General features: G+C 40.3%; 1 pseudogene; it reads right to left on the bottom strand.

The window, feature by feature from the left end:
• Window positions 1-36,219: 36,219 nt before the first annotated feature.
• LOC124721543 lies at window positions 36,220-67,433 on the bottom strand (annotated as a pseudogene).
• Window positions 67,434-72,089: the final 4,656 nt, after the last annotated feature.

Raw genomic sequence — 72,089 nt, 5'->3', positions numbered from 1 at the left:
CCAGTGCAAGTTTACTGTATCCCTTGGACCTTCACATTGAGCATGAAACACAGATATTACATAGGGATTGAATATAAAAGGGACAATGCCGACTTAAGTACAAGAAGAGTGAATCTCCTAAGAGCTTGTGCTTCGAGCGGCTCCTGGGAGACCAGTATTAAATTGCGATGCACCAGTGCACGATGACTGTATCATTTGGACCTTCACATTGACTATGAAACACAGAGATTGCATCGGGATTGAATACAAAAGCACAATGCCGACTTAAGAACAAGAAGAGTGAATCTTCGAAGAGGTTGTGCTTTGAGCGTCTCCTGGGAGACCTGTATTAGATTCCGATGCACCAGTACACGTTTACTGTATCCCTATGACCTTCACATTGACCATGAAACACAGAAATTGCATCGGGATTGAATACAAAAGGGACAATGCCGACTTAAGTACAAGAAGGTGAATTTTCTAAGAGTTTGTGGTTCGAGCGGCTCGTGAGTGACCAGTATTAGATTCCGATGCACCAGTGCAGGTTTACTGTATCCCTTGGACCTTCACATTGACCATGAAACACAGAAATCGCAACGGGATTGCATACAAAATGCACAATGCCGACTTAACTACAAGAAGAGTGAATCTTCTAAGAGTTTGTGGTTTGGGCAGCTCATGGGAGACCAGTATTAGATTACCATGCACCAGTGCACGTTTACTGTATCCCTTTAACCTTCACATTGACCATGAAATACAGAAATTGCATCGGGATTGAATACAAAAGGGACAATGCCGACTTAAATACAAGAAGGTGAATTTTGAAAGAGTTTGTGGTTTGACTTTCACCTGAGAGACCAGTATTAGATTCCGATGCACCAGTGCAGGTTTACTGTATCCCTTGGACCTTCACATTGACCATGAAACACAGAAATCGCATCGGGATTGAATACAAAAGGCACAATGCCGACTTAAGTACAAGAAGAGTGAATCTTCTAAGAGTTTATGCTTTGAGCGGCTCCTGGGCCACCAGTATTAGATTCTGATGCACCAATGCAGGTTGACTGTATCATTTGGACCTTCACATTGACCATGAAACACAGAAATTGCATCGGGATTGATACAAAGGGTACAATGCCGACTTAAGTACAAGAGTGAATTTTCTAAGAGTTTGTGGTTTGAGCGGCTCCTGGGAGACCAGTATCAGATTCCGATGCACCAGTGCAGGTTTAAGGTATCCCTTGGACCTTCACATTGACCAGGCAACACAGAAATCGCATCGGGATTGAATCCTTAATGCACAATGCTGACTTAAGTACAAGAAGAGTGAATGTTCTAAGGGTTTTGTGGTTTGAGCGGCTCATGGGAGTCCAGTATTAGATTCCGATGCACAAGTGCTGGTTTACTGTATCCCTTGGACCTTCACATTGACCAGGCAACACAGAAATCGCATCGGGATTGAATCCTTAATGCACAATGCTGACTTAAGTACAAGAAGAGTGAATGTTCTAAGGGTTTTGTGGTTTGAGCGGCTCATGGGAGTCCAGTATTAGATTCCGATGCACAAGTGCTGGTTTACTGTATCCCTTGGACCTTCACATTGACCATGAAGCACAGAAATTGCATCGGAATTGAATACAACAGGCAGAATGCCGACTTAAGTAAAAGAAAAGTGAATCCTCTAAGAGTTTGTACTTTGAACGGCTCCAGGAAGACTAGTATTAGATTCCGATTCACCAGTGCAAGTTTACTGTATCCCTTGGACCTTCACATTGACCATGAAACACAGAAATCGCAACGGGATTGCATACAAAATGCACAATGCCGACTTAAGTACAAGAAGAGTGAATCTTCTAAGAGTTTGTGGTTTGGGCGGCTCATGGGAGACCAGTATTAGATTCCGATGAACCAGTGCAGGTTTACTGTATCCCTTGGACATTCTCATTGACCATGAAACATAGAAATTGCATCGGGATTGAATACAAAATGCACAATACCGACTTAAGTACAAGAAGAATGAATCTTCTAAGACTTTATGCTTTGAGCAGCTCCTGGGAGACCAGTATTAGATTCCGATGCACCAAGGCAGGTTGACTGTATCATTTGGACCTTCGCATTGACCATGAAAATCAGGTATTGCATCGGGATTGAATACAAAAGGTACAATGCTGAAGTAAGTACAAGAAGAATGATTCTTCTAGGAGTTTGTGCATTGAGCGGCTCCTGGGAGACCAGTATTTGATTCTGATGCTCCAGTGCAGGTTTACTGTATCCCTTGGACTTTCACATTGTCCATGAAACCCACGTATCGATCCGGATTGAATACAAAATGCACAATGCCAACTTAAGTACAAGAAGAGTGAATTTTCTAAGAGTTTGTGGTTTGAGCGGCTCCTGGGAGACCAGTATTAGATTCAGATGCACCAGTGCACGAGAAATGTATCCCTTTGACCTTCACATTGACCATGAAACACAGAAATTGCATCGGGATTGAATACAAAAGGGACAATGCCGACATAAGTATAAGAAGAGTGCATTTTCTAAGAGTTTGTGGTTTAAGCGACTCCTGGGAGAGCAGTATAAGATTCCGATGCACCTGTGCTGGTTTACTGTATCCCTTGGACCTTCACATCGACCATGAAACACAGAAATTGCATCGGGATTGAATACAAATGAGATAATGCCGCCTTAAGTACAAAAAGAGTGAATCATCTAAGAGTTTGTGCTTGCAGCGGCTCCTGGGAAACCAGTATTAGATTCCGATGCTCCTGTGCAGGTTTTCTGTATCCTTTGGACCTTCACATTGACCAGGAAACACAGAAATTGCATCGGGATATAATACAAAATGGACAATGCCGACTTAAGTCCAAGAAGAGTGAATCTTCTAAGAGAAAGTGGTTTCAGCGCCTCTTGGGAGACCAGTATTAGATTCCGATGCACCAGTGCACGTTTACTGTATCCCTTTAACCTTCACATTGACCATGAAATACAGAATTACATCGGGATTGAATACAAAAGGGACAATGCCGACTTAAGTACAAGAAGGTGGATTTTGAAAGAGTTTGTGGTTTGACTGGCTCCTGAGAGACCAGTATTAGATTCCGATGCACCTGTGCAGGTTAACTGTATCCCTTGGACCTTCACATTGACCATGAAACGCAGAAATCGGATCGGGATTGAATACAAAAGTCACAATGCCGACTTAAGTACAAGAAGAGTGAATCTTCTAAGAGTTTATGCTTTGAGCGGCTCCTGGGCCACCAGTATTAGATTCTGATGCACCAATGCAGGTTGTCTGTATCATTTGGACCTTCACATTGACCATGTAATACAGAAATTGCATCGGGAATGAATACAAAAGGTACAATGCTGACTTAAGTACAAGAAGAATGATTCTTCTAGAAGTTTGTGCTTTGAGCGGCTCCTGGGAGACCAGTATGAGATTCCGATGCACCAGTGCAGGTTTACTGTATCACTTGGACATTCACATTGTCCATGAAACACACATATCGCATCGGGATTGAATACAAAATGCACAATGCCAACTTAAGTACAATAAGAGTGAATTTTCTAAGAGTTTGTGGTTTGAGCGGCTCCTGGGAGACCAGTATTAGATTCCGATGCACCAGTGCACGATAAATGTATCCCTTTGACCTTCACATTGACCATAAAACACAGAAATTGCATCGGGATTGATACAAAAGGTACAATGCCGACTTAAGTACAAGAAGAGTGAATTTTCTAAGAGTTTGTGGTTTGAGCGGCCCCTGGGAGACCAGTATTAGATTCCGATGTACCAGTGCAGGTTTACTGTATCCCTTCGACCTTCAAATTGACCATGAAACACAGAAATCGCATCGGGATTGAATACAAAAGGCACAATGCCGACTTAAGTACAAGAAGAGTGAACCTCCTAAGAGTTTGTGGTTTGAGCGGCTCCTGGGAGACCAGTATTAGATTCCGATGAACCACTGTATCCCTTGGACATTTTCATTGACCATGAAACATAGAAATTGCATCGGGATTGAATACAAAATGCACAATACCGTCTTAAGAACAAGGAGAGTGAATCTTCTAAGAGTTTATGGTTTGAGCGGCTCCTGGGAGACCAGTATTAGATTCTGATGCACCAGTGCAGGTTTACTGTATCCCTTGCACCTTCACATTGTCCATGAAACACACATATCGCATCAGGATTGAATACAAAATGCACAATGCCAGCTTAAGTACAAGAAGAGTGAATTTTCTAAGAGTTTGTGGTTTGAGAGGCTCCTGGGAGACCAGTATAAAGATTCCGATGCACCAGCGCAGGTTTACTCTATCCCTTGGACTTTCACATTGACCATGAAACACAGAAATCGGATCGGGATTGAATACAAAATGCACAATACCGACTTAAGTACAAGAATAGTGAATCTTCTAAGATTTTATGCTTTGAGCGGCTCCTGGGAGACCAATATTAGATTCTGATGCACCAGTGCTGGTTTACTGTATCCCTTGGACCTTCACATTGTCCATCAAACACACATATCGTTTCGGGACTGAATACAAAATGCACAATGCTAACTTACGTACAAGAAGAGTGAATCTTCTAAGGGTTTTGTGGTTTGAGCGGCTCATGGGAGTCCAGTATTAGATTCCAATGCACCAGCGCTGGTTTACTGTATCCCTTGGACCTTCACATTGACCATGAAGCACAGAATCTGCATCGGAATTGAATACAAAAAGCACAATGCCGACTTAAGTACAAGAAAAGTGAATCTTCTAAGAGTTTCTACTTTGAACGGCTCCAGGGAGACCAATATTAGATTCCGATTCACCAGTGCAAGTTTACTGTATCCCTTGGACCTTCACATTGAGCATGAAACACAGATATTGCATCGGGATTGAATACAAAAGGGACAATGCCGTTTTAAGTAGTAGAAGGGTAAATCTTCTAAGAGTTTGTGCTTCGAGCGGCTCCTGGGAGACCAGTATTAGATTGCGATGCACCAGTGCACGTTGACTGTACCATTTGGACCTTCACATTGACTATGAAACACAGAGATTTCATCGGGATTGAATACAAAAGCACAATGCCGACTTAAGTACAAGAAGAGTGAATCTTCTAAGAGGTTGTGGTTTGAGCGGCTCCTAGATGACCAGTATTAGATTTCGATGCACCAGTGCAGGTTTACTGTATCCCTTGAACATTCACATTGACCATGAAACACAGAAAGTGCATCAGGATTGAATACAAAACTCACAATGCATACTTAACCTCAAAAAGTGTGAATCTTCGAAGAGTTTGTGCTTTGAGCGGTCCTGGAAGACCTGTATTAGATTCCGATGCACCAGTGCAGGTTTACTGTATCCCCTGGACGTTCACATTGACCATGAAACACAGAAATCGCATCGGGATTGCATACAAAAGGCTGAATGCCGACTTAAGTACAAAAAGAGTGAATCTTTTAAGAGTTTGTGGTTTGAGCGGCTCCTGGGAGAGCAGTATTAGATTCCGATGCACCAGTGCGGGTTTACTGTATCCCTTGGACAATCACATTGACCATGAAACACAGAAATCGCATCGGGATTGAATACTAATTGCACAATGCCGACTTAAGTACAAGAAAAGTGATTCTTCTAAAGGTTTTGTGGTTTGAGCGGCTCATGGGAGTCCAGTATCAGATTCCGATGCACCAGTGCAGGTTTACTGTATCCCTTGGACCTTCACATTGACCATGAAACATAGAAATTGCGTCGGGATTGAATACAAAATGCACAATACCGACTTAAGTACAAGAAGAGTGAATCTTCTAAGAGTTTATGCTTTGAGCGGCTCCTGGGAGACCAGTATTAGTTTCTGATGCACCAGTGCAGGTTGACTGTATCATTTGGACCTTAGCATTGTCCATGAAACACAGAAATCGCATCGGGATTGAATACAGAAAGCACAATGCCGACTTAAGTACAAGAAGAGTGAATTTTCTAAGAGTTTGTGGTTTGAGAGGCTCCTGGGAGACCAGTATTAGATTCCGATGCGCCAGTGCAGGTTTACTCTATCCTTTGGACCTTCACAATGACCATGAAACACAGAAATCGCATCGGGATTGAATACAAGATGCACAATACCGACTTAAGTACAAGAAGAGTGAATCTTATAAGATTTTACGCTTTGAGCGGCTCATGGGAGTCCAGTATTAGATTCCGATGCACCAGTGCAGGTTTACTGCATCCCTTGGACCTTCACATTGACCATGAAGCACAGAATCTGCATCGGAATTGAATACAAAAAGCACAATGCCGACTTAAGTACAAGAAGAGTGAATCTTCTTAGAGGTTGTGGTTTGAGCTGCTCCTGGCTGACCAGTATTAGATTTCGATGCACCTGTGCAGGTTTACTGTATCCCTTGAACATTCACATTGACCATGAAACACAGAAATTGCATCAGGATTGAATACAAAACTCACAATGCCAACTTAACCTCAAAAAGTGTGAATCTTCGAGTAGTTTGTGCTTTGAGCGTGTCCTGGAAGACCTGTATTAGATTCCGATGCACCAGTGCACGTTTACTGTATCCCTATGACCTTCACATTGACCATGAAACACAGAAATTGCATCGGGATTGAATACAAAATGGACAATTCCGACTTCAGTACAAGAAGGTGATTTTTCTAAGAGTATGTGGTTTGAGCGGCTCCTGAGAGACCAGTATTAGATTCCGATGCACCAGTGCAAGTTTACTGTATCCCTTGGACATTCTCATTGACCATGAAACATAGACATTGCATCGGGATTGAATACAAAATGCACAACACCGACTTAAGTACAAGAAGAATGAATCTTATAAGAGTTTATGCTTTGAGCGGCTCCTGGGAGACCAGTATTAGATTCCGATGCACCAGGACAGGTTGACTGTATCATTTGGACCTTCACGTTGACCATGAAACACAGATATTTCATCGGGATTGAATACAAAATGTACAATGCTGACTTAAGTACAAGAAGACTGAATCATCTCGGAGTTTGTGCTTTGAGCGGCTCCTGGGAGACCAGTATGAGATTCCGATGCACCAGCGCAGGTTTACTGTATCCCTTGCACCTTCACATTGTCCATGAAACACACATATCGCATTGGGATTGGATACAAAATGCACAATGCCGACATAAGTACAAGAACAGTGTACTTTCTAAGAGTTTGTGGTTTAAGCGGCTTCTGGGAGACCAGTATTAGATTCCGATGCACCAGTGCACCATAAATGTATCCCTTTGACCTTCACATTGACCATGAAACACAGAAATTGCATCAGGATTGAATACAAAACTCACAATGCCAACTTAACCTCAAGAAGTGTGAATCTTCGGAGAATTTGTGTTTTGAGTGTCTCCTGGGAGACCTGTATTAGATTCCGATGCACCAGTGCAGGTTTACTCTATCCCTCGGACCTTCACATTGACCATGAAACACAGAAATCGCATCGGGATTGAATACAAAAGGCACATGCCGACTTAAGTACAAGAAGAGTGAATCTTCTAAGAGTTTGTGGTTTAGGCGGCTCATGGGAGACCAGTATTAGATTCCGATGAACCACTGCAGGTTTACTGTATACCTTGGACATTCTCATTGACCATGAAACATAGAAATTGCATCGGGATTGAATACAAAATGCACAATACCGACTTAAGTACAAGAAGAGTGAACTTTCTAAGAGTTTGTGGTTTAAGCGGCTCCTGGGAGACCAGTATTAGATTCCGATGCACCAGTGCACCATATATGTATCCCTTTGACCTTCACATTGACCATGAAACACAGAAATTGCATCGGGATTGAATACAAATGGGACAATGCCGTCTTAAGTACAAGAAGAGTAAATTTTCTAAGAATTTGTGGTTTGAGCGGCTCTTGGGAGACCAGTATTAGATTCCGATGCACCAGTGCAGGTTTACTGTATCCCTTGGACCTTCACATTGACCATGAAACACAGAAATTGCATCGGGATTGAATACAAAACTCACAATGCAAACTTAACCTCAAGAAGTGTGAATCTTCGGAGAGTTTGTGTTTTGAGTGTCTCCTGGGAGATCTGTATTAGATTCCGATGAACCAGTGCAGGTTTACTCTATCCCTTGGACCTTCACATTGCCCATGAAACACAGAAATCGCATCGGGATTGAATACAAAATGCACAATACCGACTTAAGTACAAGTAGAGTGAATCATCTAAGAGTTTATGCTTTGAGCGGCTCCTGGGAGACCAATATTAGATTCTGATGCACCAGTGCAGGTTGACTGTATCATTTGGGCCTTCACATTGACCATGAAACACTGAAATTGCATCGGGATTGAATACAAAATGGACAATGCCGACTTAAGTACAAGAAGAGTGAATCTTCTAAGAGAAAGTGGTTTCAGCGCCTCCTGGGAGACCAATATTAGATTCCGATGCACCAGTGCACGTTTACTGCATCCCTTTAACCTTCACATTGACGATGAAATACAGAAATTGCATCGGGATTGAATACAAAACGGACAATGCCGACTTAAGTACAAGAAGGTGAATTTTGAAAGAGTTTGTGGATTGAGCGGCTCCTGAGAGACCAGTATTAGATTCCGATGCACCATTGCAGGTTTACTGTATCCCTTGGACCTTCACATTGACCATGAAACACAGAAATCGTATCGGGATTGAATACAAAAGGCACAATGCCGACTTAAGTACAAGAAGAGTGAATCTTCTAAGAGTTTATGCTTTCAGCGGCTCCTGGGACACCAGCATTAGATTCCGATGCACCAATGCAGGTTGACTGTATCATTTGGACCTTCACATTGAGGATGCAACACAGAAATTGCATCGGGATTGAATACAAAAAGTACAATGCTGACTTAAGTACAAGAAGAATGATTCTTCTAGGAGTTTGTGGTTTGAGCGGCTCCTGGGAGACCAGTCTGAGATTCCGATGCACCAGTGCAAGTTTACTGCATCCCTTGGACATTCACATTGTCCATGAAACACACATATCGCATCGGGATTCAATACACAATGCACAATGCCAACTTAAGTACAATAAGAGTGAATTTTCTAAGAGTTTGTGGTTTGAGCGGCTCTGGGGGACCAGTATTAGATTCCGATGCACCAGTGCACGATAAATGAATCTATTTGACCTTCACATTGACCATGAAACACAGAAATTGCATCGGGATTGATACAAAAGGGACAATGCCGACTTAAGTACAAGAAGAGCGAATTTTCTAAGAGTTTGTTGTTTGAGCGGCTCCTGGGAGACGAGTATTACATTCCGATGGACCAGTGCAGGTTTACTGTATCCCTTGGACAATCACATTGACCATGAAACACAGAAATCGCATCGGGATTGAATACTTATTGCACAATGCTGACTTAAGTACAAGAAGAGTGATTCTTCTAAAGGTTTTGTGGTTGGAGCGGCTCATGGGAGTCCAGTATTAGATTTCGATGCACCAGTGCAGGTTTACTGTATCCCTTGGACCTTCACATTGACCATGAAACACAGAAATCGCATCGGGATTGAATACAAAAGGCACAATGCCGACTTAAGTACAAGAAGAGTGAATCTCCTAAGAGTTTGTGGTTTGAGCGGCTCCTGGGAGACCAGTATTAGATTCCGACGAACCACTGCAGGTTTACTGTATCCCTTGGACATTCTCATTGACCATGAAACATAGAAATTGCATCGGGATTGAATACAAAATGCACAATATCGACTTAAGTTCAAGAAGAGTGAATCTTCTAAGAGTTTATGCTTTGAGCGGCTCCTGGGAGACCAGTATTAGTTTCTGATGCACCGGTGCAGGTTGACTGTATCATTTGGACCTTCACACTGTCCATGAAACACAGAAATCGCATCGGGATTGAATACAGAAGGCACAATGCCGATTTAAGTACAAGAAGAGTGAATTTTCTAAGAGTTTGTGGTTTGAGAGGCTCCTGGGAGACCAGTATTAGATTCCGATGCACCAGTGCAGGTTTACTCTATCCTTTGGACCTTCACATTGACCATGAAACACAGAAGTCGCATCGGGATTGAATACAAAATGCACAATACCGACTTAAGTACAAGAAGAGTGAATCTTCTAAGAGTTTATGCTTTGAGCGGCTCCTGGGAGACCAATATTAGATTCTGATGCACCAGTGCAAGTTTACTGTTTCCCTTGGCCCTTCACATTGAGCATGAAACACAGATATTGCATCGGGATTGAATACAAAAGGGACAATGCCGACTTAAGTACAAGAAAGGTGAATCTTCTAAGAGTTTGTACTTCGAGCGGCTCCTGGGAGACCAGTATTAGATTGCGATGCACCAGTGCACGTTGACTGTATCATTTGGACCTTCACATTGACTATGAAACACAGAGATTGCATCGGGATAGAATACAAAAGCACAATGCCGACTTAAGTACAAGAAGAGTGAATCTTCTAAGAGGTTGTGGTTAGAGCGGCTCCTGAGAGACCAGTATTAGATTCCGATGCACCAGTGCACGTTTACTGTATCCCTTGACTCTTCACATTGACCTTGAAACACAGAAATTGCATTGGGATTGAATACATAAGGCACAATGCCGACTTAAGTACAGGAAGAGTGAATCTTCTAAGAATTTATGGTCTGAGCGGCTCCTGGCTGACCAGTATTAGATTCCGATGCACCAGTGCAGGATTACTGTATCCCTTGAACCTTCACATTGACCATGAAACACAGAAATTGCATCGGGATTGAATACAAAACTCACAATGCCAACTTAACCTCAAGAAGTGTGAATCTTCGGAGAGTTTGTGCTTTGAGCGTCTACTGGGAGACCTGTATTAGATTCCGATGCACCAGTGCACGTTTACTGTATCCCTTTGACCTTCACATTGACCATGAAATACAGAAATTGCATCGGGATTGAATACAAAAGGGACAATGCCGACTTAAGTACAAGAAGGTGAATTTTCTAAGAGTTTGTGGTTTGAGCGGCTCCTGAGAGACCAGTATTAGATTCCGATGTACCAGTGCAGGTTTACTGTATCCCTTGGACCTTCACATTGACCATGAAACACAGAAATTGCATCAGGAGTGAGTACAAAAGGGACAATGCCGACTTAAGTACAAGAAGAGTGAATTTTCTAAGAGTTTGTGGTTTGAGCGGCTCCTGGGAGACCAGTATTAGATTCCGATGCACCAGTGCAGGTTTACTGTATCCCTTGGACCTTCACATTGACCATGAAACACAGAAATTGCATCGGGATTGAATGCAAAAGATACAATGCTGACTTAAGTACAAGAAGAGTGAATTTTCTAAGAGTTTGTGCTTTGAGCGGCTCCTGGGAGACCAGCATGAGATTCCGATGCACCAGTGCAGGTTTACTGCATCCCTTGGACATTCACATTGTCCATGAAACACACATATCGCATCGGGATTGAATACAAAATGCACAATGCCAACATAAGTACAAGAAGAGTGAATTTTCTAAGAGTTTGTGGTTTGAGCGGCTCCTGGGAGACCAGTATTAGATTCCGATGCACCAGTGCACGATAAATGTATCCCTTTGACCTTCACATTGACCATGAAACACAGAAATTGCATCGGGATTGAATACAAAATGGACAATGCCGACTTAAGTACAAGAAGAGTGAATTTTCTAAGAGTTTGTGGTTTGAGCGGCTCCTGGGAGACCAGTATTAGATTCGAATGCTCCAGTGGACGATAAATGTATCCCTTTGACCTTCACATTGACCATGAAACACAGAAATAGCATCGGGATTGAATACAAAAGGGACAATGCCGACTTAAGTACAAGAAGAGTGAATTTTCTAAGTGTTTGTGGTTTGAGCGGCTCCTGGGAGACCAGTATTAGATTCCGATGCACCAGTGCAGGTTTACTGTATCCCTTGGACCTTCACATTGACCATGAAACACAGAAATTGCATCAGGATTGAGTACAAAAGGGACAATGCCGACTTAAGTACAAGAAGAATGAATTTTCTAAGAGTTTGTGGTTTGAGCGGCTCCTGGGAGACCGGTATTAGATTCCGATGCACCAGTGCAGGTTTACTGTATCCCTTGGACCTTCACATTGACCATGAAACACAGAAAACGCATCGGGATTGAATACTTATTGCACAATGCTGACTTAAGTACAAGAAGAGTGAATCTTCTAAGGGTATTGTGGTTTGAGCGGCTCAAGGGAGACCAGTATTAGATTCCGATGCACCAGTGTTGTTTTACTGTATCCCTTGGACCTTCACATTGACCATGAAGCACAGAAATTGCATCGGAATTTAATACATAACACACAATGCCGACTTAAGTACAAGAAGAGTGAATCTTCTAAGAGTTTGTGCTTTGAGCGCCTCCTGGGAGACCAGTATTAGATTCCAATGCAACAGTGCTGTTTTACTGCATTACTTGGACCTTCAGATTGACCATGAAACACAGAAATTGCATCGGGATTGAATACAAATGAGACAATGCCGCCTTAAGTACAAGAAGAGTGAATCTTCTAAGAGTTTGTGCTTGCAGCGGCTCCTTGGAGACCAGTATTAGATTCCGATGCTCCAGTGCAGGTTTTCTGTATCCCTTGGACCTTCACATTGACCAGGAAACACAGAAATTGCATCGGGATTGAATACATAAGGGGCAATGCCGACTTAAGTACAAGAAGAGTGAATCTTCTAAGAGTTCGTGCTTTGAGCGGCTCCTGGGAGCTAACTCGATACAATACACCCAGGAAGTGGAGAGCAACCCGCACTGGACACCTCAAAAGGCAGAACATTGGGAATTATTGTAGATGTAGCTAAATGGAATATCTGAAGGGAAGTAACAAAATAATGTGTTCTAGGATGGGACAAACCTGCCCAAGTCCTCTACAAAGGATACCAAGGGTTTAAATAATGTTTTTATAACATTTTGTATTTAAAAATATTTGTGTGTATAAATTGTTCATGTTGATGTAAATTTGACAATTTAAGATATGGTCATGCTTAGGAACAATGTAAGAAATAGGTGTTATGTAAAAGCCAGTGTGCTTTTGTTTGAAACGAAAATAGCTATGGGGAGTGCAAAAGGTGCGATAGGCGAATTGGCATGCTACTTTGAGCAAGTGCGTGAAGTAAGTCACACAGTCTGTAGGCAGCAGTGATTGACGTAACTCCTTTGTGGAGCAGAAGCTTTGCCTGCAAATTTTCATAAAAATTCCTCGGTTGAAGACTGCATACAGCTTACAGCATAGCTGCGAGTTGTTGAGTTACTGTATGTAAAACTGAATGAAGCCAAGAAGGGAAATTGAGCCCAAACAGCAAGAAACTTGCAGGCCGTAGTGTGGGTAGTGTAGCCGTCATAACTGTTCGCCACACCCAAGCCTACAGCCACCAGATAAGATTTTTTTCTATTTTTACCTTTGTACAGCATGAACGATTAATTTAAACTGTGTTTTAATAATCATTCTTGAACTTTATGGAAACTGGCTCACCCTGTCATTTCATCCTAATCATACATCTGTATAGGGATCCTTCCTGGTGTTTGATTAATCCGAGTGTCCTGTTTTACAGACTTATGAAATGCCAAGTTAATATAAAGAGGCACCATTTAAATTGCTTTAGTGTAAATAATAAAAATTTTTTCTTAACTATTGCAAAGTGTTATAGTTTGCTTACATAAAATTCAATCAGAGTGAAGTGCCAAGTTAAAATAAAGAGGCACCATTTATATTGCTTTAGCGTAAATAATAAAAATGTTTTCTTAACTATACCAAAGTGTTTTAGTTTGCTAACATTAAATTCAGTCAGAGTGAAGCCAAGTTACTACAACCTGTTAGATGGCTATACAGAATTAATTCAAAGAATAATAGCTTTTGAAAGTAAGTTCCACCAAGAAAGAGGTTTTCTTTAAGTGAAATGTTCAGTTAAAAAGTGTGTGCTTTAGTGTCTAAGTATTTAAGTTTCTTGATTATGGAAAGTGCTTTTCTAAAGGTTGTCCCCCCCACCCCGGCTAATTTTTTTTACCTTCCTTGAAGTTATCTACTGGGCTTTTTCTTTTTTAAAAACATAATATATAAAGATGTAGCCCAAAATTGTTTAAGTGGGGTAATTTATTTGAAGAGCCAAACTAAACAGTAGCAAGAAAGTAGGCAAAATTCACATTTCTGCTTCTCCAATACTTCACTATTTCATTGCCAGGATAGGTTGGTGACCATTAAGTACATGTTTTAAACCACTAAATGAACTTGGAAATGAGTTGTCCTAGCTTCAGTATATTATTATTCATACTGTGTTTCTATCTAGCCACTGGGTAAGATCTTAGGAAAAGAAGTGAATAGTCCAATTTACTTATCCATTAGACGCAACACACGGTAAATCCAGTAAGAAGGATAACTCTATTGGTTCACATTTCTGCTTCTCCAATACTTCACTATTTCATTGCCAGGATAGGTTGGTGACCATTAAGTACATGTTTTAAACCACTAAATGAACTTGGAAATGAGTTGTCCTAGCTTCAGTATATTATTATTCATACTGTGTTTCTATCTAGCCACTGGGTAAGATCTTAGGAAAAGAAGTGAATAGTCCAATTTACTTATCCATTAGATGCAACACACGGTAAATCCAGTAAGAAGGATAACTCTATTGGTTATCTTTTCCTATAAACAGGACTATCCTTCCATAGTGCATTTTATTTGGAAACTAAACTAAATTTTAGTAAGAGGGTTATACGTGGCAACATAGAGACAGGGTTTCTGTTATTTACGTAAAAGCATACTAATATCATAATGGTAGTGTTATAAGGTCCTATTAATGTGTGGTCATGACATTTGTTAAATGTCTCACCACATTCCTATTGAAACTATTTACTCTTCTTGTAAATAACACCTATGACAATTTTATACAAATGTCCACTAAGACTTTGCTCGTCAACTTTCATTTAGGTAACAGCGATCTTTTAGATGTATTTAAATCAGTACTGTTAAGAAATACTGACTAGCTTTATTTTCAAGAATCTCAAGTTTAAGTTATACATACTGTTATCCTCCAAAAAAATCATTGGCCGATTCTTCATCTTTGACAGGTTCATCATGCCTGCAATGCAAAACATTATCTTTTGTATTAACAGATGAAATCCAACTTTTTAAATTTAATAAATGCTTATACAAACATAAAGTTTCTTCAAAAAATGTATTTCTGACAACTTCCTGTCACAGATAATTTTCACTGAATGTTGCAACCCAGTTATATTGCTGATGAGAAGCAAATGTTGATCTTTTCCCTCTCTTCCTTCACCATCTCCTGTTTTGTTCACCTTGACATATTTCTACCAAAAAGACTACACCAATAGATCCACTGCTTATATTTAACACACAGTAAATTCAGTGCAAATATTTCCTTAACACAGGATGTGCATTGACGAGCTTGAATTAATCAGAAAAATATAAACAGATACTAACCATTCCACAGCTCTTACAAAGTACTTGCATTAAGTAATCATCAAAGCTACTTTTTGTACAGCAAGAGGACTAATGGTCAAAATGGTGCTACATGCTACAGGCAGTGCAATACAATTTATTTTACTCATTGCTACAGCAATAAATGTACTTATAAAAATATTCAGACTTAGACTATAATCAAATACACCAAGAGAAAATATTCTAACTAAAGATATATAGCAGCCATAGGCAGAAACAAATAAAAAAACTGATACTAATCTTAGCTTTGAGGACCAAAAGTTTATTCATCTGGAAAACGTAAAAAGAGAAATGAGACTGTTCAAGAATTAAGGACAAAAATTCAGGATCTTGAGTCAAGGAAGATGTATGGTTAAATGAATGAAAAAACTAGACTGGACATGATGAAATTCATTTGCGAAAGAGCAGCAGATGATGTAATTTTAAATGCTGAGAAATAAGATCTCTTCAAGAGGAGCCACCAAAAGGTCAAATAAGTGAAGAACAAGCTGAAAATACCGGTAAATGGGCTAAAATGGCGGCAAATAGATAAAGGTAACAGAAAGAAAGTGCTGAAGAACAGGCAACCAAACAACAACAACAACAACAACAACAACAATAATAATAACAGCACATTGTAGCAATATATAATAGCAGTCCCACAACATCTGGAGGAAGATTTTCCACTAACAGAGCAATAAATTCATGAAGCCATCAAATCATTCCAAAACTTCAAAGCAACAAATGAAGACTCTACTGCAGCAAAATTATTGACATAGTCAGAACACACAAATGATCTACAACTGCTGTTTGAGAACATTTGGAAAGCTGAAGAGATTATGGAAAGCATTAATCCACAGCTATGAAAAAAAGGGGACACACAAAATGTCAACATTTGCAGAGATGCCTCACTTCTGCCAGTGGTACACAAAATATTATCAAAAATTCTCTGGACAGAGTTGTAGAAACTTTAGACAAATAACTGGGAGAATCTCAAGGAGCTCTAGAAAGGGAAGACCCTGCACAGAACAGATGTTTATTAGAAAATCGATAATCCTCCACATACTGTTAATCACCAAACCTATAATAGTATCACGTATTGGTTTCAAGAAAACATTTGATTTGATAGGCAAAGAAATTATAGGTAAAATCATCAAAGAATTTTGTGTTAAAGCAAACATAATCCTCAAAACACTAGCAAATAGGATGACTGAAGCTAAATTTATGGGAGAAGTATCTCAACCATTTGAAATAAAAACTGGTGTTAGACAAGGGGACAGTTTATCACCTTTACTGTAACACTGCATTCTAGAAAAAATAGAAAGTATCTGGAATTTGGAGAAAAAAAAATCACAAAATTGAACCAATAATTTTAGGACGAAAAACAAATGGAATTAAGGTAAACTGCCTGGCTTCTGCAGATGATTCTGATATACTTTCAAAAAATCTGACAGACAGTTATTGAAAGAAATCTTTTGGAAGAAGTAGCAAAGAGAGCTGGTCCCAAAATTTCAGCCGAAAAACCAACATTGATGACAATTTCAAACAATGCATCAACATTCTTAGAAAAACAAAACTGTAAAATAGCATTAGTAAGTAAATTTAAATATATTGGACAAACTGTACAACAAAATGGACTAGAAGAATTAACAGTAGATGCAAGAGTCAGCAAACTGGAGAGAGCAAATCGTTTGACAAAGGATATTTACAACAAGAGATGTACAACTAAAAAAACAAAACTAAAACACTATCCCACAGTGGTAAGACCAGGATGTTTATATGGATGAGGATGCCTAGTGATGAACTATAAGCTGGACAGAACAGAGGTTCCTCAAAGGAGCATTATTAGAACATAATGGTTGCAATACAAGCTACAGATGGCTGGAAAATGAGAAGTAATGAGGAGATCTACAAAAATTTTGAGAAAATATCAGAAGTAATGGCTAAAAGAAGATTAATCTTTTTTGAGAGACCTCTACTGAATGAGTAGTTCTGGAAGAAGGAATCAATGATAGCATGGATTACAGAAATAAGAAAGAAACAACATCAAACAATCAGAAATAATAGAAAGAAACCTTTTTACAGATAAAATACTGAATTTAAAAGGATCATCACCTCTCCAAGATCAAAATTAATTTCATCCCTCTCAATAAGACCGTGAAAACCGGAAATAAAATTCATAAATATGATATTGCGAAGCTCAAAATCAATCAAAACATATTGGAACAATGCCACCAGTAACTGACAGTTGAATCCCATAAATGGGCAGACATTGCCTCCATGATCCAACAAGCAGCTAATACTACAATCCTGACAGCTAAAAAGAGGAATCATACATGGTGGAATGAGGTTTGTGGTGAGGTGGTGGCCCAAACAGCAAGTGCATGGAAAAAGTGGAACTCTACCAGGAGACCTGATGATTTTGATGTATTCCATGAAGTTCGAAAATATGCAGCCAGAACTCTACGAAGGGCTAAGCAATTGCAGAGAAACAGCAGTTAGAACAGATCGATCAGCGTTTCCAGATAAACAATGTCAGAGACTTCTATCAGACGTTCAAATCGAATTTGAAAGGATACCAAGCCCCTAGTTTTTGTTTTAGAGACAAAAATGGAAAGCTCAGTGTTGTGTACATAGTTCCGCGTATTCAGCGCGTACACAAATTTCCCACTAGAGTGCGCCCCGCTAAGCACAACAGCGCAGGCGCAGCGCTCGTCCATCTCCGCACTACGAGATGGCGCTGCCATAGAGACGGACCAAATTCTGCTTCCGCCGATCCGCGTATTAATATGTAACGCCGCCAGTGAGATTGCTGCTAACATAGAACACTTTCTCCTCGCGCATCACACTCGCGCAGTGATACATGAACGTGCGAGGTATTATAACAAGTGTTAAGACCTTCGATCAGTCAGTCTGCATTTGTCTGCACCAGTCTGTACCAGTCTGCATTAGTCTGTACCAGTCTGCATCAGTCTGTACCAGTCTGTACGAGTTCTACAATTGTCTGTACCAGTCCATAGTCAAGATTCAGTCTGCGCCTAATAAGATTACCATTTTCCTGTACATAGCCATGAAGATAAATGTATAGACACTTTTGTCAAGTATCCGAGATATATGTGAGAATAAGATTAACGTACCAATACCAAAGGAACTTCAGATTGTCAATTGTAAATAGCATCCAGAACCAAGTTAAGTAATTTTTATATTTGTTATTATTTTAATAAATGTATGTGAAAATTAATCAAGTTCTGTTTAAAGTTGGTCACCGTCAATCTGCTACTCTAAGCATGCAAGTGGCATTTCTATCGTCTAACCTAATGGCAGAAGATAAACACGCCATGATAAGACCACGAGACATATTGCTGACACTCGCTTACTTCGTTAGAGCAACAAGTCAAATAATCTGATGGTGTGTGTACTGAAGGTCTTACAGTACGCACACCACACTTGGCCTGACCAACAAAGAAAACTGCAAGATAATGTCTCGTTACTTTGAAAACCTACTTAATTGTGATGAACCAAAAGAAAGATTCCCTGCATGTGCCCCAATCCACAAACTACCCCTCATCTCCATCTAGTAAAGAGGAGACCAAAGATATCATCAACAACTTTAAGAATAATAAGGCAGCTGGAGAGGATTCAATAGTGGTGGAACTACTGAAGCTGGCAAATAATGAAACTCTAGATATACTAGTCCAACTTTTTGAGGAGATCTGGAGAGCTAGGATGATACCAACTGAATGGCAGTCAGCTTTAATCCATCGTCTACACAAAAAAGGTGATATATAGAATGTCAATAACTATAGGGGTACCTCATTAGTATCTGTTCCACATAAGATTCTCTCCAAAGTGATACAGAATAGAATAGAAGATTATTGTAACCAACTGACTGGGGACTATCAAGCTTGTTTCCGAAAGGGCGATTCTTGCGCAGAACAGATCTTTAACCTGAAGAACATCATCAGGTACAAAAAAAATTGGAAGAAATAACTATGTGGTCTTGTTTGTTGATTTTCAGAAAGTATATGACTCCATCGACTGACAGGCATTAATGAATATTTTGGAAAAGTTTGGGGTGGATAATACATCAAGAAAGCTAATCAAACAAACTCTTGCTAACACAGTGTCAAAAATTAAATTTATGGGTGAGGTATCTGAACCCTTTACAATCAGAACAGACATAAGACGTGGAGATGGACTATCCCTCTCCTTTTCAATTGTGTCTTGGAAAAGGTCATTCGAGAGTGGAGAAAGTTATTAGCCCAAGAAGAAACAAATGAAGAGTGGTTCAGACTTGGTCCTAAGAACAAAGGGGTGTGCATTGACTGCTTAGATTTTGCGGCTGACCTGGCCATTTTTGCTAACAACATAGAGTCAGCAGTCAACAAGATAAATAGGCTGTCAGAAATTGCTGAAAAAAGTTAGACTCCAGATCTCTATTCAAAAGACAAAATATATGACGAACATCTGTGACGGACCTGAATGGATGATAACCAACCTGGGAAAAAATCGGATGAGTTAAGAATTTCAGGTATCTCAGTGAAGTCATCCACCAGGAGAATGGATTAAAAGAAGAAGCAACTGTCGGGATGAGGAAGTTAGACCAAGCATACCAACTGACAAAGAATACTTATAACAAAAAGTCTATGAGTATATGGGCCAAGTTCCAACATTATAATACAGTTGTAAAACCTGAGGGCTTATAAGCATCCAAAACTTTGACCACGAATAGGCAAGGTCAAGCTGAGCGGCTGGAAAAGCGTGAGTGTAGGATATTAAGGAAAATCCTAAGGTAATAGATGGGTCGATGGACAATGGCGAATGAGAGCAAATGAGGACTCGTGCAGCAAGACAGAACCTATCACAGCATCCATTACGAAGAAATGATTGTTATTTTATGGTCATCTCATGAAAATGGACGGTGATCGACTAACAAAAAGAATACGGAGTTTCATCCTATGTAAGAAAACGAGGCCGAGATGGTTCAAAGAATGTGAAAAAGATCTTAAGCAGATTGGTATCTCAGAGAGAAATTCCTGAAAAGAACAAATTTAGAAGATTGGTGACCAACTACCAAGGTTTTAACATGGCATCAACATCTGAAAGACAGTGAGGACCATTATCTGAAGGGCATAAAAAGGCACTTCTTGGAGGGGCTCAGAAGATACTGGCAGGAAGTCAAAGCTGGAGCAAGAACAAGACCTGGCACTAGAGTGAAGTCGGTTGTTACCACGCAGTCCGTAAAGACTCACCTCGATAAAAAAATAAATAAATAAAAATAAAAGGCTTTCGATGCAGAAGAAATAGGGGATTGAGAACAACACGAATAGAATTTATGAGGAGGAGATGGACGAGTACTGGAAAAACAGGAGACAACAAGGGAAGAAGAAGAAGTGAAGTTATTACATGACGAGAGATGGTTATTGGATTTGATTTGATTCAGTTTTCGTTACATACACTGAAAAAATGAGATGATTCTCGAGGGTGTGGAACATGTCAGAATGTATAACACAAAACATTTTAATATAATGAATACTACCCTGATCATTTGTCACAAGATTGTCAAAATAGGTGAATACAATACAGTAAACTGGAAAAGCTAATATTTACAGAATTAATACACTGTCAGAATGAAACATTGTCATGCACTATTAATAAATTTATCATACACAAAATACCTAATATTGTCTGTTGCAACCAAGTGCTGTCAAAACTTAAATCTAACATATTTTTACTTAAGCTGGCCTAACAGTCTCTGTTAGGTTAGTCATCTATAGAGTAGAAGGCATTGCCTATCAAAAAGTCATTCAAACTCTGTTTAAACTGTGCTTTATCTGAAACCAAGTTTTTAATGGTTGCTGGTAATTTATTGAAAATGTGTGTTCCAGAATATTGGACCCCCTTTTGGACCAACATAAGTGATTTTAGGTCTTTATGTAGATTGTTCTTATTCCTAGTATTGATAATATGTATTGAGCTATTTGTTGGAAATATAGATATATAACTTGCAACAAATTTCATTAAGGAGTAAGTATACTGAGAAGCAATGGTTGGAATTCAAAGTTCCTCAAATAGGTTCTACACGATGTTCTTCAAAGTCTGGTCCCAGATACTCCATTGCACCATTCACCGAACCTGATAACCCCGAGCCGTCAGTAACAAAAATTAAGTCTTGCTTAAGAGATTTACAACACTACATGCACTTGTTACCAAAGTCTCATTTACTTTTAGAACTATCTGTTCCACTTCCTTTTTGGCCCCACTTCTCTCTGTCTTCACTATATCCCATACAGTTCTTATTTTGTTGCCCGATACAATTATCTTTTTCTCTTAACAAAGCTACTTCGATTTCTGGATTACTTGCTTCAATATTTTGCAGTATTCTTTGTAATGCATTACAATGCTAATATCAGAAATGTTCCTAGATAGTAGATACAGTCTCCTTTTTGCCCCACATGATATCTTTATTCCTTGTGTAATCCATGGTTTATCTTTTGACTTCTGTGTGATTTGAGTTACCTTTAGAGGAAAACAATTTTCGAATGAGGAGGTAACTTTATTAATAAATGCTTTGTATTTTCCATTTGAGTCAGGTAAACATCTCTCCAGTTCATGTCTTTGAGGAATTTCCTGAATTCCTCAATTTCTGGCTTATTTATTATCCTCCTGTACTCAGATTTAATATTTTTTTATCCTGACAAATTTCAACATTTAACACAAGATGCTGCACGTCGTGATCAGATAGTCCATTTACTATTGGTTTTGTGATATGACTTTTTTCCCCTAGATTTGTTCACAAAGATATTATCAATAGCAGTCTCAGAGCATTTACATATCCTAGCTGCAAAGTTCACAATAGGAACTAAATTGAATGATAGTGTTAAAAACACCAGCAACCACTATTTCCTCTTCTTTTTTTTTTTTTTTTTACAGAAGCCATTCCTTTCGCTTTGTGAAATGAAGCACTGCCTAGTTCCAAAACACAGGACTACTATGACAAGGTGAAATGTTCTCAGAGTGCTACATGTATGATAGTAAATGTAATCAGCACTATAGTTGTTTTCTGAGCAGTTATGCTGTGTGTGTTTCATTCAATCAGATGAAATGGAATAAAATGATCAATTTATTTATTTGGGCTCTTTATCACCAAGATACATTCAATGTTGGTTGAGGTTTATCTTTTGAATTCACTCCAGTGTAGATTGTCAAAATTTTATCAGTTGTCAAAGTACTTGTAACACAGTTTCCGAATTTACTGCCATCCAGGAAAGTCTCGCACTCAAATTATTCTCAGCGACTGAGAGCTGGCTGAAACCCAGAGTAGAAAGCTCTGACATATTTAGTGATTAATGGAATATATATCAGAAAGGCAGGTTAGACACTGTAGGAGAGGGAGGGTCCATTGTCTCTATTGAGGTCAAAGCTGATTGTGACAGTGAAGTATAACAAGTCTACGTGAAATCACGTTAATTAATGGATGTTTTAATCAGCCACCCGGTTCTGCTATGACAGTTTTGGAGCCATTCAAAGAAAGTCTACAGACAGTAGCACGTAAATACCTAGATCACGCAATACTAGTTGGAGGTGAATTTAGCCTACTGAGTACAGATGGTAGCCTATGGCTTCATTGCAGGGGGTGCAGTCAATCTTGTGAAGAACTTTTGAATGTGGTTTTCGAAAATTGTCTTGAGCACCTAGTTTGGCACGCCACATGCAATGGAAATATCTTAGACCTTGTAGTTACAAACAGGCCAGATATCATCAATGACTTCAGCATAGAGATGGGGATTAATAATCATGATAACATCATAACAACTAAGGTTACAAAAATCAATAAATCAGTCAAGAATGCTAGGAAAATGTTCATGCCAGAAAGAGCAGATAAGCAGATGTTAGCATCTCACTTAGACAGAACTGACATCACTTACTTCCATTAAGATGGACGTAGAGAGATTATGGTCAAAGCTTAAACAGATCGTGAATTGCACTCTCAACAAGTCTGTACCTAGTAAACGAATTAAGGATGCAAAAGAGCCACTGTGGTTTAACAATGAAATTCGGAAAATACTGAGGAAGGAAAAGTTACTGCACTCTTGGTTCAAAAGAGAATGCCAAATGGCAACAAGGAAAGGTTACTACCACTGTCATACCTCAGCAAAAGATCTGGCTGAGAAGCAGGGGAAATTATTGTCCTATGTAAAATCACTAAGTGAGTCAAAGGTTTCCATCAAGTCACTTGACCAGTCTGGTGTGGCAGTAGGAGATAAATGTTTTAAATTTTGCATTTAAGAAATCATTCATGCAAGAGAATCATATAAACATACTGTCATTTAACAATAGCACAAAGACACCTAACAACAATCACCACAAGAGGCCAGCGCTAGCACAAGTTGTTCACATGATATTCGTTGGACTGTTACCTGTAAACACGTGCCATGTCAGTGCTCTTGGAAGAGAGCTGTGGCAGTGACACGGCTCTGTTGCTGTTCCTGTTCCTGTGTAGTGATCTGCAAAGACGAGGGGGGGGGGGGGGTCGGGTCGAGATTCAAGCAGTGATTAAGTACTTCATAAAGAAAGGTATGAAAGCGAACGACATTCATGCCGATTTCCAGAATACACCAGGGGACTCTGCTCCTTTGTCTTCAACTGTTGCTAAGTGGATAAATGAATTTAAATTTGGTCAGGAGAGCTTAGATGATGATCATCCATGAATAGGTCAGCCAAGATGTGTCACTACTCTAGAAATCATTGCAAAAGTGCGCATAATGATCAAGGTGGATCACCAATTTAGAGTGCATTAAATTGCTCACGCTTGCCAGATGTCATCTGAAAGGTATTCACAAGATGGGTGCCGCGACTCTTTACGCTGGGTCAAAAACGCATATCAATGGACATATCACAACAATGTTTGGCCTGTTTTAGGAGAAACAAACAAGATCTTTTGTGCTGGTTTGTGACCACGAGGAAACTTTGGTTTACTACTATACCCCAGAGACAAAGCAACAATCAAAGCAGTGGAAACATGCTGAATCTCCTCCGCCAAACTCCTTCAGCGGGGAAGGACATGGCGTCAGTGTTCTGGGATGCACCACCAAATTCCTTCAGTGGGGAAGATCATGGCATCAGTGTTCTGGGATGAGAAGGGGATTCTGTTTGTACATTATCTCCCCACTGGGCAAACAATTACTGGAGAGTACTATGGTAACCTTCTGGACAAATTGCAATAAAAGATATGCAAAAAAGGCCAGGTTTAATAAGGAAGAAAGTCATCTAGCATCAAGCCAATGCACGCTCGCACGCATGTGCCATCGCCATGGTAAAATTACACAAACTAAGGTATGAATTGTTGCCACACGTGCCTCTTCCCTAAACTGAAAATTTTTCTTTGCGGATGAAGATTCACTTAAATGAAGAATTGATAGCCTGAGTTGACAACTATTTTGCAGGCCTGGAGGAAAATCATTGTCGAGATGGGATCAAGGTATTGGAACACTGTTGGACCAAGTGAATTAATCTACAAGCAGGGTACATTGAAAAACAACAAAGTTTCAGTGACTAAGTACTTTTTTTCTATTCTGTTTCAAGAACTTTTCAAACCACCCTCGTAAGCATCTCTGACACCTTAAATAATTAAAAACAAATAAGTCGCCAGTTGCAGATGGAATCTCAATTTGGTTTTACAAAGAGTGCTATATGGCACTGGACCCTTACTTAGCTTGTATTTATTGTGAATCTCTCACCCAGCAGAAAGACCTAAGCAACTGGGGAAAAAATACAGAGGCGTCTCCTGTATATACGAAGGGTGAAAGAACAGACCCGCGAAATTACAGACCAATACCTGTAACATCAGTTTGCTGCAGAATTCTTGAACATATTCTGGGTTTGAATCTAATCAGTTTCATAGAGACCAATAAGTTTATGTCCACAAATCAGTACAAAGCATCGCTCATGGGCAACTCAGCATGCCCTTTTGTCATACGACGTCTGTTCAAAAAATTCCAGAACTTTGTCCACAAAATTTTCTATGCTTATCTTTTAGTTACTATGGATTGTCTCCTTTGAAATACTCTCCTCCACAATTGATACACTGCTGCCCAATATCATTTCCACTTCCAGGAGCAGTCTTGACACACCTCTTGCTGGGTCGCATAAAGTGCCATCTGCGAATTTTCTTCTATCTCATCTACCATTGGAAACTTCATCCTTTTCAACTTTGGAAATAAAAAGAAGTCTGCAGGGGTCATACTATTCTCGCAAGGAACATCTCATTCTCATTTGTGAGATCCAAAAAGTTTTTTTGGTCTTGACTCATGAGCCGTGGAATGAACTTGGCGGCAACACAATGCATTCCAAGATGCTGTGTCATTTCATAACATGATCCAATTGAAATGTTACATTCTTCTACAATCTCTCGGACAGTGAATCTTCGACCAGCACACACAATTTCGTTGACGTTCCTGACACAAGCATCATCAGGGGACATCTAAGAGCGTCCTGAACAAGGATCATTTTTGACTTTTGTAAAGCCATTTTTAAAACGTGTGAATAATATGTAACACCGAGTATGGCTTAAGCACTCATCGCTATAGGCTCCCTGCATCATTTGGTGTGTCTCTGTAAAGGTTTTCTTGAGTTTCACGCAAAATTTAATGCAGATGCATTGCTCCTCTAACTTTGCCATCACAAAATTCACAAACCCAGATTCCATATTTCTTGATTTCCGAGAAGCATTTGACATAGTGCCTCACTGCAGACTTTTAACAAAGGTACAAGCAAATGGAATAGGTTCCCAGACATGTGAGTGGCTCAAAGACTTCTGAAGTAATAGAACCCACTACATTATCCCGACGGTGAGTGTCCATCAGTGACTAGGGTATCATTAGGATCGTTCCAGGGATGTGTGATAGGAGCGCTATTACTCATATTTTCTATGTGCATAACTGATCTGATGGACAAAGTGGACAGTAATCTGTGGTTGTTTGCTGATGATGTTGTGGTGTATGGAAGGTGTCATCGTTGAGTGATTTAGGAGGATAAAAGATGACTTGGACAAAGTTCCCAGTTGGTGTGATAAATGACAGCTAACCCTAAATGTAGAAAAATATAAGTTACTGCAGATGAGTTGGAAAAACAAATCCATAATGCCAGAATCCAGCATTAGTAGTGTCATGAATGAAGAAGTCACATTGTTTCAATATCTGGACATAACATTGCAATGTGATATGAAATGGAACAAACTTGTGAGGGTCATGGTAGGGAAGGTGAATAATCATCTTTCGTTTGTTGGGTGGATTTTACTACAGTGTGGCTCAGCTGTGATGGACATCACATATAGGATGCTAGTGTGATCTCTTCTTGAGTACAGTTTGAGTGTCTGGGATCCACAAGGGGTCGAATTAAAGCAGACATTGAGGTAATTCAGAGGCAGGATACTAGATTTGTTAACAGTAGGTTGAAACAACAACATACAAGTATTATGGAGATGTTTCTGGAACTCAAATGGGAATCCCTGGAGGGATTTTGAGGAACACTGTGCTGACTGCAGAACAATTCTGCTTGCACCAACATACATTATGCATAAGGACCATGAAGATAAGAGACGACAAATTAGGACTCATAGAGAGGCATATAGACATTCACTTTTTCCTCACTCGATTGGCAGATGGAACGGGAAAGGAACTGACTACAGTCGAATTAAAATTACTTGATAGTTGGCACTTCAAACGCCAATAAGAGTAGTCAGCGTCACACTTGAACTGTCTGCTGTTGCCAAACTCCACCAAAATTGGCCAGTCACTTCCAATTCCTGGTTCAGCATTCTTTCTTGATGTATTTGTATCCCGAATTATGAGCCCGACACTTTTATTATGTATTTCATGACACGCAATAACTACACCAAAAACAACACACATTAACAATGCTAATGAAAGACACACATTTCATTCATAGCACTAACCAAATACTACCGAATAACTCAGCACAAGGTGTAATTCAGTATCATACATATAGTTATCATATTCACAGAGATCATCTTACATTAGATAAGCTTTTCACTACACTGCGTGAAACTGAAATTTTTGAGGTTGCAATTCATAGTTGCAACTGGGTCACTACATTCACATATATAAATACTTCATGCAGTGCTGTGGCATAGCACAATGGTTGGCAGATTAATCTAATGTGTAGCATGTCGTAGGTTTGAATCTCATCAATGCAGCAAAATTTTTATTTCTAAATCTAACCAAAACAGTGTGATTATTATTTTCATTCAATTAATTGCTTTAAATATATATATTTTTTATTTTTAATAACTTGCTGCATCATTTTTCATCATTGTTTTGACTGTTCTATTTGGTCTTATTTGTCTTCCTGTCATTATTTCTTCATTTGGAATCTGCCTCAGTCATCTATAATCCACGACCAAGTGCCCACATGGACAGTTCACTGGTTTCTAACATGGCAGCATGTGCAACTAGTGTAAGGATAGTTACAGCTAACAAATGACATGGAGAAATTTCAATTTGCTTTCAGCCCTGAAATTGAGTTTTTGTTGTCTTGAGTTTACCCTTAAGGGTTAGCTTTAATCGCCATGAACAAAGTGATCATGATATTAGTACTGCTGCAGACTGTTGACCACAATTTTCTCGGCTGGGTTAGGACACAAGTTTACAGTCAGGGATACAAAAGGGGTCGTCTTCCCCAGTTCAGTCACTGGTCACTTTAAATCAATAGTCGACAGAGTATCCAACATTTCTGACATACCTTGCACCAGCCACTAGAAAAATTGCTCTGTGTTAAACATTTAACATAATTTGTGAAGTGAGCCACTTGTTTGTTGTCACCTGTAACCAAACGGTAGCTGGCAGCCAATGTGGCAACATTGTTGCAGCAAGTGATTGATGTCAACTATCAAGTAATTTTATTCAGACTATTGTAGTGAGACAGGGTACCTTCTGCCATGCACCATATGGTGGCTAGTGGAGTATGTATGTAGATGTGGAATCAGTCTTTCCTTCTCATCCCATTTGGAAAGTCACCCTTGATCTGCAGTTCTGGATAACTTTCTCAAAATCTACCCTTTTTCCTAGACCTATCCTTCACCCCTCTTCCTTCCACTTCAACCCTTCTGCCTGAAGAATGAGCTACTGGCTCTGAAAGCTTGCCCCTGCAACTACTGAAAAGGCTGCTGCCCCTCTTCAGGAACCACATGTTTGTCTCGCCTCTCAACAGATACCCCTCTGTTGTGGTTGCACCTACGGTACGGCCATCTGTATCGCTGAGGCACGCAAGCCTCCCCACCAATGGTAAGGTCCATGGGGGGAGTTCCTTCATAGTCAACAGTTAAGGAATGGGTGGCTGAATTCATATGTGGCATATGTCTCTGTAAGATTACTCATGAACAACTTCCTAGAATTACAATCAAATATGAAAATGCTGAGAAAGAACACAGTGTGATATTGCAAGATCAGTAATTAAAAAGATGTGCAAAACAGTTGATGCCGTGGCCATACCAGAAAGTGAGTGGCATGTCTGTTGAAGCCTGACTACAACCTAATGTGAAAAACAATTTGGGACAATCTGACACACAACTGATTCTATGCACCAATCTGTTCCCGTGGATGAGAGATGACTGAAATGAAACAGCAGTTGCACAAAAATAGCCAAGGTGACTTCATCGGAGAGAAAGAGTGGTCATTGTTTTCTAGGATGCAAAAGGGATTTGTATTTTAGATTAGCTTGCAAGACTGAAACAATACCTCACAAATACTATGCAAGTATTCTGACTCAACTGGATGAAAAAATATGGAGCCAAGACCCAGGGGGGGAAAAAAAAGTTTATCGTCAGTGAAATGCATATGGTCACAAAGGCACTTTCACAATAGGAAAACTGGGAGTTTCAAGTGTGAAGTCTTCAAATATCTATTCCATTCTCCAATTTTTTCACATTCTGACTTTAGCTTCTTCTTCTTTTCTTTTTGTATGAATGATTCACTTAAGACTACATGCGTCACACCTCAAAACCGTTTTGTGAGTCAACAACTGGATATGTTTTCACTGCTCTGTCTCTTGTAACTCCGTTGGACATGGAGGTAGCAAATGAGGATGTAGGATGTCCATGACATACTGCTGTGCTGTCAGAGTGACCTGAAGTCATATCCGATGCTGCCCCACACGCCCTCTCCCTATGTCGTTGTCATACTCACTGACAACTGTCATCGTGGGTCTTGCAGAATGTGACTCACTGCTGATCACATGACAGGTGTGGGTGTGAAAGGGTTACAATGTGCTCGGCGTACATTACAGCAATTCTCCCATGAGCTCGTCAGACACGGTCAACCGGAAGCTTGCTGACAAGCACGCCGCCCTTACGTTCCCAAGCAGTCCAACATGGGGCCACTACCACATCTGAATGTCTCACAAATCTGAATATTGCATAATTCAATCAGCCTGGCAAATGGAGACACACAATTAGGCCCCTTCAAATTTTGTTACGTGCTGATAATGCTGACTCACAGAAGTACAGGGCATCTGTGCCCTTCACAGGGATCACTCAACATCTTACACTCTTCACATCTCTTATAGCTCCTACCATTCACGGTAACAATCCGAGACACAAACAAAGCTAATGCAATCTGGTGGCCTTTGTATCCATTTCAGAGAGTTGCGACTCTCATAATTTACCACTGGTATGCACACTCGTGAAACTATGTTGCTTCAGGGACCTTCCCTTTTTTCTCTTCAAGCAGTTTAGTTCTTTGAATTCATTTTTCTTGTAGCTCAGAATAATTATTTTATTGTGTAGCAAACTTACAGACTAGCATTCTGATCTGAGCTGTCGGAGTCGGCGGTCATGTGTGTGTGAGGTGTGCTTGCTTGTGTGAATGAATGGTGTGTATTTCTATTTCTTTTTCTGATGAAGGTTGTGGCCAAAAGCTTATGTGTAAGTGTCTTAACTGTGCCTGTCTGCATTTTAACGTGCCATCTTTATGGTAATTAGCACTCTATATTTTCCTACACTGCTGATATTCCAACCTGGAGTTTCCATTGTTTGAACTTACGGTCTACTGTTTTATGTTGCAGTGCACTTCTACAAGTGTAATACACAAATGTTGCCTTAGGAAAGAGTCACAATAACATCCATGTCTACCGTTTGCTATTTTTTACGAAATAGCATGTCACACTCGAAATTTAACTTAGCCAATGAAATAAGTTTGAAGATTTATTGTGTGTAAAAGACACGAGGGCCCACTGTGTGGGAAATGTGAGAAGTTCTGTGCAGAGACGGAGTTATCCACAGACGCGGTAAGTCTGGGGAGCTATACGGGTGTTAAAACATCGCCACCTGCTGGGATGAGGGGCCACTTACTCTGAGGTGGCGCTGTGCCAGCAACGAGCTCGACCCATTGATTAGCACCACAGATGACAATGAGCAACCAGCTGCTTCTCTGTGCAGAGATATAAAATTTATCGATTTTGGACGTCGGGTGACAATCTGTCACATGGAGAACAATGTTTACTCTGGCAATTTTAACACTAATCTAGTGTTCTGCAACATATTAATGTGAAATGTTGTCTATGATGTTGAGGAGTGTAAGTTAAACTGATATCTGAGAATTTGTTGTTTTTGTGGCACTATCTGGAAAATGGCCTCTCTTGCAGCTCCAAGCATAAATGTCAAGTGAAGAAGAATAATTAGCACAGCACACTGGAACCAAGTAGGGATCCGGTTTACTGCTCGGCCACTAAATTAGCATATCGTGAGTACACCAGAAGAGACGCTGTACACACTTGCATATACTACATACACAAGTACAAGCATCGATCAAGCTACTGTGAAACTGCACTCTGTGTGACTCATCACTACATCAGAATACTGTAAATGTGGTGATTCCAATTCCTTAAGGTCTCTTCCTGTTTGTTTTCATCAGTTGGATCTTATTTTTCAAGTATGTGGGAATCCAATGAGCTGCCGGTTTGGATACATTCTTTCTGTACGTCCCACAAGTTGGATTCTTTGGAGACACATTGTAACAAGAGTTTTTAGGAATTTGCCTGGAGATTTCACACTGGGTTCTGTGTGATGTATTCCATCTTTTATTCTTGGACCTAAGATTTTTACTACAATTTTACATTCTTCTAATTCAGTTTGCTGTTTTCATGTCTTGTGTTGGACAAAGAGTCTCTCTCATGCATAAAGAAATTCTAATTTGATCACTGTTGTACAATGTTAGATTTTAGAGTTCCAGGAAAAATACTTTTAGTTAACTGAGAGACAGTTTGTATTTTCTGAAGTCTGGATTCTATGGCCTTCTTTTCATTATGATGTTCAGTGGTCTTTTTCACCTAACTATTTAAACTCTTTAACACCGAATACTATGTCATTGCCTATATAAGTTCACCCAGTGCCATTTTGGTATCATCCAAGAATTTTTTCACCAGGTGAAATTAGTAGTCCAATTTTCCTAGCTTGCTCCCTTAATATTTCAAATTGCTTTAGCACATCAGTGATGTTTTTGTCAATTAGTATTATGTCATCGGTATAGGTTACACAATATAATTCTATCTTTAAGTTTACGTTCTAGTCAGTGTAATAGTGCACCTGCTCTTCTCCATTATCTTACAATTTTCTTAGGGGCATAGTTGAATAGCAATGTGATATGCCATCCCATTTTCATATTCTTATGTCTGTCTTAAATTACACTGCTTGAAAAAAAGTGAGACACTCAGAAGGTGGGGAGAAAACAAATTGAAACATAGCGAATTTAGAGCGTATGTGATGTTATTTCAGTGATAACAAAACAGAGTCAAATTTATACAGAACTTATCAGTTTGAGCCCACTTATCAATACAGCAATGCACCCTGTCTCGCCTGGACAGTGCGGGAGGATGTCGTAAAGCTGCTGCATACCCTCCTGAGAAAGGTGATCCACAACTGTTGTAACTGGACATTGCAATCGTGGATACAGGCAGTGGGATGGAGTTGACGTCCATGTTGGTCCCATAATGTTCTATCGGGGACAGATATGGGGATTTTGCTGGCCACAGGAGTATATCAACATCATGCAGACAATTTAAAGAGACACATACTACATGTGGACAAGCACTGGCCCGTTGAAAAATAGCACCACAATACTATTACACACTGCTGTACCATCAGAGTTCCCTCGGCCATTACAAGCCGTGACCTGAAGTCATACCCAATGGCTCCCCACACCATGGGACTGCTTTGTGACCCCCCCCCCCCCAAATGTGGAAGAATGGGACCTCTCCCCATCTCCCCAGGTCACTGTCAACTGTCAAACTTCTCCACGATAGTCATTTGGAGCAGTGCAGGACTGGGACTCATTAGTGAACATAATGTGACGCCATTCATTAGCAGTCCGTACTTCTTGATCATGGCACCACTTCACATGCAGTCATTTGCTTGGGTGTTAATGGCAGCCTATGCACAGGACGGCAATTCCACAGTCTGGCTGCTCCTAGCTGTATGACACAGCATGTTGCAAGGAGTCTATTACAGTGAACTCCTGTTTATCCGAAATGATCGGGACGGTGGCCGGTTCCGATAACGAAAATTTCAGATAAATCAAAGTCCCCCTGTTTTCACATGTGAACACTCCAAATTGCATCAATATTGCGAAATACGATCGTAAAACGTGCGTATGGTATGTAAAACATTACTGATATGGTTGCAAATAACCCTGCACTTTTTTACTGAAAAAATTGTGTTGACATGTTAAAAAGGCACCAAACTATGATTGAAAACTCAAAGTTTTTAAATGCTGTATAACAAAGCTCGTTTATTTTGCGTTCTTACAGAAAAAATCTCCCTTATTTGGCAGCAGGAAAAAACAGGAGTTTTAATTTTATTAGCTACTCTTTTGAATAAAAAATAAGCTACTGAACAAAATTATGAAACAAATCTAGAGATTACTCAAAGGAACGAAAAGTCTGTCTAGAGGAACTTTCAAGAAAATTAAAAAAAAAAAAAACTTTTTAAGTTATGGACATAGAAGTTCTAGGATGCTTCATTAGAGTTTATTTTTTGGTAACGAAGTCACAAATGCTTTTTTTTTTATTTTTTGCTTGAGAAACTATTGCTGCAACAATACAACTCCAACGTTGAAATCAAACTATTTCAGGATAAATCGTCTCCTCCTGTTGGCTGATGTACTCCAGGGCAGTTTGGATCACTTCGTAAAAGAATATGTGAGGAATATTTTTCTCTGATTCATCATCAGAAACATAGTCTTCTGACACTTTATGATCGGTCACAATTTGGACGATTTCATCCTCAGTCACATGAAAAAATGCCATTTTCCATCCACTCTTCAATGTCTTCGAAGTGTGTGTCTTTACAACCAGCTTCTCCAGTAAATTCACCAAAATTATGTCAGCTTGAGTTTCGGTGTTGCCTCCTCCTTCCCACCACTTAGGTTGCCTTACGATCTAAGAGTTTTTTCCAAGACCCAACAAGAGGAAGTGGAGGAATTAGACTCCAAGCTTCAGCAATCAATGAATGACACTTAAAACATCGATTTTTTAAGAGCTTCCACAAAATCATCTGCAGCATCAATCACCTAGCATCTTGCGTCTGTAATGTTTTTCCATCGCCTCAAGAATACCTTGGTCCATCGGTTGACATAGAGATGTGACATTTTGTGGGAGAAATACAACTTTGATATCCCCATCTTGCAGATCACCTGGGTGATAAGGAGCATTGTCCACAAGAAGTAGCGCTTTTCGAGGAAGTCCATTTCCTTCCATGTAATTTACTACAGCTGGAACAAACTCTAACTGGAACCACTCTCTGAAGATGGCACTGTTCATACATGCCTTAAGACTGATTCGTGTACCTCAGTGGCAAACTGGTTGGTTGGTGTCTAAATGCTCTTGGTGTTTTGGATTTGCCAATTAAAGTAAGACACAGTTTATGATTGCCAGTGGCATTACTGCAAGCGAGGACAGTAAATCTTTCTTTGATATTTTTGTATCCGGAAGCCATTTCTTCTTCTTTAGAGGCAAGGGTTTTCGTTGGCAGCATTTTGTAATTCAACCCAGTTTCATCACATTTGTAAAGTTGATTGCCAGTATAACCTCCTTTGTCAATGATTGTGTGCAGTTTCTTCTTAAAATCAGCGTAGCAGCTTCATCCCCAGATAATGATTTGGCACTGATGGCAATTTCGTGAATGCCATGCCGCTTCTTGAAACGATCCTGCCGGCCATTACTTCCGAGTAATTCTTGCTTCTTTCCTTCAATCAGCTCATCAGCTCATTTTGACAAAGTAGAGGACCTGAAACTGACACACCTTTGGCTCTTATTTATTCGTGCCACAAAAATAATGCCTCTTCTAACTGAGGATGTGCACCTTTTCTCATTGTTTTTCAAGATTTCACTGCACTGCCCAATGCTTGGATGGAACAAAATTTTTCAATTCCTGATCGATTTGTCTTCCGATCAGTAATTGTACTCCTACTCTGCAGCAACTTTTGTGGGTGGCTCACCAGCTTTGATGTACTGACAACAAATGGAAAGTGTTAGGCGGCGCACACTAATTGTCAGTTTCGACAGGACTACGTTGCGCTGCATAGAACAATACTGTATGTACTGTACTTACAAGGAGTTCCAATAGATGGCAGTGGCATGAAACCATGCAATATGAATAAGAAACACACTAGAGCTTCAACCAACACACGCACGAATTGACAATACTTGGACTTTTGACACGTACCAGTGCACTGATTAGCACTAGATTGCCAAAAAACACCAGCAAATGCTTGGCTCCAGGTGCATGCAAATTGAAACTTGTCAAGTGTCAATCTAGCTAGCCAAAAGTGTAGCTGCATGAGAGTTTACTGTACTTGTTCTCAGATGGCAGTCACAGACGTGAACAGGTTACAATGTACTCAGTACACTACACAGTGATGCTCCCTTGTAGTGGTCTGATGTAGTCAACTCGAACATTGATTTTGAGTATGCCCTTACTTTCCAACATCAGGCCACTATCAGATCCAAATACTCCAAAAATACAGATGTTGCAAGGTTTAACCAGGCGACCAAATGGACATCCACAATGAGGTTTCTTTCAAACTCTCATCAGATAATGCTGTCTCACACCAATATGCAGCACCTTCATATCCTCCAGAGTGATGATTCAACATCTGACACTATTCGCATCCCTTATATACCACATGATGCTTGCTAAACAGCAATAAAAACAAAGAACACTAATGAATAATGAAGGAAAAGACAGACTGTTACTTACCATAAAGAAGATACCTTAGGCTGCAGATGGGCAGAATTAAAAGACACTTACATAAAGCTTTCAGCCACAGCCTTCACCAGTAAGTAGTAATCTGTCTTTTCCAACATTGTTGATATTCCTACTGGAGTTTCCATTGTTTCAAGGACACTGATGCTTTTCTGTGAGTGTTTCCTTTATGATGTTTTCTGCATTTTAGCTTCTCTTTTAAAAAGAAGAAAAAAGAAAGAAAGAAAGAAAAAAAAAGATTTGTTGCTGGAAAACTTCTGAAGTCCAATAAAGGAGTTACAACAGCCATATACGGTTATCTGGTGGACCTTGCAGAACCAAATTCTAGGGCTGAAATGTATTGTTGACCAATGGGCATTAATCAGACTGAATACTAAATAAAAAATTAAATCCAATTTTACACAAAAACACAGGTTCTATCACTGTTGTTTTTCGTTCTATTTTGCTCTTATGTTTGCTATGACTTGTTAAGCAGAAATTTTCTTTCTATCTATAGAGTTACATTTGCTGTAATGTATCTTACCTGCATGTTGTTACTTCTTTCTTCTCACTGCTGCCCCAATCATGGCAAGCAAGTCATCCTCACTGCATTTGCTTCGTATTGCATCTCTGAAACAACAGTTAAAACACCCGTTAAACAGTACCAGGCAATTACCACACAGTGAAATGTTGGTACACTAAAAAGGAAGAAAAACTTTGCAGAAATCTTCAACAGTAATCTTGTAGTCTGTAGTAGGCAACAGCAGGATAACAAACCCACTGGACAAGAATGGGAAAGTCATGATAGAAGTTACTTTTATTTTTATAAATAAACAGGTATCTTACACAAATGCTCAAGAGTATACATAGGATCTTGGGCTGAAGAGGTGGAGCAGAAACTGACATTAGTTTTGTTGAAGAGGGAGTAGTGGAACACAGCACAATTTCTTGCAAAATGAAGCCGAATTTATTGATAAACTGTTAATTAATTGACAAGCTCACTAATGTGACCATTTTACAACAGGTACTTACTGCTTGGAGTATATGTGAATTTTCAGGCTTGCCTGATAGATCTGTTGCAAAAACACTTTGGGTTCCCCACCAGATAACATTATGCAAGTCCCTCCCTCAATATTTCAGTGACACAACATTTTGGCATCTTCAGGTGGTGGTGATTTCCACCATCACTGCTGCAAGATGCAACTGGCAATTTCCACGTGACAGCTTTGAAATTTATCATGTGGATGACTATGACCATCATATTTAGAATTCAGAGGATTTCATAGAATACCTGAAGATGCTTAAACTAGAACTTTCAGATCTTTTAGTTAGCTCAAATGTTATATCATTACTTACAAAAGTGCCCCTGCAGCCCTCATTAGAGATTATTAGCAGCAAGTTTGAGAAAGAAATTGTGGTGCTGTTTAAACATGTGCATACCTCATCCTATTTCTTATGTAACACCAACTACTTTGATCAAGTGGACAGTGTTCCCATGGGAGACCCTCTATTTCCCTTAGTAAATATCCAACATTCCTCCTTCTGGCAGAATGCTGAAGAGACATTTGTGGTGTGGCCCACATAATACAGACACTACCTATGTTCCTGCAGCATTTGCACTCACTCCATCTGAATATTCAGTTCACTGTGGAAGTACAATAAGATAGCAGCTTACCATTCCTGGATGTCACGGTTAGAAGAAAAGCTGACAGAACACTGGGGCATAGTCTCTACTGCAAACCGATACACGCAGAGTTATATTTGCGGTCCAAAAGTTGCCATCACCCTGCACAATGTGGTAGTGTCTTACACTCCCTGGCACATAGAGCACACGTGATCTCAGATACCGACAGTCTGCCTGGTGAACTGTAACACCTAAGAACAGTGTTCCAGCAGAATGTTTATTCTTGTAAACAGATTTGCAATGTGTTCTGAGCAAAGCAAGTTCAGTGTAGGGATGTAAATGAAGATACTTAGACAAGCACTGCAAATGGCTTTCTTGCCATATTTCAGTGGCATGTTTTCAAAAATAGAAAGAATCGCTAAGAGAAACAGAATCAAGTGTGTTTTTCGTCTACCAGCAAAACTAAGGAATTGTTTGGGTTCAGTTAAAGACAATCTTGACCTTAGAAAACACAGATCATATATAAGATCTGATGCCATTATGGGAAATCTTATATAGGGCAGACGCCTCACATTGTGCAAGAACACTGTGTTCAACAGCGCTGACAAAAATGCCACCCAGTAAATTAGTGGTAGCAGAGCACTGCCTGAATACAGGGCACCACACGTTTCCCAAGAGGACTGAAATTTTATCCTCAGCATCATCACTCTAGGATTGTGTTTTTAAGAATGAGGCATGTATCCATACGGTGGGCAATCTTACCAACAGGAATATGGAATTTTGACTAAGCACTGCCCAGAATCCAGCACTGACTGCCATGAAATTAAAACAGTAGAAACCAGATCCTCGGATGTATGACCTGATGCAGCACCTTGCAGAGAGTTAATTCAGCTTTTAACCACACGAGTGTCCAGAAGTGCAGTCATTGCCCACAACACATAAGCAGAAGGCTACTATGAATGGCATTTCCATCCAACTGGGAGTGCCTGTCCACACATTCGTACTCCTGCTTCTAGCCTGACAAATTTCAATTCTGCTGTGCGAATATCACCAGTCACATCTTGCAGCAGTGATGACAGGACCCACCACTACCTGAAGATGACGAACAGTTGTGTTGGTGAAATCTTGTGAGGCTTGCACAAAGTTATTCAGTGGCAAATCTGAGAAGGTTTGTATACATTATTTTTCTGTGATGCAGGTAATGTGCAGCAAAATGTGATAACTTTCTGCATTTTCCTTTTTATACATTTCAAAATACCCCAAAAATTGGTGATAAACACTGAACATATGACGTAACCAGATGACATACCCCACAGCATGTGCAGCAGTTGGGGCTGAGTGTAAAGGAATGATTGAGCAGTGCAATACTTTCATTTGAGCAAACAGAGCAAATTTCGAAAACATTTTGTAAATATGATCTGTTGTAAATGTAGATGTTACAAAATTATTGTCCCTGCTGTAATCAAGCAAAAGCAGTTCTGATTTTGTGTTCTTTGCTTCTGTCCCTTCTCTTTTTGTTTACAGACATTAGTTAGTAAAGAAAACATAGGTCATTTAATGGCAATGATGCTATTCTGAAGTTTATACTCATCTACTTGTTATGCAATATGGTAGGTTTTCATTGTACTGTACTTTGCAAGAAATCAAGGAAACTGCAAGACCGGTAAATAAAATAATAAACTTCAATATAAATACATAATTGTTTAACACAACGAAAAAATACTGCCTGCCAGATGCAAGACTCAAATCCTGAACACCATCACTAAAGTCGCACACATGTGTCCGTAGCCACAATGATATGAATACTTGACTTGGGTTGGGATGATCAAGTGTGACAGGCCGAGAGGCTCAACCACTGCAAGCATGGCAAGGTACATCATCTGGTGACATTTGTCATTCGCTTTTGACACATTTCCCAACATTTGTATTGTATCCAACATTTATGATCCCATGTGTCTTGTATTAAATTACTTGTCTCAGGGTCATGTACAGTGCTTTGGAGGTTTTTAAATGTTAATACGCATCACCCTGTCTGTGTGTGTGTGTGTGTGTGTGTGTGTGTGTGTGTGTGTGTGTGTGTGTGTGTGTGTGTGTGTGTGTTTATATATATGAAACAAATGCTAACAAAGACATAGAGGGCCTGGCCAGTACTTACCTCAGCTCAGTACAGCCGATAGATACACAAAACAGAACAGAAAATTGACGTATCCTAGCTTTCGGAACTTCGTTCCTTCATCAGGGAGGAGAGAGGGGAAAAAAGGGGAAGAAGGGAAAGTGGATTCAGTTATTCACAACCCAGGTTATGAAGCAACAGGGGAAAGGTAAACAGGAAGGGTAGCAAAGATGGAGGCATGGATGTCAGAGGGAAGCCAAAGATATTCTACTGTAATTACTGTGCCAGCTTCAAACCAAGGAGGATGAATACAGAAGTAAAGAGGCACATAGTATAAAGATAAACGCAACTGTGTAGGATGAAAAGATGCGTGAATGGCTAAAGAGGAAAGGGAAAGAGGAGAAGACTAAAGAGTAAATGGGAGTGAGGTTGGTTAACATATGTTCAGTCCAGGGGGATGGCGGGATGAAAGGATGTGTTGGAGTGCAAGTTCCCATCTCCGCAGTTCCGAGGTACTGGTGTTGGGTGGGAGAAGCCAAATGGCACATATGGTGTAGCAGGTTCCTAGGTCCCTAGAATTATGCTGGAGGGCATGCTTCACTACTGGGTATTGGACATCTCCTAGGCGGACAGTTCGTCTGTGCCCATTCACGCGCTCAGCCAGTTTAGTTGTCGTCATACCAAAGTAAAAGGCTGTGCAGTGCAGGCATGTCAGCTGATAAATGACGTGTTGTCTCACATGTGGCCCTGCCTTGAGTTGTGTATGTTATACCAGTAGCGGGGCAGGAGTATTTGGTTGTGGGGGGATGCATGGGGCAGGTTTTGCATCGGGGTCGGTTACAGGGGTAGGAACCGCTGGGTAGAGAAGGTGGTCTGGAAATATTGTAGGGTTTGACAAGGATGTTACGGAGGTTAGGGGGTCGGCAAAAGGCAACTCTGGGTGTTGTGGGGAGAATATTGTCAAGGGATGATCTCACTTCAGGGCTTGACTTGAGAAATTCATATCCGTGGCAGAGTAATTAGTTGCCGTATTCGAGGCCAGGATAATATTGGGTGAAAAGGGGGATGCTTCTGTGTGGTCTGGGGGTAGTAACATTGTTGTTGGGTGGGGAGGAATGTATTGCTTGGGAGATCTGTTTGTGGACAAGGTCTGCAGGATAGTTGTGGGAGAGGAATGCACTGATATATAATATAATACAGGGAAACATTCCAAATGGGAAAAATATATCTAAAAACAAAGATGATGTAACTTACCAAATGAAACCGTTGGTATGTTGATAGACACACAAACAAACACACACACAAAATTCAAGCTTTCGCAACCCACAGTTGCTTCATCAGGAAAGAGGGAAGGAGAGGGAAAGACGAAAGGATGTGGCTTTTAAGGGAGAGGGTAAGGAGTCATTCCAACCCCGGGAGTGGAAAGACTTACCTTAGGGGGGAAAAAGGACAGGTATACACTCACGCGCGCGCGCGCACACACACACACACACACACACACACACACACACACACACACACACACACACACACATATTCATCCGCACATATACAGACACAAGCAGGGTATATGTGCGGATGGATATGTGTGTGTGTGTGTGTGTGTGTGTGTGTGTGTGTGGCATACTGATCTGAACTATGCAGCCTTCAAATGGAAGTTTTTTGATCACTCCTTATTTTGCACCCTGCCACCTTGGCAGTATGTACCGCAAATCATCAGACAGACGACCTTCCTGCATGCTTCGAGCATCCCCTGGTGCTGTTCCGAACCAATGCTAATCTTTGTAACTGTCACGAGCAGTGTGCAGATTGCATGTTTGTATCCCACAAAGAGGTGACAGTTCCCAGTGGCATGAATGGTTACTGTTTATTGACTGTCACTGAGTTGGTGAGTCATTTGCTACATTGTGGCCCACCTGTTCACTGCTAAAGCCATGCTAGTCAGTGGTAACCCCTGTCAATGATATCCTGTTGCCCATAGCAGTTCACTCTGCTGATTGTGGTAGTATTTTCCTTGAATAAATCTGCTCACAGTACACCTTTGACACTGTGGTACAAGAAAGCCCAATGACTACACACCCTTATAGAATATGTGTCTTGACCCATGGGTACCCACGATATGGCAGTGATGAAATCACCCTGTGATCAACTGTCACACTGCAGCTGTAAGCTGCACCTCCTTTTTCAGAATACTCAGGTTTATTAATTTGAAGTAAATCAGATCTTTTGAAGGAAGATTTAACAAAAAGAGCACATCCAGGAAAGGATGAAAGCATGTCTAATTAACTGGAACACAAAATTAATAATTAGTGGTGACAAAGATCCTCTGCAATAAAAAATAATGTCCACTTACTTCATGTATTAGTCTTCAAGTGACAGAATATATGTAACGGTGTCCTTCTTATTTACACTGATTAAACAATGTAAATTCCAGGTAGGAATATCAACAGTGCAGGGAAAGAAAGATCACTATTTACCGTAAAGAAAATAAAGTTGCACACAGGCACAACACACAAGCAAGCACACTGCGTGCGCACACACGCATGCACGCACACACAGAGAAAAAAAAACTGCCAAGTCCAGCAGCTAGAGGCAAGCTGCTGGAGTTGGCAGTCATATGTGTGTGACATGTGCTTGCCTGTGTGTATGAATGTGTGTGTTTCTCTGTATCTCTTTTGCTGATGAAGGCTGTGGCCGAAAGCTTTGTGTAAGTGCCTTTTTAATTGTGCCTGTCTACAATGTAACATGTCTCCTTTACAGTAAGCAGCAATCTATGTTTTCCTATATTTTTCATTTACACAGATGTAATTAACAAATCAGAGTCTATTTATTCCAGAGAAGTGACAGTTTGTTCATGACAGTTCAGCACAAATCTGATTTTTTATATACAGCAAGGCTACCTATAAATTATTCTGTGTGCCAGTGTTCATGCTGACTATACGGATTCACACTGATCATGTGTAATTTGACATCTGGTCCTGTAAACTTACTTCTGCTCAACGTGAAAAATTCTCCAATCCACGTTTTGTAATTAACCTTAACATATCAAATAATGCACCCTTCAATATAACTGCTTATTGTCCACTTCCCATCACTCTATTCCCACTGTCAACCCAGCTGACCTCTACTTCTAATCCAAAAACCATGGTTGACTCAATGTTTGCTATTGCAAGCTATTGCTATTGCAACACAAAAGTGCCAGAGGCACCAGTAATGATATATAATTAAAAATACTAGAAAGTAAGGCTCACCGGTTAGTTCATGCTAAGACAAACACTACAAGTGTCTAAGACACTGCGCTCTCACACAAGTACGAGGTCTGAATGCATTCCAGTTACGATACACTAAACTATTTCATTCACGGTGGCAATATACATACTCTCTCCCCAATAAACAGAATAGTTATAACTCAATTGTTCACAAATGTATATTATGACTCTTGCCACAGCTATGCAGTCAGTATGCCACAGGCGTGCCATAGAAAGGGATCAGGTTCAATTCCTTGTAGAGCCGGGAAATTCTGCTCGGTGGACAGACTGGAATAGGGTACACACTGCTTGTAGTTCCAGCTGAGGAGCTACTCAAGTGAGAAGTAGTGTCTTCAACTTCTGGAAGTTGATAACAGCCTGGAGAGTTGTATACTGACCCCTTAACTCTCCATAGATATATAGTAGAGAACATCTCTCGAAGAGCATTGCGTGGTCTTCTGGGCCCAATGCAGAGTTCCTTTATCAATGTATATTGTATATCACCACTTGTACACACTCATCAGCACAGTACCATATTGTCTCTTCACGTGGCAAATTTTTATTCCCTTGTTTCCAGATCAACATTTTTCCTCTTCTTCTTCTTCTTCTTTTTTTTCCTTACTATCATTTCTTGTACCACACATATTCCACACGGTTTATGCTCACTCCTTCAATGATACTGCCCATCCTTCTCTAGTGTGCGAGTTGTCCCTGCTTTCCTGCGTGTTTGTTGGTTTAAACACCCTTGTTTCAAAAGAGAGTGACAGCTTAGATACAGTCTTGTCAACATTTTGTATTTTTATTTAGCAATTATTGTTTGAGCCTTATAGGCGAATGTCACAAGATATTGTCAACCACTGCATTCACTAGATTGGAATGGGGTTCATGGTAACTTATCAATTCATTTTTTAAGTTGCTGTTATCTTTTTCATCCTATCTTGGACTAGCTTTTCCATATTCCCACTCTATTTTATGTAGTCAAACAGTTATCTGCCCTTGCAAACTTGCTCCTTTACTACCAAGTTAACTAATACTGGGCAGCCTAACAGAAGTTCCAATATCCAGTCTTTCACCACAATTCACCTACACACACCTTTCACTCACTGATTTTCTTTTTTCAATGTCATAAATATTTTGCTTTCACAGACTGCTGTGCTTTGAACATAAAATTGTAGGAACATCTGCCTCACATGTCAGTTTTTTTTTTTTTATTTATTAAAGAATATGTTCCTTGCTTATTCCTATCTGCTTCTGATACATTTCCATTCTCACTTTTATTTTGTTTTGATCCATTTCTTTTTTCTTTGATAGACAAGTCAAACAACAATGGCAATATGTTGCAGCCCCCTGTGTTTCACCCTACTTACTACGAACTTACTTTTCTTAGCTTCCAATTTCATTAGTCATTTGGTTTCTAAGATACTTAAATTAATTGTTTGACCCTGTATTTTTATATCTTATTTTACCTTCGGTTGATAAAGGATTTCTGTTATGCTCACAAAGAGAGAGCTGATTCTTCCCACCCCCTACCCACCTTACCTTGTCCTGAAAAAAACTTATCGCCAAGTATCTTGCAGTTTTTTTCCTATTATTAATCTCTTAGTCTAGTCATCAATTTAAAAGTGTCAGTTGTTGGTCCCATTGTCTAATAATGTGTACATTTATACACATGAAGTTCCAATTTTTATTTGGAACATATAGACACTGATAATCATGAATCACAGTTCAAATGGCTCTGGGCACTATGGGACTTAACATCTGAGCCAAGGCAGGATTCAAACCTGCGACCGTAGCAGTCGCGCGGTTCTGGACTGAAGCGTCTAGAACCGCTCGGCAACGGTGGCTGGCGAATCATAGTTACCATCACATGGACAGAAATACTGTGTTAACTTTATTACAACCAAGGGACATAGCTAAAAATGTCTTTACATAATTTCCAGTCCTGATTACTTTCCTTTAATTTAATCTCACAAATAGGTTAGTGTAACATGATGTTGACAGAGGCAAGTTATATATACTCACAAATTATTTAGCTAGAGGTATCTGGTTTGTATGTCTGGGAGGGAGGAGGGTGCAAGCTGAAAACTTCAAGAAAAGATTACTCATTTCATACCTGCTGGATTTAACTGCAGTTTATCTCTTCCATATACCAACCACATACCTAATGTGCATGGCAAACAGTTTAAAAGTATTATTCTATACTCAGCATTTGGAACTATCAGTTCCTTCATTAGATAGGAAAGAGGGATAAGTTCCTGAAGGTCTGAAAGGTCACTCGGACTCCACGACTAATGTGAGGATAAGAGGAACGAATGTGTCTATAAGAAGTTTTGGAATTTCACCTCTTGAACGTAAAATACTGATCAGTCTGTCAGTCTTCTAGTAATTTTATGGTTTCCTCACATGAAATTTCACTTGGACACGATTATTCTATGTTTCATCACTCACCTGAGAGATATCTCTGAATTCCCAAAGAGACACACCTCCAAATTGCCATCAGCTGTTATCCGTAAACGGTTGCACGTGCCACAGAAGTGTTCACTCATTGAGGTAATAAATCCCACACATCCCTTGAAGCCCAGGACATGGTATGCCTGCAAAAAGAAATTGTAAGAAAATAGCTACTGCTGTTGTGAAAATACTATAAATGTGTTGCTCACCAAGTGGAGGAAGGAGAAAACATGCATTAAGGGGAGTTTGAACACCCTATCCTGACAATGTTAAATTTAGTGACTTAACTTCCCCGTATTTCAGGAACAACTGTAGCCATTGACAAGAAACTTTTACAGCACATTAAACTATATGTTCTGAGTCTTACAATAATTGCATTTCAGCCACTGCTTTTGGAAATACAATTTTTTAATTACACAGTTAAAATTTTGTGTACTTTTTTGTATGTTATTCTAAATAATTTTATTTATACACATTATGTTTTTCTTTTAGTTAAGAAGACTCAGGATACGTATGTTATTACTCCCTGAAAATTTGAATTCGCTACTCGATGTAGTTTCTGAGATTTAGGGAAAAATGCAAGAGAAAATGTAAATTTTCAGGAAGAGTTTTTAAAGTTTTAATAGACTGTAACTCAATATATGCTTAACATTTTATTTTTAGTCACTCAGAAGCACCCTGCACCATACTGTATATCATCCTCTTGAGCTTTTTTAAGTTTTTTCTTGTTTTCTTCTTTCTGGACTCCGTAGTGGCCAACTGTGCTGCATACTTTGCTTTACCAATGCAAGCCTTGTCCATCCATTCAAATTCTCTGATGCAGTTTGCTCCAGAATTAATTCCCATATGTTGTAGCACTTTCACGCTACCAATGTTGCCATCATTAAAAGCAATAACAGCATAACTGACCCCCACTTTAGTGTCTTCATTACGAGAAAATCATTTTTTGGTCTACATCTACATCTACATCCATACTCCTCAAGCCACCTGACGGTGTAGGGTACCTTGAGTACCTCTATTGGTTCTCCCTTCTATTCCAGTCTCGTATTGTTTGTGGAAAGAAGGATTGTCGGTATGCCTCTGTGCGGGCTCTAATCTCTCTCATTTTATCCTCATGGTCTCTTCGCGGGATATACGTAGGAGGGAGCAATATACTGCTTGACTCCTCGGTGAAGGTATGTTCTCGAAACTTCAACAAAAGCCCATACCGAGCTACTGAGCGTCTCTTCTGCAGAGTCTTCCACTGGAGTTTATCTAACATCTCTGTAATGCTTTCGCGATTACTAAATGATCCTATAACGAAGCATGCTGCTCTCTGTTGGATCTTCTCTATCTCTTCTATCAACCCTATCTGGTACGGATCCCACACTGCTGAGCAGTATTCAAACAGTGGGCGAACAAGTGTACTGTAACCTAATTCCTTTGTTTTCGGATTGCATTTCCTTAGGATTCTTCCAACGAATCTCAGTCTGGCATCTGATTTACCGACGATCAACTTTATATGATCATTCCATTTTAAATCACTCCTAATGCATACTCCCAGATAATTTATGGAATTAACTGCTTCCAATTGCTGACCTGCTATATTGTAGCTAAATGATATGGGATCTTTCTTTCTATGTATTCGCAGCACATTACACTTGTCTACATTGAGATTCAATTGCCATTCCCTGCACCATGCATCAATTCGCTGCAGATCATCCTGCATTTCAGTACAATTTTCCATTGTTGCAACCTCTCGATATACCACAGCATCATCCGCAAAAAGCCTCAGTGAACTTCCGATGTCATTCACAAGGTCATTTATGTACATTGTGAATAGCAACTGTCCTACGACATGCCCCTGCAGCACACCTGAAATCACTCTTACTTCGGAAGACTTCTCTCCATTGAGAATGACATGCTGCGTTCTGTTATCTAGAAACTCTTCAATCCAATCACATAATTGGTCTGATAGTCCATATGCTCTTACTTTGTTCATTAAACGATTGCGGGAGCTGTATCGAATGCCTTGCGGATGTCAAGAAACACAGCATCTATTTGGGAACCCGTGTCTATGGCCCTCTGAGTCTCGTGGACGAATAGCGCGAGCTGGGTTTCACACGATCGTCTTTTTCGAAACCCATGCTGATTCCTACAGAGTAGATTTCTAGTTTACAGAAAAGTCATAATACTCGAACATAATACATGTTCTAAAATTCTACAACTGATCGACGTTAGAGATATAGGTCTATAGTTCTGCACTTCTGTTCGACGTCCCTTCTTGAAAACGGGGATGACATGTGCCCTTTTCCAATTCTTTGGAATGCTATGCTCTTGTAGAGACCTACGGTACACTGCTGCAAGAAGGGGGACAAGTTCCTTCGCATTCTCTGTGTAAAACTGAACTGGTATCCCATCAGGTCCAGCGGCCTTTCCTCTTTTGAGTGATTTTTATTGTTTCTTTATCCCTCTGTCATCTATTTCAATATCTACCATTTTGTCATCTGTGTGACAATCTAGAGAAGGAACTACAGCGCAGTCTTCCTCTGTGAAATAGCTTTGGAAAAAGACATTTAGTATTTCGGCCTTTAGTCCATCATCCTCTGTTTCAGTACCTTTTTGGTCACAGAGTGTCTGGACATTTTGTTTTGATCCACCTACCGCTTTGACATAAGAGCAAAATTTCTTAGGATTTTCTGCCAAGTCAGTACATAGAACTTTACTTTCGAATTCATTTAATGCCTCTCGCATGGCCCTCCTCACATTACATTTCGCTTCACGTAATTTTTGTTTGTCTGCAAGGTGTTGGCTATGTTTATGTTTGCTGTGAAGTTCCCTTTGCTTCCGCAGAAGTTTTCTAACTCGGTTGTTGTACCACGCTGGCTCTTTTCCATCTCTTACGATCTTGCTTGGCACATACTCATCTAATGCATATTGTACGATGGTTTTGAACTTTGTCCACTGATCCTCAACACTATCTGTACTTAAAACAAAACTTTTGTGTTGAGCCGTCAGGTACTCTGAAATTTGATTTTTGTCACTTTTGCTAACCAGAAAAATCTTCGTACCTTTTTTAATATTTCTATTTACGGCTGAAATCATTGATGCAGTAACCACTTTATGATCGCTGATTCCCTGTTCTGCGTTGTTTCAAATAGTTCAGGTCTGTTTGTCACTAGAAGGTCTAATACACTCCTGGAAATGGAAAAAAGAACACATTGATACCGGTGTGTCAGACCCACCATACTTGCTCCGGACACTGCGAGAGGGCTGTACAAGCAATGATCACACGCACGGCACAGCGGACACACCAGGAACCGCGGTGTTGGCCGTCGAATGGCGCTAGCTGCGCAGCATTTGTGCACCGCCGCCCTCAGTGTCAGCCAGTTTGCCGTGGCATACGGAGCTCCATCGCAGTCCTTAACACTGGTAGCATGCCGCGACAGCGTGGACGTGTACCGTATGTGCAGTTGACGGACTTTGAGCGAGGGCGTATAGTGGGCATGCGGGAGGCTGGGTGGACGTACCGCCGAATTGCTCAACACGTGGGGCGTGAGGTCTCCACAGTACATCGATGTTGTCGCCAGTGGTCGGCGGAAGGTGCACGTGCCCGTCGACCTGGGACCGGACCGCAGCGACGCACGGATGCACGCCAAGACCGTAGGATCCTACGCAGTGCCGTAGGGGACCACACCGCCACTTCCCAGCAAATTAGGGACACTGTTGCTCCTGGGGTATCGGAGAGGACCATTCGCAACCGTCTCCATGAAGCTGGGCTACGGTCCCGCACACCGTTAGGCCGTCTTCCGCTCACGCCCCAACATCGTGCAGCCCGCCTCCAGTGGTGTCGCGACAGGCGTGAATGGAGGGACAAATGGAGACGTGTCGTCTTCAGCGATGAGAGTCGCTTCTGCCTTGGTGCCAATGATGGTCGTATGCGTGTTTGGCGCCGTGCAGGTGAGCGCCACAATCAGGACTGCATACGACCGAGGCACACAGGGCCAACACCCGGCATCATGGTGTGGGGAGCGATCTCCTACACTGGCCGTACACCACTGGTGATCGTCGAGGGGACACTGAATAGTGCACGGTACATCCAAACCGTCATCGAACCCCTCGTTCTACCATTCCTAGACCGGCAAGGGAACTTGCTGTTCCAACAGGACAATGCACGTCCGCATGTATCCCGTGCCACCCAACGTGCTCTAGAAGGTGTAAGTCAACTACCCTGGCCAGCAAGATCTCCGGATCTGTCCCCCATTGAGCATGTTTGGGACTGGATGAAGCGTCGTCTCACGCGGTCTGCACGTCCAGCACGAACGCTGGTCCAACTGAGGCGCCAGGTGGAAATGGCATGGCAAGCCGTTCCACAGGACTACATCCAGCATCTCTACGATCGTCTCCATGGGAGAATAGCAGTCTGCATTGCTGCGAAAGGTGGATATACACTGTACTAGTGCCGACGTTGTGCATGCTCTGTTGCCTATGTCTATGTGCCTGTGGTTCTGTCAGTGTGATCATGTGATGTATCTGACCCCAGGAATGTGTCAATAAAGTTTCCCCTTCCTGGGACAATGAATTCATGGTGTTCTTATTTCAATTTCCAGGAGTGTATGTTATCGCCACGAGTCGGTTCTCTGTTTAACTGCTCAAGGTAGTTTTCAGATAAAGCTCTTAAAAAATTTCACTGGATTCTTTGCCCCTGCCATCCGTTATGAAAGTTTGAGTCTCCCAGTCTATATCCGGCAAATTAAAATCTCCACCCAGAACTATAACATGGTGGGCAAATCTACTCGAAATATTTTCCAAATTATCCTTCAGGTGCTCAGCCACAACAGCTGCTGAGCCAGGGGGCCTATAGAGACATCCAATTACCATGTCTGAGCCTGCTTTAACCGTGACCTTCACCCAAATTATTTCACATTTCGGATCTCCATCAATTTCCTTCGATACTATTGCACTTCTTATCGCTTTAAAAATGCCTCCCCCTTCACTGTCCAGCCTGTCTCTGCGGTATACATTCCAATCTGAGTTTAGAATTTATTAATGTTTACATCTGGTTTCAGACAACTTTCTGTCCCTAGTACTATGTGGGCATTGTGACCGTTTATTAATCAGAGCAGTTCTGGGACCTTTCTATAGATGCTCCTGCAGTTTACTATTAGCACATTAATATTGTTATTCCCTGTTGCATTTTGTCTACTTCTACCTTGCCGCATCTCAGGAGGTGTCTTGTCGGGCCTAGGGAGCGAATTCTCTAACCTAAAAAACCCACATGTGCACTCCACACATACTCCGCTACCCTTGTAGCCGCTTCCTGCATGTAGTGCACGCATGACCTATTCAGGGGGACCCTACTTTTCTCCACCCGATAGCGGAGGTCGAGAAATTTGCACCCCAGATCTCCGCAGAATCGTCTGAGCCCCTGGTTTAAGCCTTCCACTCGGCTCCAAACCAGAGGACCACTATCGGTTCTGGGAACGATACTACAAATAGCTAGCTCAGATTCCACCCCGCGAGGCTTTCCGCCATCACCAACTCCGCTAACCGCCTGTACAAACTGAGGATGACCTCTGAACCCAGACGGCAGGAGTCATTGGTGCCGACATGAGCAACAATTTGCAGTCGGGTGCACCCAGTGCTCTCTATCACTGCCGGCACGGCCTCCTCCACATCTCGGATGAGACCCCTGGCAAGCAGACAGAGTGAACACTGACCTTCTTCCCCGACCTTTCCGCTATTTCCCTAAGGGGCTCCATCACCCGCCTAACGTTGGAGCTCCCAATAACTAATAAACCCCTCCCCCCATGTGCCTGCTCGGACCTTGCTGAAGGAGTGGCCACATGTCCACTCACAGGCAGAATGGGTGATGCCACACGGCCAGCCTCCACACTGACCCTCCGCCTCGTGCGCCGCGAATGCCGCTGAACCCGCCACTCCCCTTGGGAAGAGGGTGGCCCAACCGCACCCGGTACCCAAAAAGATGTGTCGACAGAAGCGTCAGTGGGTGAAGCATGTAACACCTGGGGTGTACCATGCAACGCACCAGAATCCCCACTGCCGCTACACTCCAAGGCAACAGCCTGAAGACGGCTAACCGCGGCCATCAACACGTTCAGCTGTTCGCGAACAGTGGCCAGCTCCTCCTGTGTCCGTACACAGCAGTCACACATCCTATCCATCCTAAGAAATCAATTTACTGTAGAGAGTTAATCAACTTATAACTGGACTGCTAATTCACTAAAGGCGGCTGATAATTGACTAAACTGTGGTTACTAGACACTTCCTGTAGAAAACAATGAAAATAGCACTACCTGTCTCTGGACTGTATTGAAAACAAACACTAGCACTACTGGCACTATGGCTGACTAAACGGACTCTCTCTGACTGTATTCAAAACAAACACAAAATCTATGGAACACTATTACTAGCACTCGACAATTAAAGCTTCCTAAAAGCAAAAACACACGGAAGAAGAAGTGACAAGTAAGAAAAATAGAGTTAATACTTAAACTAGCGTAGCTCACTGCACAGCAGACGTGACGCAGACGGCAGTTACGATGACACTGACACTATAAGATTATTGAACAACTCATTGGGATTTTGAGTCTAACAATGCAGACACTTCTTCAATAATTCAGGATTGCCAGGTCTCTGTAAACAGGTTTTATGATATCCACAACTGCTGCTGGCATAGAATGTTTATGGCTGTATGACCTGTTTGAGTACTGGGCATTGCGGTAATTGCACCATGAACCAGATCCAGGAGGGCAAAGATGGTGTACTGGTTTATCATCAGCTGACAGTCTCTGGAAGAAGGTAGCCCATACTGCCTGCTTCATTTTCAACAAATCCTCAGTATTATTTCTAATGGCAATGTCATAATACTGTTGTAGTTCATCAATCATTTTGTCTGTCAGCCTGCTTCTTATGGTCTTACCACCTGAAAGTTTCTTGTCTCTCAAACTTTGTTTCAACTTCCTCAATCTGGTACCCATCCTCTTCTGGACATGATCAACACATTCCATTTCTGTGATAAGTTTCTCACCATAAGGCTGAGTGGCTACTACACTGTTATATGCATTTGAGTCTGCCTAACCTAAGAACTTAGTGTAACACACTCGCCTTTAGTTTACAGATCGATTATATATTTCAACAGCTGCACAGGCCTCCGTACGACTAGTTGTCCTTCATAATTTCTGTCACAGATATGCCCTTCTTCATTCCCTGATTTATACTTATAACAATGTTTGGTTAAAATCTGGAAATCTATTAGCTTTCCAGTATCCACACTGGTCACTGTAGCAACAGAATTCTTAGAACTGCAGCTGCGCTTCTACCAAGTGCCCCAAAAGCTACTGGTATGTCAATCATACCATCGTTTATTTCAGCAGCTTCATTTGCAGCACCCTTAATTGACTCACATGCAGCAGATTTCACAGCAGCTCCAATAAATCCTGCATACTTGTCCATTTTACAAAGTGGGCGTGGCATATACATCATGACACACATTGTTTCTGCTGCAGTGTGTCCTTTGCCAATAGCTCTCAATCCATAAAACCACCTAACATTTATTTTAAAATAATTATCTTTACACTTATCAGAATTCCAAAATGAATGAGTATATTTGCAACTGGCAGAATTAATGATAAGTTTCCTGGCTTGTCCATTTGATACCTCAATGTCTTCATGTAAACTAACTGGCCCTCCACATACATACAGCACACACATTCACATAACATCCCTATTAGGATGTGTAAATGTATCAGAATATAACCTAACCTACCGTTTACATGAGGTTTGTTTTGAGATAACTGTGTTATCACTATGTTTCATTTTAATCTTCGAAGCACTAATGGGTGTTTCGCTAGATACTCATGAGTTTGCCAGTATTTCATTGTCTGTAACTTCACACACCACATGCTGAACACAATGTTTCTTTTTATTCAAAAATTTATTACCATGAAACCCACATTTCTTAAAAACACTTCATTTTGGAGTCATACTTTTTGAGAGATTTACCAGTCTATTCGTCACTTTTCCTCGGAAAAACGTTAGCACTTCGATATACAAAGCATGTTTATGCTATGAAAAGATACGATACTATTTTTGACACTGCTACCAATACAAACACGTAACTTAACCATCATAACACAGCAATCCACAGCTTTCTACAGGGTGGTCCATTGATAGTGACCGGGCCAAATATCTCACAAAATAAGCATCAAATGAAAAAACTACAAAGAACAAAATTCGTCTAGCTTGAAGGGAGAAACCAGATGGCGCTATGGTTGGCCTGCTAGATGGCACTGCCATAGGTCAAACTCATATCAACTGCATTTTTTAAAAATAGGAATCCTCATTTTTTTATTAGATATTCATGTAATACGTAAAGAAATATGAATGTTTTAGCTGGACCACTTTTTTCGCTTTGTGATAGATGGGGCTGTAATAGTCAAAAATGGTTCAAATGGCTCTGAGCACTATGGGACTTAACTTCTGAGGTCATCACTCCCCTAGAACTTAGAACTACTTAAACCTAACTAACCTAAGGACATCACACACATCCATGCCCGAGGCAGGATTCGAACCTGCGACCATAGCGGTCGCGCATTTCCAGACTGTAGTGCCTAGCACCGCTCGGCCACTCCAGCCAGCTGCTGTAATAGTCACAAACATGTAAGTATGTGGTATCACATAACATTCCGCCAGTGCAGATGGTATTTGCTTCATGATACATTACCCGTGTTAAAATGGACTGTTTACCAATTGCGGAAAAGGTCGATATCGTGTTGATGTATGGCTATTGTGATCAAAATGCCCAAGGGGCGTGTGCTATGTCTGCTGCTCGGTATCCTGGATGACATCATCGAAGTGTCCGGACCATTCGCCGGATAGTTACATTATTTAAGGAAACAGGAAGTGTCCAGCCTCATGTGAAACACCAACCACGACCTGCAACAAATGATGATGCCCTAGTAGGTGTTTTAGCTGCTGGGGCAGCTAATCCACACATCAGAAGCAGACAAATTGCGCAAGAATTGGGAATCTCAAAAACGTCAGTGTTGTGAATGCTACATCAACATCGATTGCACCCGTACCATATTTCAATGCACCAGGAATTGCATGGCGATGACTTTGAACGTCATGTACAGTTCTGCCACAGGGCACAAGAGAAATTACGGGACGATGAAAGATTTTTTGCATGCGTTCTATTTAGCGATGAAGCATCATTCACCAACAGCAGTAACCTAAACCGCCATAATATGCACTATTGGCCAACGGAAAATCTACGATGGCAGTGACAAGTGGAACAGCAGCGACCTTGGCAGGTTAACGTATGGTGTGGCATTAAGGGAGGAAGGATAATTGGCCCCCATTTTATCGATGGCAATCTAAATGGTGCAATGTATGCTGATTTCCTGCGTAATGTTCTACCAATGTTACTACAAGATGTTTCACTGCATGACAGAATGGCAATGTACTTCCAACATGATGGATGTCCGGCACATAGTTTGCGTGCAGCTGAAGCAGTATTGAATAGCATATTTCATGACAGGTGGATTGGTCATCAAAGCACCATACCATGGCTCGCACATTCACCGGATCTGACGTCCCCAGATTTCTTTCTGTGGGGAAAGTTGAAGGATATTTGCTATCGTGATCCACCGACAATGCCTGACAACATGCGTCAGTGCATTGTCAATGCATGTGCGAACATTACGGAAGGCGAACTACTCACTGTTGAGAGGAATGTCATTAGATGTATTGCCAAAGGCATTGAGGTTGACAGACATCATTTTGAGCATTTATTGCATTAATGTGGTATTTACAGGTAATCACGCCGTAACAGCATGCGTTCTTAGAAATGATAAGTTCACAAAGGTACATGTATCACATTGGAACAACCGAAATAAAATGTTCAAATGTACCTACATTCTGTATTTTAATTTTAAAAACCTACCTGTTACCAACTGTTCGTCTAAAATTATGAGACATATGTTTGTGACTATTACAGCGCCATCTATCACAAAGCGAAGAAAGTGGTCCAACTAAAACATTCATATTTCTTTACGTATTACACGAATATGTAATAAAAAATGGGGTTCCTATTTAAAAAAACACAGTTGATATCAGTTTGATCTATGGCAGCGCCTTATAGCAGGCCAACCATTGCGCCAGCTGGTTTCCCCTTTCAAGCTAGACAAATTTCGTTCTTTGTAGTTTTTTCATTTGACACTTATTTCGTGAAATATTTGGCCCGGTCACGATCAATGGACTACCCTGTATATAAAAAATTACCGATTTTATTAGGTCTTGAAGTAATGCATGTAAAAATTTTAACATTTTCAACTGGTGTAGATTATATTTTAGAAAATAAAATAAAATACTTCCCACGCAAGTTTATAAGTAATATACATATCATTTTATTTGGAAAATTGCAAATTTTATAATCAGATAAAAACCCGAAAAAAAGAACAAGAATGTTTTCCCCTTCTAACTCCCCTTAAAGTTACGGAAATGTGCTAGCTTTCGGAGCCAGTGGCTTCTTCTTCTGGCAGAAACAATGAAGGGGAAGGAAAAGGGAAGTAAGAAAAGGATTGTCAAGGTTTAGGAAATGGGGAGAGTTGCAGAAAAGCTGCAGAGAAACCCAGGCCAGGACAGACTTACTGAATGGGATGAGAAATATGTAACTAAACCAGTCCATCTCTCATACCACCAGCAGATGTGAAGTATTCTTGTGATTGGTAGTAAGTCATAAACATTAAATTATTTTCAATGTATGTTCATATGTAATACTTCACGTACCTTTGAGGTATCATTGGGCCCATTGGGAAGAGGATCAAAATCAGGCCACTGCTTTCTAATTATTTGGAGCATTTCACTAAATGAGACCATCTTCCCATCATTCCATTTGTTGCCGCTGAAAGGCATGTACTCGATAAATCTTACATCAACATTTTACTCTTTTGTTAACTCCACAAAACTGCACACTTCATCTTCATTAAAATCTCGCATTACAACACAATTCATCTGTGGAAGAAAGACACCATTAAAAACTTGGTATCAGATAAAGCTTGGTTTAAACAGAGTTTGAAAGACTTTTCGATAGGCAACTCATCCTACTCTATAGATGAATATCTTAACAGTGGCTGTTAGGCCAGCTTAAATAAGAATGTCTGTTAGATTTCAGTTCTGAGAGCACTTTGTCATAACAGTCAAGATTATGTACTTTTTGTTTGATAAATTTATTAATAGTGCATAACAATGTTTCAGTCTGACAGCGTATCAATTCTGAAAATATTAGCTGTTCCAGTTTGTATTGTATTCACCTAGTTTGACAATCTCCTGACAAATGATCAGGGTATTCAAATGTTTTATATTTTTTATGTTATACTTTCTGGCATGTTACTCACCCATGAGAATCATCTCATGTTCTGGGTCTTGGAACAAAAGCTGAATCTAATCTAATCTAACCTACAAAATAATGGTTCTACAAGTCTGTTGTTATATTTGTATACCTCACTGATTCTGTTAAATTAATCTTTTTCTCTCTTTTTAGAGAATGTGGGAATTTATCTTAGCATGCCAAGCTGTTAACCTTCTTAACAATTTACGAAAATTAAACTACATACATCTCCAATCTTTTTCCCCACTCCAACGCACACATCTTTTGCTGAAGGTATTATTTTAACTATTACATTAAATTATGAAGCTTTCTTGAAACTGTGCTGCCATTTGTGAAACAACTTTAAAAGTGTTCTCAAGATAAAAGGTCTTCACAAAAAGAGCATTCAGTATCTGTGCAGGTGGTAACACTGACAGCCTTCATATAAACAAGCCCAAATGGTAGAACATCCTTATTTACACACACACACAATGGTACAAAAAAGGAAAAGAGCACACCTTTCATTCAAGCATTGAATATATAAACTGATGAGACAAAACACTATGACCTCCTGTTTGATAATGTGTTTGTCCACTGTTGGAACACAATACAGCAGTGATTTTGTGTGGGACAAGTTCAACAAATTTCAGGTATGTTCCCAGCATTATGTGAGGTATGTTCCCAGCATTATGCAGCACCGCATGTCTAAGCACAGGTCATGTAATTCCCATAAATTGGAGATCAGTGGTTTCTGGGTGCAGAACTGGTATCTGATAGCATCGCAGATGTATTCCATCAGATTCAGAAGGGGTGAATTTGATTCTGGCCTCGTGACACTGAAAGTCATATTGTTCAAACATGTCACCTTCATTAGGGACAGGGTGCGGACAGTGCACAATAATGTTCACACAGAACAAAGCTGTTATGGAGCCTTCAGTTACTACCACAGGACCCACAGAAGACCAGGTGAATGTCCTCCATAGCATAATATTGCTCCCACTGGCCTACGTCTGTAGCAAAGTGCACCTTTCAAGCACCAATTCACTCTGTTGACAGTGTATCTGCACAAAACCGCCAAGCAGGTGTAATGCGAAACATGAATGATTCAACCAGATGACACATTTCTATTGATTCACTGCCCAATCTCAATGCTCCTGAGCCACAGAAATTGTAATTCAACAGTGTTGTCAACATGGGAACATACAGGGGTTGTCTGCAGCAGAGCCCTATGTTTAACAATGTGCAATGAATGGTGTGCTCTGAAATACTCGTGCTTCCACCAGCACTGTGTCATCAGACCTGCCACAGAAATTAGCTTTCTCAGCCGAATGTCATCTTTTTTAAAGGAACCATCCCAGAATTTGTCTTAAATCATTTAGGGAAATCGAGGAAAAGCCAAATTTTGGTGGCCCGATGGGACTCGGGTCCATTGTCCTCTCGAAGGCAAGTCCACTGTCTGACCACTGTGGTGGCATGACCTAGTCTTAATTAAGCCAGAAAATCCTGGGAAATGCTGACATACTTATTGATTTAAGATATAACAATTTAAAACAATCCTTTCATGAATTTCACTACAATTTTCTGCTCTTTTGAAAAAAAATTTCTTTTGACTGTTTTGATATTGTTTAGTATGTTTAAATAATGATGGCAGTCTCTATAAAAGGGCAGTTTAGTTATACTGTTTTAAACTACATCCTTCATCTATTTGTCCACACAGAAGTGCTATAGGATATAACTTGAAGACTATGGTGAGGTGGTGGGGGACAGTCATGTGTTGAGAAGGTGGTGCTGCCAGAAATGAAGTGTGACACTGCATACAGGGAGAATAAAAATACTCTATTCCATATTCATTTACAATCTAATTCTGGCCCCCATATGGTTTTACTTTTCTCCAATAAGAAAAAAGAAATTGTCAGTAACTGCCTTTATAAGGTCTTAAAAGGAAACAAACAATAGAAAATCTAGGCTGGAATAATGACCATATTATAAAAAAGATACATTGCTATTCACAGTATACAGGAGATGTTAGGTCACAGACAAGCACAACAAAAAGACTACTAAACACGTAAGCTTTCGATCAGAAAGTCTTCTTCCAAAGTGGACAAAACACACACACACACACACACACACACACACACACACACACACACATGACCGTTTTTTCTCCCATGATGCGCAGTTGCTCCCAGTCTGGCCCTAGCAGCCAGAGACAGTGGTCATGTATGTGTGATTTGCATTTGCGCGCATGTGTGTGTGTGTGTGTGTGTGTGTGTGTGTGTGTGTGTGTGTGTGTGTGTCTGTGTGTGTGCGTGTGTGTGTGTATGTGTGTATGTGCATTACTTCTGCAAACCTTTCAGAAAGGACACGGTATGCACTTCATTCAGCAAGATGAGTAATAAACAATATTAGCAATACTGCATCAAACTTGTTCACTTTCATCTTTGGATTAAACATTCCATTTCAGAGAGTACAGAATTTGGCAGAATCAAATTTTGGGGATATGTGGAACTGGGACAGTGGCATATTTTTCACCCATTCAACAAACTAAGCACTGCTGATTGCTACTTTTATTGTGTCTGCAGCTGCAATGCATATATGAAACTGTAAGTGCAGCATCTATGATGGAATAAAATGTTATACAAATGAAACAAACTCTCGTTCAGAACATGTTCTCTCATACACAGTCTATTATTTGGTTCTTGTTGATCATTATCAAAGAAAGCAGCAGTGTAAGTAACAAGAAATAGTAGTCTCTTGCCATTGTTTCGCTAATGAGACGATTTCTCTCTCTTTTCTTCTTTCACAAAGAAAAAGGAGCCACAATTGCACTTTGTGTGCCAGTTACTTTCCAATACATTGGCACCAGCTGATCTTATTTAAGAATACTCAACTTTCGTAGCCATACAGCACATCCTTTGCTTCCTGGCCTAAATCCAAGTTAACTCCCAGCCCCCTGCCTCCCCCCCCCCCCCCCCCCCACACACACACACACGCCACTCCCCCCCCTCTCCCCCCTCCAAATCAGCTAGTTGTGTGCTGTTATCTCACGTCACACCCTGGTCTATGAGTGCCCAGCTGTCTGTCGCCTGACCCCTCTACCTGCATCCCTAGCTAGCCCACAGATGGCTCCCCACTCTCCCACGAGCCACTAAATGCTTCCCTCCAAACCCCTCCCATCTCTCTCCATCTCTCACATTGCCTCAACCCACCCCATCCTACCCCACTCTAAAGCCCCACCTCACTCCAGAACACTCACCGTGGGCCAGTAAAGAGCTGGCAGTTGAGCGACCACAACATAAGGAGACATGCGCGTGTGTGTGTGTGTGTGTGTGTGTGTGTGTGTGTGTGTGTGTGCGCATGTTTTCCCTACAGCTATAAAAAGAAAGTGCATTCTGGAAGCTCGCCAAGCAACGTACCTTTTAGTTTGGAAGGTAGAAGATGAGGTACTGGTGGAAGTAAAGCTGTGAGGACGGGTTGTGAGTCGTGCATGGATAGCTCAGATGGTAGAGCACTTGCCCACGAACGGCAAAGGTCCCAAGTTTGACTCTTGGTCCGGCACACAGTTTTAATCTGCCACGAAGTTTCATATCAGTGCACACTCCACTGCACAGTGAAAATCTCATTCAACATACCTTTTGTTCATGTGCCTATCGATGAGACAGTGCTTCTGCCTTTTGGTGAGCCATCTCCTTTATTCCTAAATAATTCGTAATTTTCAACAGAAACTTTCCGTACGTTATTATTGCATCCTACATTACAATATGCAATTTCCACAATATGTGGTCATCTGTGAATATAATGGGGGTAACAACTGTAGGAGACCAAAAACTGACTGCAGTAGGCAAGTTCAAGTTATTGTACGCTGCAGTAGTTATGCAGAGGTGAAGAGGGTCACACAGGATAGGCTAGCATGGGAAACTCCATGAAACCAATCTTCAGATGGAAGATCACAACAATAAAAACATTTGATTCAGCATACACCAGACTCCAAACAGCGTACACAACCTGTATGCTCAGAAACACAGAAAATCATATTGGTTCCATCAGCAGGAAACTTCAGCCCATAATTGTTATGGAACACTGCGGTGATTTTGTTCATTAATAAAACCCAAAACTGGGGAGTAATAAGAGAGTATTGTTGTAACATCTTATCAACCTGGTTATCTAAATACATATTAAGAAGACTGGTAAAGTGTTATTTTAAAGCGCCACGAAAGTATTTGAGCAATGTATAAAATTAGAGAATCAGTGCATAATATTGAAAGCCTATCTACATTATCTATATCTGCATGACTAGTCTGTAATTCACAATTAAATGCTGGCAGAGGGTTCAGAGAACCACCCACAACCTATTTATCTACCATTACACTCCCCTACAGCATTTGAAGAAAAACAAACACTTCAATATTTCCGTACAAGCTCTGATTTCTCTTATTTTATTACAATGATCATTTCTCCCTATGTAAGAGGGCTCTAACAAAATATTTTCACATTCGGAGGAGAAAGTTGATGATTGAAATTTTAAGAACCTGCTCCAGCAAAATGCTTTTGCTTTAATGACTGCCACCCCAATTCACATGCGATATCTGTGGCATGCACTTTCCTGTTTCCCAATAATACAAAATGAGCTGCCCTTCTTTGAACTTTTAAATGATGTCCTCTGTCAGTCCTACCTGGTAAGGATCCCACACCATGCAGAATACTCCAAAAGAGGACAGACAACTATAGTTGTAGATAGTCTCTTTAGTAATCCTAATCTTCTAAATGTTTTACTATTAAATCACAGTCTTTTGTTTGCTTTCCCACCGCATTATCTATGTGAGCATTCCAATTTAACTTATTTGTAAATGTAATTCCTAAGTATTCAGTAGACTTCACAGCCTTTAGATCTGCGTGAATTATCATGTAAACAAAATTTAGTAGATGCCTTTTACTACTCATGCGGATGTCATAACAAATTTTATTATTTAAGGTCAGTTACCACTTTTTGCATAATATGGATAGGTAGCCTAAATCATTTTGCAGTTCATTTTGATCATCTGATCACTTTACAAGACAGTAAATGATTTGCAAGACTGTAAATGATAGCATCATCTAAGAGGACTGCTCCGATTCTCTCTTAAATTCTTAATGTAGATCGGCAACAGCAGGTGGTCTATAACACTTCCTTGAGGAATGTCAGATATCACTTCTGTTTTACTTGACGATTTTCCATCAATTACTATGAACTGTGACCTTTCTGACAGGAAACCACACATCCAGTTGCACAACTGAGACAATACGCCATATGATTAGAAAATGCTTGTGAGGAACTGTTTCAAAAAGTCTTCTGGAAATCTACAAATATGGAATCAATTTGAGATCCCCAGTCGACAGCACTTATTACTTTGTGTGACTAAAGAGCTAGCTGTGTTTTAAAAGGTCGATATTTCTGAATCTATCTTGGCTATTTATCAATGAATCATTATCTTTGAGATAATTCATAATATTCAAACACAATATATGTTCCAAAATCCTAATGCAAATCAACATTAGTGATATGAGTCTGTTATTTAGTAGATTACTCCTCTTTTCTTTCTTGAGCATTGGTGTGACCTGAGCAACTTTTCAGTCTCTAGGTATGGATCTTTATCAAATGAGTGGCTATATATGATTTCTAATGGAGCTATTGTATCAGCATTCTCTGAAAGAAACATAACTGCTTTATTACACTGAGGAGAGCTACTACTAAGTTACTCACAGTTGCAGTTGTTCTTGATTTGAATACTGCAATATTTACTTTGTTGTCTTTGGTGAAGAAATTTCAGAAATCCGTGTTTAGTAACCCTGCTTTAGTAGCACTGTCACCAGTAACATTACCACAGCTATTGCGCAGTGAAGGTATTGGTTGTGTCTTGCCATTGGTGTACTACACATGCAACCAGAACCTCTTTGGATTTTCTTCCAGATTTCAAAACGAAGTTTCACTATGGGAACTATTAAACACATCTTGCACTGAAACCCACCCTAAGTTTCGAGCTTCAGTAAAACATCGCTAATCTTGGAGATTTTGCATTCTTTTAAATTTTGACATGCTTTTTTTCATTGCTTCTGCAGCTGAGTTTTGACATATTTTGTGCACCACCCTTTTAATTTATTTGGTATCCTTTCAATTTATTTGGTATATATCTCATAATTGATGTCGATACTATTTCTCTGAGTTTAAACCATGTCTGGTCTACACTTACATAGTCAGACTTGAAGGAGTAGAGACTTAGTAGAGACCGTCTCCTTGGAAGGCATCAAGTTAATTTTTATCTGCTTTCTCATTAAATGCCCTATTGTGTAGGGCTGAAAATTAATAGAGATAAGGCAAACAGAATGTGCAAAGTAAGTGGAAATTACTCATCTCTTCCCCGATTACAGTGCAATAGAAGATACTACAAGATGTTGACAGATTTCCATATCTCGGTAGCTTTATATGTAATAATGAGGTCACAGATGCAGAAATCACCAGCAGAACTGGAAAATCAGTCCATATGGCAATTAGGTCTGTAATATGTCAACAAAGCTTTGACTGTACTCCTTTATCGTTTATATGTGTGAGACTTGGGAAATGTCAGTAAAATCAGCACACAGTCTCCATATTTTTCACCAACAATGCTAGAGATGAATTCTGAAGATGTTAACCCAACCAAGTTACAAACAATGAAGTGCTGAGAATACGACGTCTAGACAGCCTGCACAAAATTATTGTTGAAAGAAGACTGAAGATTGCAGGTTATGTTCTACGCATGTAAGGTGGAAGAATCCCAAAATCAACACTGTTGTGGAAATCAATGGACAGATACAGATGTACAGGAAGACCTTTTAACACTTGGAACTTTTGCAATGAATTGTCAATGCATGGACACAAACTTGGAGGAAGGTGAGAACGTGGCAGCTGATCGAGTGAACTAGTGGAAACCAGTTCCTTGTATGGTACACAGCAAATCTGGATAAGTTAGTAAGTAAGTAAGTAAGTAAGTAAAGTAAGTACAACTGAGGATTTTGCAAAACTGTTGGATGATCCATATTATTGTCTATATTTGACACTGTTGGACTTCTACCTTTTCCTTGATGTGTATTCTTCAAATTGTGAGTTTTATGAGAAAGCTGATAGGTACTTACCAATCAACCTTCCCTCACACGTACTGACATTGTCTCTTTGTAAATTCTACTGTGCTAACAATTATCTACTAAGAATCCTCGACTAGGTCTCCGCAGCTCAAATGAGCCAGTTTCTTTTAAATTTCTGTCTTTGGCTATAATTGTCTTCCAAGTATGGTGACACAACATCCTGTCATGAAACTTTTGCCTTTACACTTGTTTACTTTTCTGGACACTGCCTTTTTCTGCACTGTGCACTAAATACACTATGTGATTAACGCCCAATCTCCAACAGCCAATTGTGAACTGTAAACAGTTGTAAACTCTACCAGGGCACATAACAAACAATTAACATTTGTGTTTTAGTGTTCTAAGCTGTGAGGTCATCAGCGGACAAATAATTTAGTACCTATTCCTGGACAGCCGGAGTGGCCGTGCGGTTCTAGGCGCTACAGTCTGGAACCGAATGACCGCTACGTTCGCAGGTTCGAATCCTGCCTCGGGCATGGATGTGTGTGATTTCCTTAGGTTAGTTAGGTTTAATTAGTTCTAAGTTCTAGGCGACTGATGATCTCAGAAGTTAAGTCGCATAGTGCTCAGAGCCATTTGAACCTATTCCTGACGTGCTGTTGTTTGGAACAACAACTGACATGATCCAAAATATTACTTTCTTTTATTATAGCTTCACTTTTATTTTGTCTAATGATTACTAATTTCAGTATCAAATTCCATCATCAAGCCACTATATGATCAGAAAGCATAGTGTATCTTTAAAATATTGTTTAATAAACAGATTACCATTATATCATCAATCCTTAAAGTAATGTCTAAAGTGGAAGGGCAGATGATTAATTTTGAGTATATACAAAAGTCAGAGTACTGAACCGGATATGAAAGAAGGAAAACCAGAAGGGCAGTGAGAGACGGGTGCCTTCTATCACCTTACTTCCTTAATATGTTCATCAAGGAAGTAATAACAACAACAAAGAAAAGATGACAAGAATCAAAAGGTAATTTCTGGAATACTCCAAGGAAATGCGATAGGACCATTACATTTACAATGTATATAAATGAACCAGTAGAAAGTGTCAGAGGCTCCTTAATATTGTTCACAGGTACTACACTTGTCCATCAGTAAGTAGCAACAACAGAAGACAGTATCAATTTGCACAATGACCTGCAGAGGATTGGTGAATGATGCAGGCTCTGGCAGTTGACCCTGCACATAAATAAATGTAACATATCACACACACACACACACACACACACACACACACACACACACACACACACACACACACACACACAGGAAAAGAAATCCAATACTGCCAATACTGTACGACTACACTATTAATGACAAATTGCTGGAAACAGAATCTACCATAAAATATCTAGAAGTAACTATCCAGAGCAACCTTAAAGTGGAATGACCACATAAAACAGCAATAGAAAAGCAGATGCCAGACTAAGATTCACAGGAAGAATCTTAAGTGAATGTAAATTACCTGTGTCCTTACCCAGTAGGACTGACAGAAGAGAGAAAGAAGATCCAATGAAGTGCGGAGTGTTTTGTCACAGGATCATTTAGTCGCTGTGACATCATTACAGATATGCTCAGCAACTCCAGTGGTAGATGCAATAAGAGAGCAGTTGTGCATCACGGAAAGATTTACTACCCAAATTTCGAGAGAGTTTTTTCCGAGAAGAGTCTGACAACATAATAGTTTCTCTCATATACAATTCACGAAATGATCATGAGAAGAAAATTTGAGAAGTTAGAGATAATACAGAAGCGTACTGACAGTCACTTTTCCCAAGCACTGTTCACAAGTGGAACAAGGCAGAGGGGATCAGTTGGTGGCATGAGACGTACCCCCTGCCACACACAGGTAAGTGGTTTTTGGAGCATGATGTCGATATGGAAACTTAATTGCATGCATATACACTGCAGATTGACGACATCGCAATAGTAAATCAGAGTAGGAACTAAATAAAATGTTTCAGGCCTTAAATCAAGAAGTGGTAAAACTAAAGCTAAAAATGAATACAAAGAAGACAAAAGTTATGGCTACAGACAAGAAAGGAGGTGGAGGTAGGACTGACACAAGAACAGGCAATGAGCAACTCAAGAAAGGAACTGAAATTCACTATCTCAGTAGCATTTTGCAAGAAAACAATCAATATTTCAAGGCATTCAAGAAAAGAAAAGCACAGGTGAAGTGTTCCTTCCAAAATAAGAAGAGGCTGCATCTGAATAAACGTATCAGCTTCCACATTAAGAAAATATTTGTAAAGACCTCTGTGTGGAGTGTTCTGACACACAGATGCAAAATCTGTACATTAGAAAAGCCAAAGGAAGCTCGCCTCAAACCTGCTGAAATGTGGTTCTGGAGGAGAAGTACAAGAACTAGCTGCATTGACAGAAAAGTTAAAGGAAATAGGACAGAAGAAAGAACCACTGAAAGTTATAGGCCAGGGCAAAGCAAAATATACTGGACACTTAACTGGAGACGATAATCTTTTAAAAAACATTTCTGAAGGCAAGATCGTAGGTAAGAAAACAAGGGGATGACTGAGAACATCCTACTTAAACAATATGATCAATGAATGGGATTTTCTTCACACATGGAGATGAAGACAACTTCTGAAGAGAGGAAGCTGTGGCTGCAGAGACAAGGTTTAACCTTTTGGAAGAGTAAGGACAAACTAATACAAAATATGAGTCTGCATGGTAGCTACATATGGAATAAATGACAACTTCTTGTGTGCAGTCATCAAGTCACTTACCCCTGTAGGTGTCTTATCTACTAAAAGTAAAGGTCACTGTTGTGCTTTCAATAGATGTGAACTGCACCCTGAAAATGGTATGTCTAGTTTGCAGTTGTACAGAAGCTTTTTATTTTGCAAAATGGTTCAAATGGCTCTAAGCAGTATGGGACTTAACGTCTGAGGTCATCAGTCCCCCAGACTTAGAACTACTTAAACCTAACTAACCTAAGGACATCCCTGCCTGAGACAGGATTCGAACCCGCGACCGTAGCAGCAGCACGGTTCCGGACTGAAGTGCCTAGAACCGCTTGGCCACAGTGGTCAGCTTTTATTCTGCAAAGAAATTTTTGATAATAAGATGAACTGATGCTGGTACTTGCTACTGAAACCAGTATTACTTAGACACAACAAAAGTGTGACTACAGAATTAAGAATAATTTTTCCAAACAATCGAGTATTTTTTCAAAACAACACCACAATAGAGGAAACTTATTTTAAACTAAAGACACAAAAGAAAAAAAGAGAAACTGTAAAGATCTTGAGTCTCATAAGACTCTCTTGGGAGGAAAATGTAAGATATTTAATTGGTAAACTTGCAAGGCATACTTTTTTATGTTGTATAAACTATGAAACTGTTAGCATCGTCAGCTAAAATTTACTTCTTCTGTCTTAATATACCTTCCTTCACTTACAGCTGCAGTGTGGAGACAGGGGTGAGGGTGGGAGCGGGGATGGGGGCGAGGGTGAGGGCGTACTGCTTTAAAATGGTGATTCTTGTATTGATATTCTTAACAACAGATTTATATCTTTTGCTTATGAAAGTCTGCATGCGATGACAGCTGCACTAGTAATACCTTCACAGGGTCGTATTCAAGTTACAAGGCTGGATCTATGCCAGCCATGACACGCTCCCAGCCTTTCCTCCTCGTGATCTGGTTGTAGCATTGGGACTGCAGGGTGTCTAAGCTGATGTTCAGACCGTCAAGCCCTGCCCTCTGCAAGGCAACCAGCTGTCTTGTCAACATGAGGCCATCGGTTGTCATTAAGACACTTTCGAGATCTTTTATTTTCTTCAAGGCACCTGTGAAACAGCAAATTATTCTAAAGAAACTGAAACAAATAATTTGTAACATTGCTGCTGCATATGAAACAAACCTCCAGTTGATAAATTGAAAATACAAATTCCTTAAAAGTTAACTGTACATTTGCCCTAATACAAAGAGATAAGAAGGGTTAATAAACTGAATTGAAGAATGCAAGTTAAGATAGCAATGAAAAAATAATTAGAGGCATGAGATCACCTACTGCAACAGGGAAATGGGAATCAATATGAACCATTACCCAGCTACTGTCAACTGATTCCATGTCTCCATGCACACTGTATAAACCACTGTGGGTTGTACGACAAAGTACATTGTAGTACCACACATTATGGTTTTTCCCCATTCAATGCTCATGTGGAGTGTGTGAAGAATGATTCTTTAAATGGTTCTGTGCATGCTGTAATTAATCTTGCCTTCATGGTCCCTATAGGAGTGATACATATGCGGTTATTGTATAATCCCTAAATACCTCACTTAATACAGGTTCCTGAAATTTCATAAGTTGGGTTTTGTCATATATTTGGCGTCTATCTTCACTTGTCTGGCATTTCCAATTTTTAGTAGCTTCTTGATGCTCTCCCATGCATCAAACAAATCTATGATCAATCATGCTACACTATTTTGTATACATTCAATGTCTGCCATTAGCCTTATTTGTTATGGGTCATACTTAAGCAATATTCTAGAATAGGCCACACAAGTATTTTGTAAGCAATGTCCTCTATAGACTGATTACATTTTCCAGTATCTTACCAATGAATTGAAGTCTGCATTCTGCTTTGCCTACAAGTGAGTCTATGTCACCATTTCATTTCATCCAGATATTTGTATGAGTTGACCAATTAAAACTGTGATTATTTGATAATGTAGTCATACAATACTGTCTTTTATTTGTTTTGTGATGTGCTCCAATTTACATTTCTGAAAACTTAAACTCAGTTGCCTATCTTTGGACCAATTTGAAATGTTATGATCTGACTCAAATTTGTGCAGATTTTTTTCAGGCAATAATTCATTATAGACAACTCTATCATCCAGGAAAAGTATGAGTCTCCTTATAATATCGTCTTCCAGAACATTAAGGTACAACATTAATGTAATGGTATAAATTACTACAACTGTATAAATAGGTTTATAAGTGTGTAAAATACATTGAACTATTTGTTACAACAAAACATTGTACTGGTATACTCAGCAAGATGTTAAATCAGCAGATAGCTACATTTTATGTTCAACATTTTGTGTACAGCATATATGCTGGAAAGGATTTATACCCAAATTAAAGAAATCTGAAGAAATGGTAGGGTGTCTCTGGAAAAAAAATCCATAAAAACTCATACAGTCCAATTTGCTATTATGTCACTGTTACTGAAATATAATACAAAGTAACTGAATTCGATGAACATTCTCAGAGTGCAATATGCCTCAGAGTGAATGCATAGTAATGTCAACATTATTTTTCAAGGCTATGTTTGTGAAAATGGATGAAAGCAAACCACACATTTTGTTCTCAATCTGCGGAAGCATTATGCACTGTGAAACACTGTACTGCTGTTCTACATAAAAGCTGTCTCATTGCCAACATCTTTCCCCTGCTGGCTGTTCTACACTTCTCATCACTGATTCAACATGTTGTAAGATATTTTATGCTGTATGACACCACAGTCCAATCTGGTTAGGATAGCATAAAAATAATATATGAATTTCAGTATTGAAACTGGAACAGCAGAACAGCTCTCATCACACTGGATATCAAATCGAGGTTGGATTACAGCCATGGGTACATCATTTCATGCTACTCAACTGTATGTCATATGTCAGAGTTCATCAACTGTAGTGGCTGGCGACTGGTGGCTGGCGACTGGTGGCATAGCCATCTCTTGGCATCCAGTGAACAGACGTTCTACACAGGTGACAGATTTGAAAAAAATGCTGGATACGGCAACAGTGGAACACTCTCTGTATCGAGGTAGCTCAGTACAGCTCAGGTGATGTGTAGTCTTGCATTATCTTGTTAAAAGATAACATCACGGAGCCCTTGAGAATAGGGCACAGCGATAGGCCTTAACAAACCAGAAATGCAATGGCTGCTGTCCAAATTACTGGCTATGTGAACCAGAGGTTGTGACATGTATCCAGTTGCACCCCATACCATCACATCACATGCTGGACCCGCATGAGAATGACAGGTACAATCTGGCCAGGTCTGTTGGCATCAGAGCCTCCACACACGAGTACATCAATTGTGACGATGTTGCAGAACCGAGACTCATCTGATACGATGACACAGTGCCATTCCTGTGTCTGGCATTGTTGTCAGTTGCACCGCTGTCAGTTCACCTCTCTCTAGAGCTGCATTAAGGGCTTGACAGTCTGTGCTGCTCCAGATGCCATCACATTGTCTGTGTGGATACTTGTCTCACTGTATACAAGCCCACTTCCTGACTAAATGTACACAACTTCACTGCAGGATCACGTACGCATGAGTGAACACTTGTCTGCCCTCTCAGGTGCTAGTTGGGTGGCACTACTGAGGCCCTGCAAGGCATTTAGCATGGCCCTCCTGAACCTACCAATTCTATGTTCGCACAAAATGAGATTCTGAGCAATGCAAGCAGCAATATAGTGAAACAATAAACCAGAGCCTCAGCAGACCATGAGCCTGCCACTGCCAAATCTGGAATGCTGATAAACATTTCTCCTTCTTCCATTATGCTTAACACGGACTTCGTGTAAACAACCAACACTGAAATAGAATTTCTGAATGAGAAACCTGCTCCATAAGCTTTTTCTTGCATACAGAATATGCATGGGAGTGCTGAAAAGTAATGCCTCTGAATTATTTATTTTGTTCTCAATATCGGTCGAGGTATGACACGTCACGCATATTACTTGGTCAACTTTCCCACTTCACTGACTCGTGGCACACCCCCCTCCCGCAAACAGATGGAGTCGCAATAGGCAGCCCACTCTGACCAGAGATTGTGAATATGTCTACGGTGCACTTCGAGGAAGAGGCGCTGATGTCATCCAAATGGAAATCCATCTTCTTCTTCTTCTTCTTCTGTTATGTGGATAACACACTTGTCATCTGGCCTCATGGAAGAGACAAACTTCTTGACTTCTTTGTACATCTGAACTCCACACACCACAAAATCAAATTCACTATGGAGACCAAAGAAGAAGGAAGACTACCATTCCTGCACATCATAGTCAGGAGAATAATGGACAGCACCCTGTGCCACAGCGTGTATCTGACTCTATAAAACACATAAACTCAGTTCTCCCTATGGCACTGTGAATAATTTCAATAACAAAAAGTGAGATGAATGTTGCAGCGTACATTTAATTTCCACTTTGGCTTTGCATTCAAGATCAGTCTTACCTGAGAGTGCAACATTACATCTTTGGTTAATTTAATTATATGTTCATTAGATTTTGGTTATAAGGCATGTTTTGCTGCCTAATGTTTCATCTCCAAATGCTGGAAACAATCCATGGAGGAAGAGGAGTATGTAAGACATTGGTGGACCAGGTTGGAAGAATCTGTGAATTTCAATACTCTGTAGAAGAGCTCAATCATTTGAAAATAACTTTCAGACCTTGTGGCTAATCTAACAGATATACATAGGGCACTACATTCTAAAATATTTGCATCTTTCACTGAAAAACAAGCAACTAGAGGAAAAGGTCTCTTGCCATTTGTAAAAACAGTCGCAGATCGCGACCTCCGAGTGCTATGAAGAGAAGGTATTGACGCAGTGCTTAAACCAAACTGAAGACCACAACAGCAGCCATACTCAAGCAAATTGTTATGCAGTAGTTTCAGTGAATTTGACAATGATGTGGCTGCTTTCATGGTGGCCCAGTCATATTGTGGGGTAGGGAATGCCAGTGACAGGGCTGGAATTGTAGGTGACAGATGGATTTTTAGCACAGCCTTGTGTCAATACCTCCTTAATTATTGAGCTGAAAAACTGTAAAAAACATTCATACAGCAAAATCACACAAAAAAATTTCCTATTTCTGCAGGTATTGTGCCTTCTGTTTCTTTTTCATTACAAAAACATATTGATTCAAGTTTATAAAGTCACAACTATGTCACTGTAATTTGTGTAAAACACATTCTGGAACATGTTCCAGGAATGTCATGAAACAGACAGCTTTAAATACTTAGTCTAGCTCATCTTTCAAGACTTGCATGCCAACAAAAACACCATCTATCCAATCTGTTTTTATTTCACTTTCATGTAAAGATTTCTCCACAAAGGATATCATCTGCCATGTAGGCAGTGCAAGAGGAATTCCACACTCATATTTGGGTAATCAAGTGGATTCTGTGTCTTGTCAGAACCAAGCACAATCAACCCAATTTCATCTTTACCACTGGTAAATATCTGGAAACATATTAAATGGTAAAAATAAGTTTTGTTTATAACAAGTTGTATACCAATAAAAACATCACACACAGATACTCTTTATAAAATTATTTAATTGGATAGATAAAAAATCTACTCACCAAGCAGTGGCAGAACACACACATAAAAGACTGTTGTGATAGGCAAGCGTTTGGAGCCAGTGACTCCTTCTTCAGGCTGAAGGGTTGCAGGGGAAGCA

Source organism: Schistocerca piceifrons, chromosome X (assembly GCF_021461385.2).
Source record: "Schistocerca piceifrons isolate TAMUIC-IGC-003096 chromosome X, iqSchPice1.1, whole genome shotgun sequence".
Taxonomy (NCBI): domain Eukaryota; kingdom Metazoa; phylum Arthropoda; class Insecta; order Orthoptera; family Acrididae; genus Schistocerca; species Schistocerca piceifrons.
This window is presented reverse-complemented; position numbering and strand designations above follow the sequence as displayed.